Source organism: Salvelinus fontinalis, chromosome 1 (genome assembly GCF_029448725.1).
Source record: "Salvelinus fontinalis isolate EN_2023a chromosome 1, ASM2944872v1, whole genome shotgun sequence".
Taxonomy (NCBI): domain Eukaryota; kingdom Metazoa; phylum Chordata; class Actinopteri; order Salmoniformes; family Salmonidae; genus Salvelinus; species Salvelinus fontinalis.
In genome coordinates this window covers 24,411,295-24,483,383 of record NC_074665.1, presented here as the reverse complement: position 1 = coordinate 24,483,383, position 72,089 = coordinate 24,411,295, and the positions used below count along the sequence as shown (strand labels likewise).

Here is a 72,089-nt window from a genome sequence, read left to right as displayed (position 1 = left end):
TGTCAATCAACTTTAACCCAATAAACTACTACTCTTTATCATCAGCAGTAGCATCCTCCTCTCCTCCTTCTCCTCTCTCTGTTTAATCGAATGTCTCCGCTCTCCCCTTATGTCCACTACCTCTCTCATTTTAACTTTCACTCTCATTCTCTGAGCACTCTTCCTCCATCGATTTCATAATTATTGACACTACCTATCGTATTTCCTGGCCCTCTCCACCCTCTCTCCTGTCCTCTCCCTTCAGGTAGTGGCCTGTTGGAACAAACAGAGCCTCATGGAGAGCAGTGAGATCCACCAGGTGTTAGGACTGTTTCATTGCTCAAATCTGACAGCCAGACCATAAATTATTCTATGCCTTTCACTCTCTTCCTCCTCTCTCTGTCTCCATTTCTCTCCTCTCTCCCGTCTCTCCTCTGCTCTAGTCTGTACATGACCTCTGCAAGGTTAGACTACAAGTTGTTCCATAGTTGTCAGAATGCCTTCAAAAAGTACATCCCCCAGCCATTGTAGCCCTTAAAGGGATACTTCAGGATTTTGACAATGAAGCCCTTTATCTACTTCCCCAAAGTCAGATGGACTCTTGGATACCATTTTTATGTCTCTGTAGTTTGAAGCAAGTTGCTGACTAGCGTTAGCGCATTTGCTAAATAACATTAGCACAATGACTGAACTTCCAATCATTGCACTAACTCTAGGTAGCATATTAGTTTGCAAAAATACCTCTATCTTTCTTCATACTGGATGCAGATACATACAAATGGAATCCATGAGTTCATCTGACTCTGTGGAAGTATATAAAGGGCTTCATTGCCAAAATCCCAAAGTATCGCTTGAACACCTTGCAGATCATAGGAAAAGCAGTCCCTCCTTCACAGTTACAGGGCAGACCACTCACTTTCCTCATGTTATGCTACAACATGTTATTGACTGTACATTTGTTTATCCCATGTGTAACTCTGTGTTGTTGTTTGTGTTGCACTGCTTTGCTTTATCTTGGCCAGGTCGCAGTTGTAAATGAGAACTTGTTCTCAACTGGCCTACCTGGTTAAATAAAAGTTTTTTTTTTTTTTTAAAGGTCAAAGTCAGGGTCAGACCTCCAAGGTTGGCCTGGCTTGTTTGTGTGTAGTGCTCTCTGATCAGGCTGTCCAGGTGAGTCTTTATGAGAGTACTGGATGGCACTGGGAGTACTTGTCCTGGTGTATCTCATCTCCCATGCTGTGCTGGTCTCTAATTGGTTGTCCTATGGGACCAGGTAAAGTGCCACTGTGTGTGTGTCCCTGTCTGTGGTGTGTGTGTGCATGTGTGAGTGTGTGCATGTTTGTGTGTGTGGAGAGTGAACCAATCACACTGAGGCTGTGTGGCTGTGTGGCTGTGTCTGTGCTTGTCAGGATATAGAGCACATCTCCACAGACTCCTCAGTGCATGGGTCTGTTCAAGTGCCCCCGCACTGACCCTGGAATCAACAATGTCAACATCAAGACAGACATAAACATAGAAAACCACAGACATGAACATATATTATATGCAATGGTGAACAGCAAGAGGATTGAATTGAAAAAACAAAATAGAGTGGGAAAATCGATAGGAGACTGACCACTGCAAACTACCAAGGACATTTGGTCTTTTAGGACTTCATTTAAGTTCTCTTCCTCTCTTCTGCTCCTCTTGTCTTCCGTAGGGCCAGAGCCTGAATTGGCCAAGGTCTGTGTGTGTGTGTGTGTGTGTGGATGGAGAGTCAGAGATACTCAAGGAAAGAGACAAACCAACGCTAACCCATGACCTTCTCTGCATCGCCAACTAGACAGTTGATTTTCCCTTTGTCAAACTTCTCAAAGACATGAATTTCTTAGTCTCCGCGCAACTTCTCAATCACGCATTTCTTACTTGCTTGTGCCATGTTTAATTGAAACGATTTCAATGGTATTATATTGATCAGTGTTTGACAAAGGAAACTGACATTTAATGATAATTACAAAATACATGAGTACTTTATTTGATTTTATACACCACAGTCTGACAGTTAGCAGCACTCCTTTTGTCCTCTCTTTCAATCATTAACAATGTTAAGTAAAGTTGCACAATCATGCCTATCAAATGATATGGCATCACCTGAACATACTTTCCCATATAGACCTAGCTAACTAACTTCAGTCTCATTGTTCTCCTGGAGATTACATTTTTAAAAAAGTTAAAAGTTTGGCAGCACGAGTGAAGGAGGCTTTGTTGCGAAATAGGACGCCAATTCTAGATTGAACTTTGGATTGGAGATACTTAATGTCAGTCTGGAAGGAGAGTTTACAGTCTAGCCAGACACCTAGGTATTTATAGTTGTCCACATGTTCTTGTCCACAAGTCAGAACCGTTTAGAGTAGTGATGCTAGTCGGACGGGCGGGTGCGGGCAGCCGAAGGGAAGAGCATGCATTTAGTTTTAATAGCATTTAAGAGCTGTTGGAGGCCTCGGAAGGAGTGTTGTACGGCGTTGAAGCTCGTTTGGAGGTTTGTTAACACAGTGTCCAAAGAAGGGCCAATTGAATACAGAATGGTGTTGTCTGCGTAGAGGTGGATCAAAGAATCACCCGCTGCAAGAGTGACATCATGGATATATACAGAGAAAAGCGTCGGCCCGAGAATTGAACCCTGTGGCACCCTCTAAGAAACTGCCAGAGGTCCGGACAACAGGCCCTCTGATTTGACACACTAAACTCTATCTGAAAAGTAGTTAGTGAAGCAGGCGAGGCAGTCATTAGAGAAACCAAGGTTTTTGAGTCTGTCGATAAGAATACAGTGATTGACAGAGTCGAAAGCCTTGGCCAGGTCGATGAAGATGGCTGCACAAGTACTGTCTTTTATCGATTGTGGTTATGATATCAATTAGGACCTTGATCGTGGCTGAAGTCCACCCGTGACCAGCTCGGAAACCAGATTGCATAGTGGAGAGGGTACGGTGGGATTCAAAATGGTTGGTGATCTGTTTGTTCACTTGGCTTTCGAAGACTTTAGAAAGGCAGGGCAGGATGGATATAGGTCTGTAACAGCTTGGCTCTAATAAATTCTCAATTATTGTGGATTTATCAGTGGTGACAGTGTTTCCTAGTCACAGTGCAATGGGCAGCTGGGAGGAGGTACTTTTATTCTCCATGGACTTTGCAGTGTCCCAAAACTTTTTGGAATTAGTGCTGCAGGATGCAAATTTCTGTTTGAAAAAGCTAGCCTTTGCTTTCCTCACTGACTGTGGGTATTGGTTCCTGGCTTCCCTGAAAAGTTGCATATTGCAGGGACTATTCAAAGCTAGTGCAGTATGTCACATGGTGAGATGACCAATGAGTTGAGTGGATCTTTAGAATGTATCTTTAGAAGTAAATTACAGTCCAACAACTTAACATCTCCAATATCCACATTCAGGGCCACATCAAGAGGGCAGACATATAGGGCTAAATTATGTTTGGGTTGGGGTTTTACGTTTCAATTTGGCTCCAGGCCTAAGAGCCATTAAGGCCTAATCTGAATCCTGGTCAGTGCTTGCTCCCTGGAGCAGAAAGCAGGCTTTATTAGCATCACATCACACACATACAACCGCACGCACACAGGGCCACTCTCCATAATGGAGAAACTGCTTCTCATTACTGGCCATTAGATTTGTATTATGTTAATTTTAAATGGCACAACCCACTATCACAAATCATTTTTATGTCCACCACACAATTTTGTATACCATGCATTTCAATCACAGATAAAGGCAGTAGGTTACTAAGACAGAAACAATATGAGGGTTGGCGTATAACGCAAAGGTCCAACAACCCAAACGCTGCAAGTTCGAATCACACGATGGATCACTTTACATAATTAGCAACTTTGCAACTACTTACTATTTTTTAACTACTTCGAACGTTACCTTAACATCTACCCCTAACCTGAACCCCTAACCCTAACCTTTAACCCTAACCTTAACCCTTAGCTAATGTTAACCACCTAGCTAACCTAGCTTACTTTAGCCACAACAAATTGGAATTCTATTTCATGATAATCTGGGATAGTGTGTTGCAACCCATGCATGGCAATACTGTAGTGGAAGAATAGAAAGAGTGAACGGAAGTCCTGGGGTCAATGATGCCAGGAGAGGTGTGACGACTGATGAAACTTGAATTGACAAAATTAATGTTACTGTGTGCATTCAATTGTCGTGTTTGGATTGTTTCAAGGGTTCATGAAAGCTGTGCATTTTTGTTTCATTGTACTGTAAGTGCTATGGGTTTATTGTTACAGAGAAACTGTGTTATTCTGTTCATTGGACGGCGGATAGTTCAAAGAGGAGCGACACAGGGGTGTGCTCTTATCATAGAGTGTTGATGTGCGGATATTAGATTACAAAATTAGGTTTTATGCTTTTTGTTTTAATGTTTTAGGCCATGCAAATTTGTTTTAAATAGATGATAGGAGATACTGAGATCTCCCGATGTACATTAGTATGTTATAGTGGTGAGCTTTCTATGCTGTTAAGACTTAGGATATTTTGTGTTATTTTTATTGTGAAGATTTCTGGTATGCACCATTTATGAATTGTCTTCTTATTGCGTACCTGTAATGAATCTGATTACTTTTAAATGGAAACGAACCGTAGCCCTCACATTTCTGAGTAATATTCCTTGAATTATTATTTGGTGAAATGTTTAATGGTATATGTTATTCACAATATACAGAGCATTCGGAAAGTATTCAGACCCTTTGACTTTTTCAACATTTTGTTACCTTACAGCCTGACTCTAAAATGGATAGAATATTTTTTTCCCGTCATCAATCTACACACAATACACCATAATGACAAAGCAAAAACAGTTTTTTTGAAATTTTTGCAAATGTATTAAAAATGTAAAAAACTTTCGTAATCAGACATTTTGCTGTGAGACTCAAAATTGAGCTCAGGTGCATCCTGTTTCCATTGATCATCCTGGAGATGCTTCTACAACTTGATTGGAGTCCACCTGTGGTAAATTCAATTGATTGGACATGACAGTCCCACAGTTGACAATGCATGTTAGAGCAAAAGCCAAGCCATGAGGTCGAAAGAATTGTCCATAGAGCTCCAAGACAGGATTGTGTAGAGGCACAGATCAGAGGAAGAGTACAAAAATATTTCTGCAGCATTGAAGGTCACCAAGAACAAAGTGGCTTCCATCATTCTTAAATGGAAGAAGTTTGTAACCACCAAGACTCTTCCTAGAGCTGACCAACTGGCCAAGCTGAGCAATCGGGGGAGAAGGGCCTTGGTCAGGGAGGTGACCAAGAACCTGATGGTCACTCTGACAGAGCTCCAGAGTTTCCCTGTGAAGATAGGAGAACCTTTCAGAAGGACAACCATCTCTGCAGCACTCCACCAATCAGGCCTTTACAGTATGTTAGACCCGCCAGACGGAAGCCACTCCTCAGTAAAAGGCATATGTCACCCCGCTTGGAGATTGCCAAAAGGCACCTAAAGGACTCAGACCATGAAAAACTAGATTCTCTGGTCTAATTAAACCGAGATTGAACACTTTGGCTTGAATGCCAAGCTTCACGCCTGGAAGAAACCTAGCACCATCCCTACGGTAAAGCATGGTGGTGGCAGCATCATGCTGTGGGCATGTTTTTCAGTGGAATGGTCTGAGAGACTAGTCAGGATTGATGGAAAGATGAACGGAGCAAAGTACAGAGAGATTCTTAATGAAAACCTGCTCCAGAGCGGTCAGGACTTCAGACTGGGATGGAGGTTCATTTTCCAACAGGACAATGACACCAAGCACATAGCCAAGACACTGCAGGAGTGGCTTCGGGACTAGTCTCTGAATGTCCTTGAGTGGCCCAGCCATAGCCCAGACTTGAACCCAATCGAACATCTCTGGAGAGACCTGAAAATAGCTGTGCAGTGACGCTCCCCATTGAAGCTGACAAAGCTTGAGAGGATCTGCAGAAAATAATGGGAGAAACTCCCCAAATACAGGTGTGCCAAGCTTGTAGCATCATACCCAAGAAGACTCGAGGCTGTAATCACTGCCAAAGGTGATATCTAAGTTTTTTGTTTTATACATTTGAAAAAAAAAAAAAAACAGTCATTATGGGGCAATTTGGTGTAAATTGATGAGAGAAAAAAGATGTAATAAATTTTAAAATACGCCTGTAACATAACAAAATGTGGAAAATGTCAAGGGGTTTGAATACTTACCGAACAACTCTACATAGCATATAGAGTTTGTTCGTTCTCTAAATGTGCATCTCTGAGCTAAGGTTAACTCAATAATTTAAAGCTAGGACGTTGATTTCAATACAATAGCTCTTTTTTCCATAGCCTCTCAATAATTGCATAACAGTAAACCTAGACACGTGCATAGTATTTCAAGGCTCACAACCTTGGCTATCCCCACTGGATATGATTATGGGCCTATAGCCTTCAAATAAGTTTCATGTTTTCATGTCACATGCACAGGTATAGTAATATGCTTTTCTGGCTAACTCAAAACCCAACAATGCAATAATCAATAATAATGTATTACTAGAAAAAAACACATGAGAAATTAGAATAAGAAGTATGAAAATACACAATAAAGTAAGTAAGCAAGCATACTATTCACAGGAAATATTTAAAAAGTTTGTGCAGGGATACTGGAGTGATGGAGGTAGATATGTATAGGGGTAAGATGACTAGGCAACAGGATATAAGATAAACAGAGTAGGAGCAGCTTACATGTGAGTGGGTGTGTAGAGGCAGTATCAACGTACAGGTATGTGCATATTATGTGTGAGTGAGTGAATGGGTGAGCAAATGGAGTGAGGGTTTGTTTGTGTGTTGGAGTGACAGTGTATGTGAGTGTGTAGTGAGTGTGCATACTGAAATAAAAGGTCAATAAAGGTACAAGATAAACTCGATCCATGTACCTATTTTGTTAGCTATTTCTCAGTCGTATTGCTTAGGGATAGAAGCTGTTCAAGAGCCTGTTGGTGTCAGACTTGATGCACCGGTACCTCTTGCCATGTGGCAGCATAAAAAATAGTCTACGGCTTGTGTTGTTGGGGTCTTTGACGATTTTCCGGACCATCTTTTCACACCGCCTGATATAGAGGTCCTGAATGGCAGGAAGCTCGGCCCCTGTGATGTACTGGGCTGTCCGCTCAACTCTCTGTAGTGCCATGCAATCGAGGGCGGTGCTATTGCAATACCAAGCAGTGATGCAGCCAGTCAATATGCTGTCAATGGAACAGCTGCAGAACCTTTACAGGATTTCAGCGCCCATGCCAAGCTTTTTCAACCCCCTGAGAGGGTAGAGGCACTGTCGCGCCTACTTCACGACTGTGCATGTGTGTTTGGACCATTTGAAGCCTTTAGTGATTTGGACACCGAGGAACTTGAAGCTGTCTTCCTGCTCCACTGCCGCCCCGTCGATGTGGACAGAGGTGTGCACGCGCCCCCTATTTCCTGTAGTCCATGATCAGCTCCTTGGTCTTGCGGATGTTGAGGGAGAGGTTGTTGCTCCGGCACCACACTGCCATCTCACTGACCTCCTCCCTGTTGGCTGAGTCATCGTCGCCGGTGTTCAGGCCTACCACCGTCATGTTGTCAGCGAACTTGATAATGGTGCTGGAGACGTGCTAGGCCACAAAGTCTTGGGTGAACAGGGAGTACAGGAAAGAACTAAGCACACACCCCTGTTGGGCCCCTGTGCTAAAAGCATAGGGGAGGTGATGTTGCCTACTCTCACCTCCTGGGTTCGACCGCCAGGAAGTCCCTTTGCAGAGGAAGTTATTCAGAGTCCTAAGCTTGATGACAAGCTTGGAGGGGATAATGGTGTTGAACGCTGAGCTGTAGTCAATGAACAGCATTCTCACATAGGTATGCCTATTATCTAGGTGGATGAGGTCAGTGTGGAGAGCAATTGAGATTGCGTCATCTCTGGATCTGTTTGGGTGGTATGCAAATTGGAGTGGGTTTAGGGTGAACCCTCACCATGGGTACAACGTCGCCGATGCATTTTCTAATGAAGCCAGTGATGGAGGTGGTAAGCTCGTCGACGTTATTGGCAGAGTCTCAAAACATATTCCACTCAGCGCTAGCAAAGCAGTTCTGAAGCATACCCTCTGATTCTGGTGACCATTTCTCAATCGAGCGAATCGCGGTTACTTCCTGTTTCAGCTTCTGCTTGTAAACAGGATGCAAGAGTATGGAGTCATGATCTGACTTGCTGAATGGTGGATGAGGGAGGGCCTTGTATGCTTGCTTGTGGGTAGAATAGCAGTGGTCTAGGACTTTATCGCCCCTAGTGGTGTTGGAGACGTGTTGATTGATTTGGGCATCACGTGTCTTAGTGACGGCAAATTAAAATAGCCGGAAACCAGAAAGGCAGACTCTGGGGGGAGGGTTTCCTGTTTGTACATTCACCAGTAGAATGGAGGGAAGAGCTGGCTGGTTTTCCCTTCGCCTTAATCTCACCAGGATCCCCCCTCTTTTGCCTCTGTAATGCCGGCGTTTCCTCTTGGGTAGCCCGAAGATTGGGTTAGAATTACAGAGAGAACCCAGGGAAGATGAGTCGAAGTAGAAGCCGGAATTGGGGTAAGTAACTGCCTATCTGATGTTCAAGAGTTCTTGTCGGTTGTAAGACATAATAGCAGATAAATTACGTGAAAATAGACAACAATAAACAAAAAAAATATTACAAAAGAGCAAAGTTGGGTCGGAGATTGCAAAACGGCGGCCATACAGTACGGCGTCATCTTAGATCATCTAATAAGGGAGTCAGATAGTACATCATATTTTGGGTCATAGACCCTCCACTAATTCTCTGTATTCCACAGATAAAGTGAATTTTCACTATTCTACTATGCATCTCATATTTATAAAATAGAGAGAACCACAAAGCACTGAAAGCATATAAGTGAAATCTGATGCATGATGGAATTAAAAGGAAAAAAGACAAATGCACACACACACACACACAGTCTCACACTCACACACACATGAATGTTGAGTAAAAATTGTGAGATGACCATGGAGTTACAGAGTTATAGCTAGATGACTAGAATGAAAAACCTCCCCTGTCACATGACGGAGGTGATGCTCACTCAGCACAGCACAAACTCATATCACGATGGACAGAGAAAAGGAACAGAAAACTCTCTAGCCAGCCTGATGGCCGGGCGTCCATATTGAGTATTTCTTCCTGATGGACACAGCACATTAACTACCTCATTATCTCTTTCCCACCATATGGACTTGGGCTGGGGTGGGTCACCACCGCAATACCCTGGTCTGCTCTGCCTAATTATAACAACTATGCCATTTCCATCACTAGGGCCAGTTACACAAAATGGTGTCACGGCCTTCCGGAGATTGGTGTCACCATGCCCACACTATGAGAGCTGGGGAGAGGTGCCCGGTGGTACTTGGTTGGCCCCTTGGAGCTCACAGAGCAATTACCCTGGGTGAGGGGAGAGGAAACGGAGCTGATGGCAGAGGAGGGAGACAGCTAAACCAGGCCAGCCAGAGATTAGGGGATCTCTGCGTTAATGTCGGTGACTTTTAGAGATTAATCCCCTTGTCCTCCTCTAGAAAGTCAGAACTAAAGTGATGTTGCTGTGAACCGCACTGGTCTGCATGAGTAAGGCGACCTAGATAGACTAACTTCAGAGAAACAGCAGGCCATCAGAGATGAGAGTGCAGATGAGTAGGCTGTAGATGTTTTCTGTAGTTTCATATGAGAGAATGTAGTAAAAACTTAACTTGCTTTGCAATAGCACAACAGAGAACCCGACAGATTATGCAACACCAAGGGCTATGTGCCAATTATATAGAACCTAATCATTAGATGGTCATTCATATACAGTAGGCCTACACTCAAGCAAATAGTCTGAATTCTAGTTGGATACAAACTCTTTTATCCATTGATCTTCCATATGCAGCAGCAAATGCATTGGCTAGAGTTCCCTTTTTCCTCTAAAGTAATATTTTTCCTCCTTTTTCCTCCCGCCCTCTCAGTGCTCAGCACTTGATGTTCTTTAGCAGAGTCCTTGAGTCTTAAATTAGGCCCTACGGGTGCCCACCGATCGATAGCCTCGCTGCAGGTGCGTGCCAATGGGAAGAAACTGCAGTTTTGCTCTGCTCTAAATAAAATAAACCTGGCTGAGAGCGGAAAGTGCAGGAGACGCCGTCGCCATCAAGTGCTCTGCACGTTAAACCACTCCTAGTACATTATGGAGGCATAATATTGACCAAGACATGTTGTAAAGCAAAATTGTGTTCAAGCTGTGCTACATCTCAGAGACCACCAGACTGCAGTCCAAAAAACAACTGCCTATTGATCTGTGTGTAAACTAAACGAAACTGGGGGTTTCTTCAATTTCTTTATAAATAGATTGAAAGCAAATATTTACTGAATAAAGCCGTACTATAATGATTATTGATTACTGGCTGTTATACAAACCATGCTGGAACAACATCAGGGTCTCTAAGATAAAGCCTGGGGCATTACGGGAGCCGACAGGTTTGGAGCAAGGTTAGAGCCTGACAAGCAAAAAGGTTGTAGCTGACAAAAACGGACTGAGCTTATTGTCCTTCCATTGGGTAATTTTGATTAGGCCAGAGACACCTGGCGGCACTACGTTTTACACATCTTTGTGCATCTATTCAGTGCCAAAAGTGTAGCTTGTAATCACAGTCTCTGTCTGTAGTCCTACAGGCTTCATCCCATGAGTCGAAAAGATCTTGGCAATAGTTTTAGTCACACTGTACTTTTAAATCTAATTCTAAAGGCCTACTTCTAAAACTTGAGATTACCGTGAGATATTGTTATATTCTCATTGCTCCTGCTCAGTCTGTGCCACCAGATGTGTCACTATGTTGTACTCACCCAAAATGCAGGAAGAGTTTGTGCTTAGGCCTACTTGATGTAGCCTCAGGGATGCAAACTGTTCAGGGTCCAAAAAGGTTACACTTTTTCTTGGCACTGAAATATGCAAAAAATGCCCTCTAGGGGGAAATGCAGGTTTTAACTAATTAAATAGCAAATAATGTGATCTACATGATCAGTCTCTGTGTGTAAAATAAAAATGTGGTTAATGTGAACCCAACTCAAAGCTAAAAAAATGTAAGAAAGCAATCCAATGTTATTTGTTGCCTAGACTTTACTGCAAATGACACTTAAGTCTTGAGAATAAACAATACACACATATTGCAGTTAGCCATAACAGCCTTTATAATAGAATGCTTGTGACCACATACATCTAAATATTGCACTTGGGAAAAATCATCTCAGAGTAGAAATAGAATGAAACAAACAGGCATTCTATTTTTGCTGTATTATAGTGGCCACTATAGTAGACATCGATCAAGTGCACAAGGCTACGATTCTGGTGTGAGTTATCTGGCCCAAATGTATTACTTGGGGCTCGGGCCGATTGTGGCTACTCTCTGGCAGATGATTACACAGGCTGCTTTATATAATTAACATTTCATTATTCATTTATTTTTCCAGATTTTCTCATTGTTTCTGTGATCAAAACATGTAATTAGCATTTAAATTAAATTCTTTAAGAGTCCTGTTTAAGTAATATTTTTGTATTTTGATACTTTGTGTAAGGCAATTGATAAAAACTTTGTGGATTGGGCCACCCGAGTGGCGCAGCGGTCTAAGACATTGCAGTGCAAACTGCGTTGCTACAGATGCTGGTTCGATACCTGTGCCGGCCGCGATAAGGATACCCATGAATCTTCGAACAATTGGCCCAGCGCCATCCAGGTTACGGGAGGGTGTGGCCGGCCGGTATGTCGTTGTCCCATTACGCTGTAGCCTGTGGTGGGCCAGGCGCATGCTCGCTGACATGATCACCAGGTGTACGATGTTTCATCTGACATGTTGCTGCTCTCAACCTTCACCTCTCCCGAGGCCGTACGAGAGTTACAGTGATGGGACAAGACAATTGGATATGACAAAAATAGCTAAATCATTTTATTTTATTGTGGATGGGTATAATTTGTATGTTTAAATGTATAATAGTAATATTTAAAATGACCAAATCGGGTCATTTTGTGTACATTTATTTAAAATTGCATCGGGCCGCTTTTGGGGGATTCTGGTAAGATGCCAGCTGAATTCCGGCATACGGAAACTGCAGTCATTCATTTTGATTTCGGGCCGAGCCCGACACCCGATTCCGGGCCGATTCAATCAGTTCTGGCCCCCCGGAAGAGGGCCGCTTCTGGGCCAATTCCTCATTGCTTGGTTGGGACTGGAGTCTTGACAATTTTACCCTCTGTAGCACCTTGCGGTCAGATGTCGAGCAGTTACCATGCAACCAGTCAGGATGCTCTCGATGGGGCATCTATATAACTTTTTGAGGATCTGAGGACCCATGACAAATCTTTTTTCATTCTCCTGAGGGGTTAAAGACGTTGTCGTGCCCTCTTCACGACTGTCTTGGTGAGTCTGAAAATATATGCCTGTTGTAGCGCCACCGGGTGGTCAATCTGAATGTGCTTGCATATGTTGAATCTTGACAGGGTTTGGAACATGTCTACCAAGTTTGGTTACAACACAAATATCCATGTCTGATTTATATGCATTTATGTGCCAGATCAAGCCCACATTAATGTTTATTGGTCAGTTTTTGACATACTAGTCTGGTGAAAAAATGTATCCATTTGGGGCGGCAGGTAGCCTAGTGTTGGGCCAGTAACCGAAATGTTGTTGGATCAAATTCCTGCGCTGACAAGGTAAAAATCTTCCTGCGCTGACAAGGCAATGTTCCCCAGTAGGCCGTCATTGTAAATATGAATTTGTTCTTAACTGACTTGCCTGGTTAAATAAAAGTTAAATAAAAAAAGAAAATACAAAAAATAGATGCCATTTCAAGTTTCATCCAGATCGGCGGAAAATCCATCATGGCAGACCTTGTGTGTCCTTGAGGCAAATGTGTTCCATGTGAGAAGAGGGGCCTATGCAAAGAATATCAGGACTCTAAGTTAGGGATGGGCAACTGGCAGCTGGCCGCCAAGGCCTCGGATCAATGTTCCTCTGAAAATATCAACTATCTTTGATCTCTCTTATCTTGTGTCCCCTGCCCAGTATTCATGGATACAGCTCTCAGATGATAAACATATGATCTGTGCTATTCAGAATCCTTCGGATGTCCCTACTCCATTGAAATTGACATTTAAAATGGTTAAGGTTAGGTAAGGGATTTGGATATGTGTAAGGTTAAGGTAAGGGTTATGGTTTAGGGTAGGAAGTACCAAGGATTCCAGATAGCACTGATCATACACATGTAGGAGCTATGGATGCAAGGACTGGCCATCCATTATATAACAATTACAGTTTTAATCATGTTTTGAGGCTATAAAACGTTTGTTTTCAGTTAAACAGGCCTATGTTAGGTTCTGATGGGGAAGAACAGTTCAACTAAGCTCAACAAGCATTTATAACTTATTTTCTTCAAGAATCAATGGGTATACAGTGCCTAGTGAAAGTCTACACACATTGAACAGTTCAAATATTTGAGATTGACTCATTTACTGTCCAACCACACCATCTCTGGCTCAGGTTGCCAGCCTTCAGATGGACATTTTGAGCATTTTGGCGCACGATGGTGGAATGTGGAGACAGTTTAAGGGTGGAGAGGCAGAGTCTGGTGGTAGGGAGACAAACAAGAAGACATGTATTGTAGAGCACCGCTTCAAGGGGTTCAAGTGAGGAATGGGGTCAGCTGGAAAAACTCATCATTCAACGTATACAATGTTGTTTTACTTTATAAGTATAGTTATTTGTCAGTGGGAAGTTCAAATGTATTGTAAACCAAAATGGATGGATTGTAGTTGTTCAACAAATAATACATTATTTTGAATGTTAACTGTTGTGTCACACATACGTTTCTGGCTGTGAACAGTCGAGTATAAGGCGCATACTGGTAATTATTCAATTTAGAGAATGTTGTATTACATTATACTTATAGTTTAATAAATGTTTTAATAGATTTGCTTTTCCATGAAAGAAGACAGCAGCTGATTGACCAACTGGCTGTATTGGGTCAACCATGAATAGTTTCGCAAAACTATTTATTGTTTTATGGTCGACCACTAACAGTAGCTAGATCCAAATCATTCAGGTAGCTAACGTTACACAGAAGCACCATATATAAATAAATATTATACTAAAATTCAGCTTTTAGTTTCCATTGTACACATGAAACAAAATAAACCATTATCATAATCATTATTGAAGCTTGGAGCGCTTGTGGTCAGGCGAGTCATTTCTGACTCACTGGACAAAGCTTGCTACCTAACGATAGCTAGATAGCGTAGCTAACTGTGACTGTTAGCTAGCTAGCAATGTTAACCGTGTACTGTCTTGCCTAGTCTTATATAGACTACCAACGTTTAACAAACAAAAACTTGCTAGCTCAATTAGCTACCTAATATCACATAGGCTAGACCCTAAACGTATTGACTTAGCTAGCTACCTAGTCTCTAACAGTTAGCTAAGATAGCTAGCTAACAGTGATGTTAGCTGATGTTAATGGAGAAACTTTAACAACAACCATGATCAGTTCAGAAATGAAGCTCGATACAATGTCCCAAACTAATTAGCGACTGCAATGAAATACAATACTACAAATAAAATTACCTATTTTTAACTTTTTGGTATCTTATCCGGCTGGGCTCGACTGTTAACCAACTGACTGACTGTCACAACGACCCGTTGCACATTCAGGCGCCGAGGCCGGCCGGCTCGAGCTGCAATGCAGACTTCTCGAGCAGTGGAGGCAACCGCTGCTGTGTTTTTGGTTCCTTTAGAGGTCATGATAGCTCTCTATTAAGGTTAACAGTACTTCAGCAAGCATTGATGTTGGCAAGTGATGATACATGTATGCTGCTATTTGCTATGTTGAAAATTACAATCACAGATTTGTAAAACAGACAGGAAATAGTAGCCTATTGTTGACTTGGTGATCTGAGATCTCAAATGTTCAGCAAACATTTGCCATGCAACCTTGTGTTATGACAAAGAAACACTATGACAAAGTTACACAGTTGGTGATAAAATTCATAACTTACCTGGTTTAAATAGCCGTTTTATTTGCTTCCGTCTTCTCAGAATGTGCAGGCAGCCCATAGCTACTGTCAACATTTCCATGGAGGAAAATGTTCGACGTCTCACAAATATGAGGTGTGCAAAAATATTAAATGTGACATTTAAGCACACACTTTTATCCAAAGCGACAGTATGCATGCATTCATTTTCCGTTCGTGGCCTGGGAATCAAACCCACAATCACGACGTTTCGGGCGATTTTTTTTCCATTGACTGTCATGATCGTTATTTCTTTTGGTGTTATAAGATGCTATAGACTACATTTGTATTAGCTTAATAGGCTATTGCTATTATTCAACATACATGGTAGCCTGCATCACTTCTTCAGCCTAGGTAGCTCTGCGGTCGCCAAGCACGCTCCACTATTGATATCATTAGGCGTACATTTTTATAATAGACAATTATTCTATCTTCTAGGCTACAACAACACAGTGCAATGAGGAATTTATCATTTTTACTACACAAACATTGTCTAGGCTGTAAACTGCAGTGATGTAGGTTAATTTGAATAACCGCTCAAACGATCTTTCGGGTTTCATGCCGAAATAAAGCCCTGATTATAAAATCATTTAGATTAGTTATGGATATATTCTCAACAGTTTACAAGCCCCAGAAAGTTGCATTAGGCCACTAATATGGTGTATTTTGTCAGGACGTATAGGCATTTATAGATAGGCCTAAAAAAAAAATTGGCTACAGCCTATTGGCGTTCAGTGCCGTAACAGTGACGGTCAGTGCCGTTTCAGATGGACGATTATACATTTTTTTGTGAGCATGGGCTTATTTCTATTACAGCATATTTGATTACTGTCATTCATATTCCATTCGCTGAGTTCCATTGATAGGTTTAGGCTACTACATGATACTCAAATTTTACATATACCCATCATGAGGTTGCTACAACCTAGCCTATGAATGAAAGTTTACAACGTAGGTGCACAGGTTTAGAGAAAATGACACATTAAATACCACCGTGCACAATCTTGCCTGCATCTAGCTGATCTAGGGTGTATTCATTAGTCCAACAGTTGCAAACTAGAGTTTCTATTGGACAAATTCAGGTACGTTTATCGCCGTTTCGTTCTGTTTGCTTCCGTTTAAGAAACTTTTTTCAACTGAATCGTCAGAATGAATACACCCCTGATTACAAGCAAACAGTTCACTTTCATAGCCACATACAAACAGCTCATTGTATTCCTTCTCGCATTTACACACTCTCCTCTCACCTTTTCCCTTCGCTTGTGAACTTCAATGAACACATCAGCTGTCTGTGACAAGGCGGAAAAAAAACTTGCAAGCCAATACTTCATATCATAACCGCTACACATACCTTACATCTTCACCATATTAGCTAAAGTAATGTCATTGTCAACATAGCTAATAGAACTAACATGTTAGTAAAGGCACTACAGAGGGTAGTGTGCACGGCCCAGTACATCACTGGGGCCAAGCTTCCTGCCATACGGGACCTATATACCAGGCGGTCAGAGGAAGACCCCAAAAATGGTCAAATACTCCAGTCACCCAAGTCATAGACTATTCTCTCTGCTACCACACGGCAAGCGGTACTGGAGTGCCAAGTCTAGGTCCAACAGGCTCCTTGACAGCTTCTACCCCCAAGCCATAAGACTTTTGAACGATTAATCAAAATGGCCACCAAGACTATTTGCACTGACCACCCCCTTTATTTTTACACTGCTGCTGCTCGCTGTTTATTATCTTTGCATAGTCACTTCACCCCTACCTACATGTTCAAATTACCTCGACTAACGTGTACCCCTGCACATTGACTCGGTACCGGTACCTCCTGTATATAGCCTCATTATTGTTATTTTATTGTATTTTTTACCTACGTTTATTTTTCTAAATATTTTCTTAACTCTATTTTCTTAAATCTGCATTGTTGGTTAAGGTCTTGTAAGTAAGAATTTCAATGTAAGGTTGAAACCTGTTGCATTCGGCGCATGTGACAAATAACATTTGATTTGATTTAAACCGCTATAATTGTGCAGTACAGTCAATAAGCAGTTTAGCAGTTACACAGGCGGGCCCCGGTGACAATACATTTGTATAACCAAAAGCTTATCGTGTCTTGGAAGAGTTCCAGTGTTGGATTGCCATAGCCAGCTAGCTAACATAGTTCTCTGTTTGAGCTGGGTGTTTGAGTAGGCTAAACTAGCTAGCTACATTTGCTACCTAAGTAAGTGAAAGTATATTTATTTTTATATAGCTCTCTCTCTATCTCCACCCCTCTATCTCTCTCTCTCACTTGCTACCTCCATTTTTGAATACATTTGTTCAATTTGTTCCAAACTGTCCAACTATTGTATTTCTTTCTCTTTGAGTCAAATACTCACCACATTTTATGCACTACAGTGCTAGCAAGCTGTAGCTTATGCTTTCATTACTAGATTAATTCTCTGATCCTTTGATTGGGTTGACAACATGTCAGTTAATGCTGTAAGAGCTCTGATAGGTTGGAGGATGTCCTCTGGAAATTGTCATAATTTCTGTGCAAGTCTATGGAAGGGGGTGATAACCATGAGCCTCCTAGGTGAGCCACCTAGGTCAATGTACCCAGAGTATGACGGAAGCTAGCCCCACCTGTTTTCAGCCCCACCTGTTTAGCTAAAAAATATATATATATCAGTTTGCAAACAATGTAAAAAAGTATATATATTTGAGTTAATAAAAGTCGCATCAATGTACCCAGAGTATGACTTTGATGACAAAGTTTGATGACAACTTTTGCACACAAGAAGAATTTGCTCAACTTAATAATTTGGTCCCTTTCTCCCTCATAACTTGGTATTTGGTATTTTATTAGGATCCCCATTAGCTGTTGCAAAAGCAGCAGCTACTCTTCCTGGGGTCCACACGTGAAACATAATACATAATACAGAAACATAATACAAATACAAACATGAAACATAATACAGAATGACATAATACAGAACATCAATAGACAAGAACAGCTCAAGGACAGAACTACATACATTTTTAAAGGCACACGTAGCCTACATATCAATGCATACACACAAACTATCTAGATCAAATAGGGGAGAGGCATTGGTGTGAGGTGTTGCTTAATCTGTTTTTTGAAACCAGGTTTCCTGTTTATTTGAGAAATATGAGATAGAAGGAAGTTCCATGCAATAAGGGCTCTACATAATACTGTACGTTTTCTTGAATTTGTTCTGGATTTGGAGACTGTGAAAATACCCCTTGTGGAATGTCTGCTGGGATAAGTGTGTGTGTAAATTGACTATTTAAACAATTTGGGATTGTCAACACGTTAATGTTTCTTCTAAAAAGAAGAAGTGATGCAGTCTGTCTCTCCTCAACTCTTAGCCAAAGAGACTATAATGCATAGTATTTATATCAGCCCTCTGATTACAATTATGAGCAAAACGTGCCGCTCTGTTCTGGGCCAGCTACATCTTAACTAGGTATTTCCTTGCAGCACTGGACCACACGAAAGGACAATAATCAAGATTAGATAAACATAGAGCCTGCAGAACTTGCTTTATAGAGTGTGGTGTCAAAAAAGCAGAGCATCCCTTTATTACGGCCAGACCTCTCCCCATCTTTACAACCATTGAATCTATATGTTTTGACCATGACACTTTACAATCTAAGGTAATACCAAGTTATTTAGTCTCCTCAACTTGTTCAACAGCCACACCATTCATTACCAGATTCAGCTGAGGTCTAAAACTTAAGGAATGATTTCTACCAAATACAATGCTCTTAGTTTTAGAGATGTTCAGGACCAGTTTATTACCGGCCACCCATTCCAAAACAGAATGCAACTCTTTGTTAAGGGTTTCAGTGACTTCATTAGCTGTGGTTGCTGATGCGTATATGGATGATTCATCAGCATACATGGACACACATACTTTGTTTAATGCCAGTGGCAGGTCATTGCTAAAAATAGAAAATAGTAGAGAGCCTAAAGAGCAGCCCTGCGGTACACCACACTTAACATGTTTGACATTAGAGAAGCTTCCATTAAAGAAAACCCTCTGAGTTCTAATAGATAGATAGCTCTGAATCCTTAGCCTACTGTTCTGACTTGGTGGTGCACATGTAGCCTATAGCCTGTTTTAGAGAAATGTAATAGTCTAATATTGTAAGAGCTTTCATTGTATGCTTTTATGCCGCCTTTATTAATCCTATGGTTCTGACTTGGTGTACAGGGAGAATACTGTAAGAACAACCCATGTTCTGAAATGTGTTTAAGCAAGTCAGCCATATACATTTATTTTAAAGCAGTAAATGAGGCTGAATGAACTGTTTCGGTGCCAGACAAGGCTCCGCTGATAGCCAGGTGTAGCAGTGGTAAGGATTCACTCCATGGTGCTGAAAATAAAGCTCTGCTGTTGGGACAGCTTTACATAGGCCCTAATAGTTTGTGTGCATCGTTTGTCACCGTTAGTGCAATGAATGTATTGTTTATTGTTGTGTTGTGTAGTGGCTTTCCTGGCTTTTTTTCTGCCCACCATTTACAGTGCATTCAGAAAGTATTCAGACCCCTTGACTATTTTCCACATTTTCTTACGTTACAGCCTTATCCTAAAATGGATTAAATGAATAGTTCCCCTAAAAAAAAAAGTTTTTTTGATTTTTTTTCAAGTTGATAAAATAACCAAAAATAGAAATACCTTATTTACATAAGTATTCACACCCTTTGCTATGAGACTCGAAATTGAGTACAGGAGCATCATGTTTCCATTGATCATCCTTGAGATGTTTCTTCAACTTGATTAGAGTCCACCTGTGGTAAATTCAATTGATTGGACATGATTTGGAAAGGCACACACCTGTCTATCTAAGGCCCCACAGTTGACAGTGCATGTCAGAGCAAAAACCAAGCCATGAGGTCAAAGGAATTGTACGTAGAGTGCCGAGACAGGGCTGTGCCGAGGCACAGATCTGGGGAAGGGTACCAAAACATTTCTGCAGCAATGCAGTTCCCGAAGAACACAGTGGCCTACATCATTCTTAACTGGAAGACGTTTGGAACCACTAAGACTCTTCCTAGAACTGGCCGCCCAGCCAAACTGAGCAATCAGGAGAGAAGGGCCTTGATCAGAGAGGTGACCAAGAACCTGGTGGTCACACCTCAGTAAAAGGCACATGACAGCCCGCTTGGAGTTTGCCAAAAGGCACTTAAAGTACTCTCAGACCATGAGAAATAAGATTCTCTGGTCTGATAAAACCAAGATTGAACTCTGACCTAAATGCCAAGCGTCATGTCTGGAGAAAACCTGGCATCATCCCTACGGTGGAGCATGTTGGTGGAAGCATCATGCTGTGGGGATGTTTTTCAGCAGCAGGGACTGGGAGACTAGTCAGGATTGAGGGAAAGATGAATAGAGCAAAGTACAGAGAGATCCTTGATGAAAACCGAGGCGGAGATTCACCTTCTAACAAGACAACAACCCTAACCACACAGCCAAGAAAATGCAGGAGTTGCTTCGGGACACGTCTCTGAATGTCCTTGAGTGGCCCAGCCAGAGCCCGGACTTGAACCTGATCGAACATCTCTGGAGAGACCTTAAAATAGCTGTATAGCAACACTCCCCATCCAACCTGACAGAGCTTGAGAGGATCTGAAGAGAAGAATGGGAGAAACTCCCCAAATACAGGTGTGCCAAGCTTGTAGCGTCATACCTAAGAAGACTTGAGGCTATTATCGCTGCCAAAGGTGCTTCAACAAAGTACAGAGTAAAGGGTCTTAATACTTATGTAAATGTGATTTCATTCTTTATTTTTGTGTATATATATATATACAAAAATAAAAAATAAATTCTTTGTCATTACGGGGTATTGTGGGTAGATGAGGGGGAAAAAACAATTTAATCAATTTTAGAATAAGGCTGTAAAGGAATAACATTTTGAAAAAGTCAAGGCGACTGAACACTTCCCGATTTCACTGTGCATTCTAAATTCTCCACTGCCTACAGAGTGCTCTTGAGGCTACTGTAGACCTTCATTGCAAAACATAGTTTTTTAATAAATTATTTGAATGTATTTAGGTTAGTTTTATCTAAAAAACATAACGTATAGATGTGCCAAATTATAAATGTTTCACTATTTTGTTTTTATGAAATACAATACACATGCCGAATAAAAACCTCATATAACCCAACTTCTGAAAAAAGTTTCAGGCTAGATATGCTGAGGTGGACTTGGCCCGAGTAACATTAGCTGGAACCCAAAGTAATATGATTCTCCGGACTTGGGAAGAGCTCGGCCCTCATGAAGTCCCCCCGAGTTCAAGTCAATGCCTAGTCCCCTAAGTATCAAACGTAATAGGCCCGAACCCACCGTGTTGACTGGGAGGTCTCTTTCTTACAAATCACTCAAATTGATACAATTCCCTGGCCTAGTCTAAATGACAGAGCGTTTCTGTTCTACACAGTTTTGCCAGAACGTTCTGTAATGTTGCACCCACTGAAAGCACCCCAGGCCAGATGTTTGAGGATGACTGAAAGTAATATAAATATGGAACTTGCTGTTGCAGTCATTGGTGGGTGAAAATCCAGAGCCATTGCTTCCTAGATTTCACTGGTTGATTTTTGGCCTATCACACAGCGGGAGGGACAAAGTTTAAGGAAATCTAACAGTTTTGACAGCAGCTGTCGAAGAACCAGATGGAGTAGATTTTTCTTTGGGGAGAGCAACCAAGCTAGCTTGCTAACTTTGGACCCAACATTTGTTTATTGATCATATCTAGTACCGGTAGCTCTAAACCTAGCTAAATATATGGTCGAGAATAAAAGCTTGCTTTCTGCCTCAACTAGTCAAGATGGTCTGTTAGCTACTAGTAGCTAGGCTAATCTGCTGGCCAATTTCCATATTTTACTGACTTCCAGTTTTGTTTCAGGTCTATGCCCTCTCTTCTCAGCTTATACTTTGCAGGCTAGTTAGGTAGCTATAGCTGCATCTGTTGACCACATGTCAATACTCTGTATCCATACTATTGCCACTATTAGTGGCCAACTAACTTGACTCTCTGTAATGTTAACTCCAAAATAGGTTGCTATTGCTAGCTATCTCCATGGACCCTCCCAGGAAGTGAGTATTACCTGCACCCCTACCAGACAGTTTTACACAGAGAAGAAGCGATGGAGACTGGGCAGAATAATTGGTCAAGGAGGCTTTGGATTGATCTACCTAGGTAGGTAACTAGACTAGTATGTCAATCCATCAAGTTATCACTGATTCTCAAACCCCCTCCCTCCCTCCCTCCCCAACACACACACACACACACACACACACACACACACACACACACACACACACACACACACACACACACACACACACACACACACACACACACACACACACACGCACACACGCACACACACACACGCACACATCCCTCTTTGAGTGACAAGAGTGGTGACCCCAATTTATGGAGCAAAACGCATGACCAGCAATCACAGATTTGTGTTTTGGGTGTAAACACATCACCAACAGACCACAAAAACTGGGGTACATCTGATTGCTTCGAAATTACTGTCATGTTTATCACGGTTTATTTATCTCTGTGTCCCTCTGTTTTTCTTCGTCTCTCTATCCCCTCTCTCTTTTGCTCTCCCCTTTCTCTCTTACACCCTATCTCTCTCCCTCCTTTTTTCCGTCTCTTACATTTTCTCTCTCTCCCTTCTTCCCTCTCTCCCTTCAGCTTTGCAGGAAGTGGACACACCTGTTGGGGAGGACTCTAATTTTGTGATTAAAGTGGTGAATACAGGAATGCCTGATGGTGTTGTGTGAGTCAAGGCATTAACACCTATGTGTAGGCATTGTCATATGATCAGAGATAATCGAGAGATGATGACAGTTTGACTTAACCACAATCATTTAATGTTAGGCGCTGTTGCTCTCTCACTTTGTATTTCTCTCTTGCTTGCTCTCCTCACTGGGTTTTCTTGGATGTGGAAAGTGACAATGAGGAACTGCTGGCTTCAGCCTATAAGTTTAAGGGAGCACATGCAACAGCTTTCAGCATGTCTTTTATTGAAATATTGCCTGCCTAGGCTATTTCCATTTTTCCTCTTATTTGACCCTCTTATTTCATTGTGTCTGCAGGATTACCATGTGGATAGGCCTCTGTTTTCTGAGCTCAAGTTCTATCTGAGGGAAACTAAACCTGAGAACAATGAGTATCAAAAACTTCAATCATTCAACATAATGATGCAGCAGACATATGGTCAAGAATTCATATCCTTTATCCCACATAGACTACATACGGTTTGGTTACAACAAAACCTGTTTTAGTCTACCTCTTATATGAGCAGCCAGGCCCAGTGCAGCAAGAGTGTACTTGGCTGATGAAGAGGCCATAGACATGAAGACTGCTGCCTGGTGTAATTAATAAGCCAAAGCAAACATGCACCTCAGTGGCAGTTAGCCCCGTCCCTGCTTGTTTGAGTTCTAATTCATAGAGAGGGACCCAATCACACATAATGATGCCTGCTTCTCCACTGGGCCCCTGACCACCTGCCAGTCTGGTGGAGAGCCAGTCAGGCCAGCCACCACTCCAAAACAGGCTTCATGTTCACTGTGTGTGTTCCTGCCTGTCTGCCTGTCTGTCTGTTTCTCTCTGTCTGTCAGTGTGGGTTTTTCGCTATGATTAAAAGTGCATGGTTGTGTGTCTGGCTTAGACATACCTTTCCATATTTCCTTTGTCTGGTCATAGGTGTTTTGCGAACAGTTCGGACAGAGTCAACCTGAATCCACAGGAATTAAATTCACATCACTTCCCAATTTGTTGTATAACTTTTAAGACCAAAGGCTCAGGCCCCCTAGGATTGTAGTTTGGGCACTTGGCCATATTTGCTCAGCATTAGCATCATAAACCAAAATTACAAAGGTAAATAAAACAAAAAAACAAAGGTAAATAATGAATGCAACAAGTAATGAATAAAACAATAAGGCAAAGAGCAAATATGTAGTGTTCTGTTTTTGAACTTTTTTTTGTGTCCGCTATTCCTGTAGAACAAAATAGGTGCACACTTTGCACTGGTGAAAATACATTAAATATGTTGTAAATATTTTATGTATATGTAAGACCCAATACATGTTTGATTTTTGTGTTCCTCGTAATTCTGTCCTGCAGTTGTTTCAGTGCTGATGTGGAAGAGGAGCAAGAAGCTGGACTTCCTGGGGATCCCTGCAAACTGGGGATCAGGACTAGCAGAACACAACAGAACCAGGTACTACTGACCATGGTCCTGATGATGATGATGATGATGATGATGATGATGATGATGATGATGATGATGATGATGATGGTCAATAATCCCTCACACTGGGGTTGGGAAGTGTGTTCGAGATTATTTTACCCAGGTTCATGGCGATGGACCGCCTGGGCAGTGACCTTCAGAAAGTGTGTGAGAGAAATGGTGACAAGCTAAAGAAACACACAGTGCTACAGCTAGGACGTGTCCTGGTGAGACTCGTACTCTACTATCCTCTGTCACGCCCTGACCATAGTTTGCTTTGTATGTTTAGATGTTTTGTTTGGTCAGGGTGTGATCTGAGTGGGCATTCTATGTTGTATGTCTAGTTTGTCTATTTCTATGTGTTTGGCCTGATATGGTTCTCAATCAAAGGCAGGTGGTTGTCGTTAACTCTGATTGGGAACCATATTTAGGTAGCCTGTTTTGTATTGTGGGTGATTGTTCCTGTGTTTAGTGTTCACTATTTCGGGACTGTTGCGTCTTCGTTTATTTTGTCAGTTTATTGTTTTTGTTCTTTAGTGAAAAGTATTCTAATGAATATGAATACTCACCATGCTGCGTATTGGTCCGATATCTCCTACTCCTCCTCAGACGAGGAGGACGAAGAACGTGACATCCTCTCCATCATCCATTGCTGCATGTCACAAGGATTTCACCTACTGCTTGTCCTCCTACAGCTGGATGTCCTTGATTATATCCATGACAACGAGTATGTCCATGCAGACATAAAGAAGGCCAACCTAATGCTTGGTCACACAGACCCAGCCAAGTTTAGCACTAGTGCTGTCTAAGTACAGTAGGCATGTCTATTGAAGGCATTTCTTGTACTGTGTACAAAACATACATAGACAACTGTTTCAAGTTATTTTAATATTGAGCATTGTGTTAAGCTTCTACTTGTAAGTTATCTACACATAGTCTGTTTATTATCTGTTGTACATGTGTACCTGGCTGACAAACGGCCAGACGGAGTGCACTAGGAGAACAAGGATAACCCAAAGAAGGGACACAACGGAATCGTAGAGTACACCAGCATAGATGCTCAAAATGGAGTCGGTAAAGTGTAATTTCATTGTTATGAACATTCAATGTGTCACGTTCCTGACCTGTTTTCCTTTGTTATGTATTTGTTTTAGTTGGTCAGGGCGTGAGTTGGGTGGGTTAGTCTAGGTTTTCTATTTCTATGTGGGGTTTTGTGTTCGGCCTGGTATGATTCTCAATTAGAGACAGGTGTGTATCGTTTGTCTCTGATTGAGAGTCATACTAAGGCAGCCAGGGTTTCACTGGTGTTTTGTGGGTGTTTGTTTCCTGTGTTAGTGTTTGGGCCACACAGGACTGTTTGAGGTTAGTCACGTTTGTTGTTTTGTATTTTGTAGTGTTTTCTTGTTGTTTACATTAAACATGTACAATTACCAATCCGCATCTTGGGCCGATCCATGCTCCTCCTCGTCTGAGGAGGAGAACGACATTGACAACCGTAACACAATGTTTCAGGTGAAAAAAAAAAGCTATTGTGTTTTGAAAGGTTTCTGGGTAAACATACATGGATTTGTGGACAGTAGATTTCTCTTGTATTGACTGTATGGCCAATGATCTTGCACGGATGTATCTTACTATGTACTAACTGCATTACTGTATCTTTCAGTAGGCAGAGTACTTGTTTATCAATGCATAATGTAAAGTGAAGCCCCCTTCGTCCCTTGCTTTAAAACCTCCCTCAGTAGTTATCGGAAACACATTAGCTGGAAAATTGCATACATAGTCCTTTTTATTGGACATTGATTCTCCCTGGCCCACATTCCCCCGACACGGACTTCATTTAACAATTCCCTAATTAGCTAAAGTCATAACCTGCATTGTGTATTCATCCCCCATTAATTAAGGCTTTGATGTTTGGTTAGTGAGGGACTGGCCACTGATAACCTCTCTGCTTGCTCAGAGCAGAGGAAGGCGTTAAGGTTCGATACACTGAACGAGTGTGGCTAGACTCCCTAATCGCCGTGCCACTGTTTCTATCGATGTTGTCGATATGGACCAAAACAGACAAGATGTTCATGCAACGATATTGATAAAGGCAAACATGTCCTTTTTAATATGCTTTAGAGAGAGAGAGGAGGGTGGGGGGTATGCTGAACTTGTGTTTTTCTGTTGGATGTTCTCTGAATGAAAAGGTGGATGTTGGGCCCATGTATTGTAATCATTGTTTTCCATATATACATTTAGCAGAGGTACACAGCCACAAAATAAAATAATACTCAGAAAATATAAAAAAATAAATATATTTCTCTTTTTTTTGGAAGAAAACATTTGGATGGTAAAACATTTTCAGTGTCAACTTAAATGTCTAAAACCATATACTGTATAAATTATGTAGAAAATATACTGGATAGCATAAGAACTTGCATAATTTAAGGAAATTAGCTTTTAAACTGAAAATGTTTTCTTGGCCCCATGGCAAAATGTGTAGAATTGCAGGAAATTAGTTTTAATGTGGCAACATTTTGTCTCTCTAAAACCATGGCCACCGCCACCGCTGCTGAAAAAAACACTGATTGAACTTCACAGTTCCATACAAGCCCATATGTTGCAGGCAGAACTTACTTCAACATGTTCTCAGTTGTCCGTCTATGGCTGTTCTCATTGTGTATTTGATGTAATAAGAGTTTAGATAGGAATGACGCTTAAATCACAGGACTGGTTCAAACACAGGTCTGTTCTTTTACATTGAAGTACACTCACTCACACCTAGCAAAATTTGTTCTCGTGTCACATACAGGCAGTTGCATATGGTCCTCATCCCAACCCTTCGGTCTAGCCTAAACAGTAGAAGCTGTTGTACAAGTGAATTATTCCTTTGCTTCTATGGCCCAGGGGTCATGAATCTTCTACAAACCATAGTAGGTAGAGAGTATAAGATGAAAATATGTGCTTATGCAGTGATCTTCTTCTAACCACTACTGACATTCCTAAGTCCTGTTATATATCTAACGCTGTCGTTAGGTCTACAGTACACCACTATTGGAATTGGTCAATCAAGAGGCCATTTGGTAAAGTTTCCCATTTTTAACTACAGTTGATAAACAAACCATTTTTTTTACATATTCCAGGCAGATAAATTGTATATGATAGCTGCTCGTACTTGACCTCTATGTTGTAAGGCAGTTTCCGAGTTTCTTTGGGTCAAATGGCAATTGAAATGCATGCAGATTTTGACGAGGAGCAAGACTACTTTTTGCTCAAGATCCCGTCCTCCCATCTCACCTCTCATCAAACTCACCGGGTAGATGTTGATAGGTTGCAATGACGAGGGCAGAGATTGAACACAGAGTGAAACACCGCTGAACTCTGAGCTAATTATCACCTATTGGAGCGGGATGCTTCGGAACACAGACATTCCAACTGAGAGGGTTAAGAGTGTGACACCATGCTTTCGGAAATCTGAATAACAGTAGGAGATGACAACCCACTACATTGTCACCTAACTCCTCTATGACAAGCCTGGAGTATGTAGGGCTCTGAGGTTCACCTTCTAAACTGTGTGTGTGTGTTTGCTCGTCCGCATGCATGTGTGCATTTATTGTGTCTGTGCCAGGGTTTCCGTTATAGCATGCTCTTGCCGGCCTTTGGCACCCCAAAAAATTATTAAAAGCCGCTTAAATAATACTTGCCAACCAAAATGACCGGGAGAAAAAAATATCCATTGCAAGATAATGCCTTTTATTCATTGATGGAAATACCAGTTGAAGTAAATACACTGTCATGCTTATCGGTCGATAGGTTCATTTGCATAATTTAGTGGAATTAAATTGGCCTGTGTGTATTTTCATTAGTCATCATGTATCTTATTTACAACTATCACACGCAGAGCCTTTTTTGCGGGATTTCTCCTGTAGCTTCTCAGCTGGTTGCTGCTGGAATAAAACATGCTTTTATTTTATTGCCCATTCGTTGCAAGAATTCTAAATGCCATCACACATTAACAACAGTTTTGGTGCACGATTAAAAATACCTACTATTTGTCTTTCTCAACTGGTAATTGAAGCGAGGCTCCCATTCACCATCCAAGTGCAGGCAATAGGCTATCATCTCGTCACCCATCACTTTATAATCAGAGCTGGAGGCAGTATGCATTTTGAAAACATACTTAATTGTTTGAAACCTGAATGTTTTATTTCATATTAGGAGACATGTCTTACCTTGCTTCAAAGTAGCCTATTGGCAAAATCCGACCAAGGCAACGTGGAGGCAATTTCCTTATAAAGACTTCATAGGTGGCACTTGAGTTTCAAGTTTGAGGAAGTTAACAATTTATCATTTATCCTTCCATTTCTACCGATCCTACCATTTCTACCGTTCACTGAACAGTTTAATTTCAATAATAACGTTTTCATTACTCAAAATCATTGTCATGTGGTTAATCATAAAAGTTTGAATTAAAATGATAACAATCTAAATGTTAAAAGTCAACTAATGCAAGATCACCAGCCTCTGCAATATGGACACATTGATACACCGTGATACATTGGCCGCTAAAGAAATTAACGCATGGAACTCATAGCCTAAAGGCCAATGCAGCAGTAGGCCTAAAACCTCCGTTGCTCTTTCACACTGAGGATTTGTGATTATTGAGGGGGAGACTGTTGGAAAAAAATTTCAAATGCTCCCTCGACATTATCAGGACAGAGAAACCAGACACATGCTCATTGCTCATGTGGAGCACTCCAAACAAAATACAATGAAAACATTGGCAAATATCGTAAATGATGGTTATGAAATTAACCAAAACGTGTTTCTCACAAGTGTAGCAGATTGTGAACTTTGCAAACAAAGTTTCCACTCCGATAATGAGAACGGTAAATGACTAATTAATACATGTTTTACATAATTCCTATAATTTGGTTACATTAATTTAACGGTATATTAACTCTGGTGAAGTATGTAATGGGGAATCATAAAAATAATAATCAAAGGGCAAACAATTCACACAATTAAATGTGGAGAGAGCTGAACCATTCTGGAGAGACTTGCCTATATCTACGCCACACTCCTCCCCTTCTTGTCTCAACATTTTACTCAAGACACATTATCTTCACACACATTTTATATGCTTTTCACCGACAGCCGCAACTCAATAATCAACTAGGTCTATCGCCATGTGGAACCAATGTGAAATGGCTAGCTAGTTAGCGTGGTACGCGCTAATAGCGTTTCAATCGGTGACGTCACTCACTCTGAGACCTTGAAGTAGTTGTTCCGCTTGCTTTGCAAGGCTTTTGTGGAGCGAGGGGTAACGATGCTTCGAGGGTGGCTGTTGTTGATGTGTGCAGAGGGTCCCTGGTTCAAGCCCAGGAAGGGGTGAGGAGAGGGACGAAAGCTATACTGTTACACATGCGCGCTGCCCAAATTAAATGCTTCCCAAATAGGTATGAGCTTGTGATTTGAAACAATCCATTCTTTTTTTAAAGAATGATTCTCGATTCCTCTGTGGCTAAGTCATGCTTTCTGGTGAAGTATTTTAAATTATTTTATTTATTTGTGTGTAGGCAGGAGTAATTATATAATTATGGCAAATATATTTTCATTTACTTCGCTATTTGACCCACTGCTATGCTATTTCTCTCCTGTTCTGTTGGTTTTAATAACAACTTTATTTTTGTTGTCCAGAAGCCAAAGGCACAATCCTAGTCATACCATCCTAGTTGTTGCGTCTTTAGATTCCCACTCTTTCTAAATTTCTGACAGAGATTTTCATGTCTGTCACATAAGGAACCGCTATCAGGTGCGAAGTTTAGAATGGCGTTTTCCCATGTCTAGTGTTTAGAATGGTGTTTTCTTGCAAATTGCATTTTGACAAATGTTTGAAAATTATGTTTATTGGCTGCTTCATTACATGAGTTGCGTGTTCTGTTAAAAGACATTACCATAATCGTAATGTGATTTCCGTCATTCTGAGCACGGTGGGTGGACGCTTATGCACCCAATGTATATTTGTCCGGTAAATTTCTGAAATGGCCGGTAAATTAAAATCTTCCTGGCCACATTGTCCGGCCGCCATATTTTCCTAACTGAAAAACCATGGTCTGTGCATCTATTGTGTGTGTGTGTATCCTGCCCCCGCTCTCGTTAGGGAAAGATGCATAAATACACTACCAAACTTTAAAGTGAATGCCATTGTGAACAGGGACAATATGTCCAAAGAACTCACACAGGCAGGCTTAACATAGTTATAATTGTTCATCTATTATGTGGCTGTTGGAGTTGGAGCAGTTTGAGTGCTGGTGTCACTGGCTCTCAGTATCAGTGAGGCTTTATATAATTGTTTACAACAATGGCTTGATTAGATGTGGCAGCAACAAATATACTGTAATGCTGACCTATGCACTTAATTAAGTACTTAACATCTTGCACTCTTAAGATAATGTATTCAATAAATGATTTAAACAATCGGTTTAATCCCAGAAATGAAGGCAACAGAGGCAGCAGCAGTGGCAACCACCAACCAACATCTAACTACAACCAACAACACCAGCCAACTAACAAACAACACCTGCAATGGCCGTCTCTATGCTAGTAGTGCTGGCCTGCTGGGTGCTGCTGCCTGGCGGACACTCTTGTAGCACTGGCTGGGATCAATGCTATCCATGGATCTGGTTCAAGATTTCTCCCTCTGATGAAGCCAGTCGATAGGTAATTTCTCCAGAGATGTGAGGCCGTTACAGTATTGAGTTGCTAAAACTCCTCGGGCTCGACCCCTCACGTGGACTCATTTCAGACATATTGATGAACTCAACCACAGTTTTTCATAAAGACACTGGCTCAGTGCAGGGTTTGTGCACTTCTTCATTCAAACTAGATGGAAGGCATCGTTTACAATGAAGTCCAGAGATTAATGCCTAGTCTAGCCATCAGTATTTAGATGACTCCCCAGTGCACAGCACCCTGTCGACTTCTGTAACATGTGGTAGTGATTTTGGCTCAGACATCTCTGTGTGTGTGTGTGTTTTACTGCCTGAGAGAGGGATCGAGTGTGTGAGTGTATTTTTAGGCAATGCAGCGGGCGTCTGTATCATGTCAAAGGCCACAAGGATCCAGTTTCCTGGAACGGGCCAGAACGGGAGTAAACTGACCAAAAAAGTCAGCCCTCCTCCCCTCAGAAAGCCCTGTTTGTCTGCGGAGCATGCTGCCGAAGGCTTCCGCCGAAACGTGTCCGTATGTTCTGACCTCTGCGTCTAAGAAAATACATTACAATGTAAAGAATATTCCAGTGAGTGCAGGTTTTGTCTTTCTTTAAGTATATGGCTTTTGAACCCCGCACCCAAATACTTTTTGTTGCTACAAACATTTGAGCTGAGCACACCAATTTCCCTTCCTATGTCTGCAGAGCAGGACATCGATCAAGGAAAATGTAAAGACTAACACCAGCTGCGAAAACAAAACAAGCCTCTGTCATACCCTCTCTTTTTCATATTGTCTTTTTTCCTCTGAACACATCCTATCAATCAAAGCTGTTTTTATCCTCCTAGACCAGGTTCTGAACTTCTACTACCTCTCGCCCCTCTCTTTTTGGCTCTCCCCTCCCCCTCTCAGTAGTTCCATCTAGACGTGGGAACCTGGAGGTGTTGGGCTTCCGTTTGCTCCACTGTCTGTGTTGGGCGCTGCCGTGGGAGGCCAAGACCAGGTACTAAGCAAACACTCTCCCCTCTCTCTGGTTCCTTGTCCTCCATCTCCCTATTAAACCATTGTTTCCCCTCTCTCCCTCTGTATTTCATGCCTGTTTTTCTCTCTCTTTCCAGACTCATGGGTAATCTACCTGGCTCGGTGCAGCAGCTATCTGTGGGTGGAGCTTCCACATGTGAGTGAGAAGGCCTACAGTGGCTTGCGAAACTATTCACCCACCTTGGCATTTTTCCTATTTTGTTGCCTTACAACCTGGAATAAAATATATATTTTTTGTGGGTCTGTATCATTTGATTTACACAACACACTTTGAAGATGCAAAATATGTTTTATTGTGAAACAAGAAATAAGACTAAAAAACAACTTGAGCGTGCATAACTATTCAACCCTCCCATGGTCAAAACTTTGTAGAGACATCTTTTCCAGCAATTACAGCTGCAAGTCTCTTGGGGTATGTCTCTATAAGCTTGGCACATCTAGCCACTGGGATTTCTGCCCATTCTTCAAGGCAAAACTGCTCCAGCTCCTTCAAGTTTGATGGGTTCTGCTGGTGTACAGCAATCTTTAAGTCATACCACATACTCTCAATTGGATTGAGGTCTGGGCCATTCCAAGACATTTAAATGTTTCTCCATAAACCACTTGAGTGTTGCTTTAGCAGTATGCTTAGGGTCATTGTCCTGCTGAAAGGTGAACCTCCATCCCAGTGTCAAATCTCTGGAAAAATGGAACAGGTTAACCTCAAAAATGTCCCTGTACTTAGCGCCATCCATCATTCCTTCAATTCTGACCAGTTTCCCAGTCCCTGCTGTTGAAAAACATCCCCACAGCATGATGCTGCCACCACCATGCTTCACTGTGGGGATGGTCTTCTAGGGGTGATGAGAAGTGTTGGGTTCGCGCCAGACATAGCATTATCCTTGATGGCCAAAAAGCTACATTTCAGTCTCATGTGACCAGAGTACCTTCTTCCATATGTTTGGGGAGTCTCCCACGTGCTTTTGGCAAACACCAAACGTGTTTGCTTATTTTTTTCTGGTCACTCTTCCATAAAGCCCAGCTCTGTGGAGTGTACAGCTTAAAGTGGTCCTATGGAGAGATACTCCAATATCTGCTGTGTAGCATTGCAGCTAATTCAGGGTTATCTTTGGTACTTTGTTTCCTCTCTGATTAATGCCCTCCTTGCCTGGTCTGTGAGTTTTGGTGGGCGGCCCTCTCTTGGCAGGTTTGTTGTGGTGCCATATTCTTTCAATTTTTTAATAATGTATTTAATGGTGCTCCGTGGGATGTTCAAAGTTTCGCATAATTTTTTATAACCCAATCCTGATCTGTACTTCTCCACAACTTTGTCCCTGACCTGTTTGGAGAGCTCCTTGGTCTTCATGGTGCCGCTTGCTTGGTGGTGCCCCTTGTTTAGTGGTGTTGCAGAATCTGGGGCCTTTCAGAACAGGCGTATATATACTGAGATCATGTGACACTTAGATTGCACACAGGCAGAATTTATTTAACTAATTATCTGATTTCTGAATGTAATTGGTTGCACCAGATCTTATTTAAGTGCTTCAAAGCAAAGGTGGTGAATACATATGCACCACTTTTCAGTTTGAATTTTTTTGAATTTTTTCAAATAAGTTATTTTTTTCATTTCACTTCACCAATTTGGACTATTTTGTGTATGTCCATTACATGAAGTCCAAATAAAAATCTATTTAAATTACAGGTTGAAATGCAACAAAATAGGAAAACCGCCAAGAGGGATGAATACTTTTGCAAGGCACTGTACGTACCAGTCAGTCAGTGTGTGTCCAGAGTCAGAGTCCAGTAGTCAGACACCTCTGGGTGAGTCAGACACCAGTCACACCATAGTTTCCCAGGTGTCAGTGAAACACTTGATCAGTCTTTCAAAACCCCATCCTAGAAATCCGTTCCTACAACTCCAGGATCCATCCCAGAGAGAGTTCTTTGAGACTCGGGTGTTCTGTTGTCTGTTATCTCTGGTCCTGTAAAGAGAGGTCACGTCTCAATGAGGTGACGTCTCTGTGTGATGTGATATGGTGGTAACTGTCTGACTGAGCTGATTCTCTGCAACTCCTCCAGTGGCAGGGCCCGGCTGGCCGCCACAGATAAGGCTCAGGACATGCATCAACCCTATTATATAGTGTGATACACACTCACCACTGTGTGTGTACACTCTAGGTAGCGGGAAGGGGTGAAAGTCATCAGATTGTTTCTGTGTACTGAAACACACATCACCTGGGATGTGTCTGTGTGTTTGGTAGTTATAGCCAGTGTTTATCAAAACTCTATGATAAGAGACACTGAGTGGGACTGTGAAGCATATTGTTAATTTTTCTCTTTCTCTCACCTCTTCCCCACTCCCTCTCAGATGAGTTGACCAGGTTCTTGCTCCATGTCAAAGTTATGGGGTGTAAGCAACGTCCGGATTACCAGAAGCTGAGAAAGCTGCTGTCCGAGGGGGGACAGAGAGCTAGCAGAGGCCAGAGAAGGCTGGACCGGTCTGGGCCACGAGGATAGGTGTCACGGCGTTTCTCCACCAGAGGGTCTGATGGCCCGGGTAAGGTGAGAGACCTGAGAGATTACCTAAACACTTGCATTGAAGTTGTTTATGTAGACCTAATCAATCAATCATTCACATGCATATCCAGATCTACGCCCAAATGTAAGTGGTCTATGGCTTACTAAAAGTTTGAAAATCAGGTCGCAAACATACTCGTATGAAGTAAAGTATCAGGACCTAACATACAGTGGGGCAAAAAAAGTATTTAGTCAGCCACCAATTGTGCAAGTTCTCCCACTTAAAAAGATGAGAGAGGCCTGTAATTTTCATCATAGGTACACTTCAACTATGACAGACAAAATGAGGAAAAAAAATCCAGAAAAATCACATTGTAGGAATTTTAATGAATTTATTTGCAAATTATGTTGGAAAATAAGTATTTGGTCACCTACAAACAACTAAGATATCTGGCTCTCACAGACCTGTAACTTCTTCTTTAAGAGGCTCCTCTGTCCTCCACTCGTTACCTGTATTAATGGCACCTATTTGAACTTGTTATCAGTATAAAAGACACCTGTCCACAACCTCAAACTGTGCCTTTAAACAGCTTGGAAAATTCCAGAAAATGATGTCATGGCTTTAGAAGATTCTGATAGGCTAATTGATATCATTTGAGTCAATTGGAGGTGTACCTGTGGATGTATTTCAAGGCCTACCTTCAAACTCAGTGCCTCTTTGCTTGACATCATGGGGAAATCAAAAGAAATCAGCCAAGACCTCAGAAAAAAAATTGGGCCAAAGTCTGGTTCATCCTTGGGAGCAATTTCCAAATGCCTGAAGGTACCACGTCCATCTGTACAAACAACAGTACGCAAGTATAAACACCATGGGACCATGGTGTTTAAAGGCACAGTCATCTTAGTGTATGTAAACTTCTGACCCACTGGAATTGTAATACATTGAATTATAAGTGAAATAATCTGTCTGTAAGAAATTGTCATACGGCTCAGGAAGAAGACGCGTTCTGTCTCATAGAGATGAACGTACTTTGGTGCGAAAAGTGCAAATCAATCCCAGAACAACAGCTAAGGACCTTGTGAAGATGCTGGAGGAAACAGGTACAAAAGTATCTATATCCACTGTAAAACGAGTCCTATATTGACATCACATGAAAGGCTGCTCAGCAAGGAAGAAGCCACTGCTCCTAAACCGCCATAAAAAAAGCCAGATCGTACTTTTTGAGAAATATCTGATGAAACAAAAATAGAACCGTTTGGCCATAATGACCATCGTTATGTTTGGAGGAAAAAGGGAAAACGTTTGTAAGCCGAAGAACACCATCCCAACCGTGAAGCACAGGGGTGGCAGCATCATGGTCTGGGTCTTCACAAAATAGATGGCATCATGAGGCAGGAAAATTATGTGGATATATTGAAGCAACATCTCAAGACATCAGTCAGGAAGTTAAAGCTTGGTCGCAAATGGGTCTTCCAAATGGACAATGACCCCAGGAATTCTTCCAAAGTTGTGGAAAAACGGTTTAACTTCTTTAGGCATGTCCGATTTTTTAAAATGTTTTACAGCAAAAACACCACGTATATTTATGTTAGCTCACCAGCAAATACAAACAAGGACAGACATTTTTCACAGCACAGGTAGCATGCACAAAACCAACCTAACTAACCAAGAACCAACCAAACTAACCAAGAAACAACTTCATCAGATGACAGTCTTATAACATGTTATTCAATAAATCTATGTTTTGTTCAAAAAATGTGCATATTTGAGCTATAACTCAGTTTTACATTGCAGCTACCATCACAGCTACCGTCAGAAATAGCACCGAAGCAGCCAGAGTAATTAGACACCAACGTCAAATACCTAATTACTCATCATAAAACATTTCTGAAAAATACATGGTGTACAGCAAATGAAAGACAGGCATCTTACGATTCCAGCCAATATTTCCGATTTCTTTAGTGTTTTACAGCAAAAACACCATATAGCATTATATTAGCTTACCACAATAGCCAGAAACACAAGCCATTTACCAGCAGCAAAAGTTAGCGATCGTAACAAACCAGCAAAAGATATATAATTTTTGACTAACCTTGATAAGCTTCATCAGATGACAGTCCTATAACATCAGGTTATACATACACTTATGTTTTGTTCGAAAATGTGCATGTTTAGAGCACTTTTTGTGCATGTTTAGACACTTTTTCTGACACACATATTCTGACCAAATAGCTATTCATAAACATAACTAAAAAATACATGTTGTATAGGAAATGATAGATCCATTAGTTCTTAATGAAATTGCAGTGTTAGAATTCTAAAAAATAACTTCATTACAACATCCAGCTTCGGTATAGCTAGAGTACCCCAAAGTTGGGCGCCGACGACTAATTCACATGTACGACAGATATATGAAATAGCATCATAAAATGTTTCTTACTTTTGCTGATCTTCCATCAGAATGTTGGACAAGGGGTCCTTTGTCCAGAACAGTCGTTGTTTGGATTTAGAACGTCCATTTTCCCTCTTGAATTAGCAAGCACACTAGCCAAGTGGCGCGAATCTCTCCATGTCAACAAACGGAAGAGAACGGAACACGGTAAAACTCCCGAAAAAAATTCACTAATCTGATAAAACTATATTGAAAAAACATACTTTACGATGATATGGTCACATGTATCAAATAAAATCAAAGCCGGAGATATTAGTCGCCTATAACGGCAGCGAAACAGAAGGCAAATCCAAGTCCCTCTTCGCGCTCTCCAGAAAACAAGAAATGGGGAACACGTCATACAAAGAGCTGTATTCCACTTCAGACCAAGATAAACATTAAATTTCTTCTCTCACCGCCTCTTGACATCCAGGGGAAAGTCTATGAAGTGCACGTATACTAATACGTATCATGCCCATTTATAGGCAGGAAGTAGAAGAGAGCCTCGATTTCAGACTGTCCACTTCCTGGTCAGGAAGTTTGTGCCAAATGAGTTCTGTTTGACTCACAGATATAATTCAAACGGTTTTAGAAACTAGAGAGTGTTTCCTATCCAATAGTAATAATAATATGCATATTGTACGAGCAAGAATTGAGTACGAGGCCGTTTGAAATGGCACCTTTTATCTGGCTACTCAATACTGTCCCTGCAGCCCAAACAGGTTAAGGACAGCAACGTACAGGTATTGGAGTGGCCATCACAAAGCCCTGACCTCAATCCCATAGAAAATTTGTGTGCAGAACTGAAAAAGCGTGTGCATGCAAGGCCTACAAACCTGACTCAGTTAAACCAGCTCTGCCAGGAGGAATGGGCCAAAATGCACCCAACTTATTGTGGGAAGCTTGTGGAAGGCTACCTGAAACATTTGACCCAAGTTAAACAATTTAAAGGCAATGCTACCAAATACTAATTGAGTGTATGTAAACTTCTGACCCCCTGGGAATGTGATGAAAGAAAGTAAAAGCTGAAATAAATCATTCTCTCCTCTATTATTCTGACATGACACATTAAAAGAAAGCGGTGATCCTAACTGATCTAAAACAGGAACTTTTTACTTGGATTAACTGTCAGGAATTGTGAAAACTGAGTTTAAATGTATTTGGCTAAGGTGTATGTAAACTTCCAACTTCAACTGTGTGTATATATATATATATATATATATATATATATTACACTGTATATTGTATATCTGATTACGTGTATCTAATATATCTGGAGAGGGTAGGTCAGGGTAGTGTAATGGAGACCAGATGGCCTGACTAACTTCATGGGATGTGTTCATTGTGTATACAGTGATTTATATCTGTCTGGGAGAGGAGTGAGCTGTCTGTGTGTGAGTCTGTCATGAGCCCCAGTGCAGTGTGGGAGATTTACACACTGATGACAGCCTCAGCATCAGACCCCATCCAATTACAGGTCTATATTTACAACATGTACGCATACACACGTACACACTGCAGAACGTATTTCAAATGAAATAGGTGCATTTTAATCGGACATCTAACTATACCAAATCTGTCAAATCTCTCTTGCTCTAGGTCTTTGCATAGCGGTGTAGAGAGGAAAATCACATTTTATTCTCCAAATACCTGGTGGGGAATCTTGATCGCAGTAAAAGAGGTCAACTTGCCTCTGACCCCAAAGGCGGGACACCTTGTCCCCCTCAAGAGGGACTGGATTGGAGAGGGTTGTGATTATCTGGAATTTACCGGAATCACAATGGCGGCTAACTTGACCCACAGACGCCCAATTTGAGGCGATTGATGACACACACTTCACAGGGGCAGAGGATCAGCAGCCACAATTATACTCCTTTTCCCCCTCTCTCTTTCCCTCTCCTCTCCATGCTGAACTGCTGGGCAGTTTGATCCGTAGTCAAACAGAAGGGTACATTTCTGGAGGCTTGGAAAAAGAGAGCGTAAATGTCAGTCGAAGTAATAGTGTTCATGGAAAGGCTGCCTTCAGTGTACCCTACTCCTCGGTATCATCCTTTCTCTTCATCATTCAAAGACTGAAATGATTAATTCAGTGAACATTGCTAGTCTTCAACACAGTAGGTGGCTTTCTCCAATCCAGATTCAGCCTACTCCTGGTCTAAAAGCATGTTTAAGAGCAAGTTTCAATGTAGCAAGTATGCACAGAAATAGAAATAGTAGCATGCGAGCCTCTTACTAAGTCCCTCACTCTCTCTTACTTTGTCCTACAGAAAGCGGGCCAAGCTAGAGGCTTGTCCAAACCAAAGCCTGTATATGTGGAGGATGAGACCCAGACCTGTGCCGTCTCAATACATCAGAGGTCCACCCATATCCAAGCCCAGCCAGGACAGGTGATGAGGCCAAGGCTGCTTGTATTGTAATATTGACAGGATTCACTACATTTGACTATAATGCTGTTACAAACTGGTTTTACAAGAATGGACAAAATGACCAGAAAATCTACTGTGACTCCCAAGTGGTAATGCATATTGGAGTTGTATCAAAGAAAGGTTAACTCCAAAGAAAAATCACAAGAATATATTTTTATTGCCATATAAAAGAAATGGACAATAATCACAACATTCAATCGCTGCGACAAGAGTTCAGGTCAATGGCAGAAACTGGAGCAAATGTTTGAATGATCCTCACAGAAAACATCAACACAAACCAAACGGCGCGTAAGGAAAATAGTTGTTGACAATGGCGTAGCTGTGACCACAAATCAACCATAGACCGTCCTACCCGAGAAAAAGTAGAACCCCTACAAAAAGCAAACTGGGTCAAACACATAATGACCAGTGGGAAGACCACGGCAGGTAGCCTAGTGAGGCGTCAGGTAGACTCTTTGGGCCAGTGTCATGACGTGACCCTTTCTGGGTGTAGATCGTGGCTTCCCCCTCTCTCACACCAATGTTCTGTTATCTCAGGCCATAAATTCCAAAGTTATTATCGGTAACGAAAACAACTGTGACTGCGATGCAGGTAACAGACGGATTATGTGAACACATGTGTGCAGGATGAGAGATGAGCAAATGTCTGCAGACTTGAACTGCACAAGCAATTGGGAAGTGTTTGGGGAATTTTGTCCGGGTCAGAAATGTCTAAAAAATGTATTGGTCCGAAAAAGTAAAAATTACTACTTTTATGTGAATGAATGAGGTTGAACACACCTCAAATCAAACTGTTCTTAGAAGAAGAAAAAAACAGTCTGCGTGCCTTGGTTTGAGGGCAACGCGGATTAAATGTTCTGTTGCGTAACAATCACATTCTGGAATGGAGAGGACGTTCTAACATCACGTGCATAAAGAAACTCACGTTGGGGCGACCGTTAGAGATATTCGGAACTCACGCATGAAACGGTTAAAATCATCTTTGCAGGGTCCAACATTTTCCAAAACCAAACTTTGGAAAAATAGGAAAAACATTTTCCCCTTTCAAATGTTCTAATAAATGTGCAAGCTATCAGAGGGGGCAGTCCCCACTCGCCCGCAAATTAGTGAACCTCCACCCATAAATGGATTGATCGCTGACCTCAGCATCGATTTCAACCCTATTTATGCCATTAGCAGAAAAACAGCAGACATTGCAAACAACGCTCTCCAAAATAAACCATTGGGCACAGGCCTTGTGAAGGTTCTCTCCAGTCTAGCCCTGACGTCTTGCCATCCGAGATTGGCATCATTCCAATACTGCAGTGCACAGCTGACGCACGAGCAGGTAATCGCCTTCTTCAGGAACAACTTGATTTAGCCAAAACTAAATACGATGTAGTCCACGCCAAACTCGATAAATCTGACGAGTTATCAACAAACGGGTGCGCTCAACTTGATAACATGCATGCAGTTTTGTTGAACGTTACTCAAAGTAACAATGTTCTAGTCAACATGCTGCAGACCAAAGTCGATCAGTTAATGAACACAATGACTAAGTTGGATGACAGGTCAGCAGAAGTCATTGAAGTCACTGACCAAATGAGTGATGAGAACTCTATCTGCAAACCATGACAGATAAGTTTGAGACCGAAAGGAGCAAGTGCGACTCTACCGTGTCCAACATCAGTACGCTAAGCGCTCAAGTGGACTCTTCTATGCAGCAGAATACCACCCTTAGGTACAGTCTGGTGGAATTCCAGAACGATCACGTACTACAGTGTGACTTCCCAACCAAGCAAACGGAGCCCGACACTCAAAGAAGTGAAGACGATAGGTTTCAGACTTTTCCTCCCTCCTGTGTCCCTCAGTCTTCTCCTCTTGGCCATTCGGCACTGAGCAATATGGTGCCTCTTCGCCAACAAAGCCAAAGCTTGGCTTCTCCTCTTGGCCTTTCAGCCCCAATTTCCCCACAAGATGAAGCCAACCCTCTCCACCCGCTTGGCGTGGAATACCTTGACACACTCAAAGATTTCCCCACCTTTGACCCCACTCCAGGTCAGCCAAACGATACTGAGACGTTCCTAGCTGACATAGAGGACGCATTGGATGGCTACCCAAACGCTATGGTTCTGACAGGGTTTAGATGTTGAAGCAAACGTCGAATAGACACGTTGTAACGGCTCTCGTCGGAATGAGTGGACCAAAGTGCAGCGTGGAAAGTGTTCATGATTTTGTTGATCAAAGAAACACTCGAACAAAGTAACAAAGCGAACAGTTCTGTCAGGTAAACAGATACTAACCAGAAAATAACTACCCACAAAACACAGGTGGGAAAAAGGCTGCCTAAGTATGATTCCCAATCAAAGACAACAATAGACAGCTGCCTCTGATTGGGAACCACACTCGACCAAAAACAAAGAAATAGAAAACATAGAATGCCCACCCTAATCACACCCTGACCAAACCAAATAGAGAAATAAAAAGGCTCTCTAAGGTCAGGGCGTGACACACGTGATGAGGTTAATTAGTCTACAACAGAAACACGTTTTAATGACTCCAACCTAAGTGTATGTAAACTTCCGACTTCAACTGTATATATATACTTTTTATGTGTTTTTTGTGTGTCATGACTGGAGTGTGACAATACATTAGATGGAGCGAGTCGATTTCCTGAGGCTCATGTGAAACCAGTGTTTCTGGGTGGACATTTTCACTGTGATGGGCTGCAAACCACAAAAAGCAAATAAAGTCATTTTTTTAACATGGACTATATTGTTATTGGCAAATATTTAGGGAGACCGAACAAGAACTTGTCAAACTTAACCCTGGTTTGAAACTGAAGTTACCCATTTACCTTGTGCCTGTAGTGGCATGATTTGAGCAATGCAAAGAAGCAAACACCTGAAATGACTTTTGTATTATACTATATGACTTTTGCATCGTTTGACTTTTGTATGAATTTATTTTAAAAGTAGCAGGTCTCAGTTTGGATATTGTGTGTGTACTGATCTTTTATGGCCTACTGATCAGGTTGGATAGTCGTGGGCGTGTGTCCCTCACCTCGTACAGACGTCTGGTGGAACGATTGGCTACAGAGATGGTCATTGCACACACCTGATCAGGGTTGGCCGACTCCAGACGGTAGGAGTAACAGATCCCACACTCCACACTGAAACTCTACAAGACACACCACAGAGTCACTGATCAAGACACAGAATTCACAGATATCCCCCACTCTCTCCTCCTGTCTCTCCTTTTCTCTCTATCACCCCTCTTCACTTCCTCTATCCCACTACACAACACTTTCTCTTTTCTACCAGTCTATCCACCTCCCCTACACTCTCTCTCTTTTTGCATATTGCTTTTCGTGTAATGAGAAACCCCTTTTTTCACTCCAAGCGATCCATTAAAAAGAGGATGGCAGGTAAAATGTCAACATCTGGTCAAGTAAACTTTTCAATCTTCCGAATGTTAATGATGCTGAGGCATTAATCACTGCGGCGACAGCGGATAAACACGGCGCCCTTTCAACCCATCCGCCGGCAAGTAAAAAAAGAAAAAGATAAATGGATAAATGTGTGATTAAAGCAATCTTGATAGTGGCAAGGATTCTGCCATCTTTGTTATTCAAATGATTTTTTTTCTGCAAACAACCCAATTAAAGGGGATGCACACCCACCTCCAGCAAACATAAAAAAGAATAACAGACAGAAAAATATATATCTGTCCACCACAAACACGATTGCTCGGTAGAGGTAATTGTGAGGGCTTGGTGTTTGAAACAGGGAAATACAACGTGCAGATTTTTCGTGGGTGGCAGGTGACAGGAATTCTATTTCCAAAACATCACTGAGGTTCTGCAAGCCGCTGCAGTCCGGGCTCCTAAAAGACACGAGAAACAGCTCATTCACACACTAATTAAAGACATGCAAATTAGGGAGAGACAGGGGGAAGAGGAGTTTACAATTATGACCAATATGTCCTGTATTTCTCTCCCTGCTCGGAAATGTTGAAGACCGAGGCTATCACGATTATATGGCATAGGAGACTTGGTTCATGTTAAGACTTTGTTCTTAGTTCAGATTTTTCGAGGGAGGCAGGTGACGGGAATTCTATCTCCAAAACATCACAGAGGTTCTGCAAGGCGCTGCAGTCCGGGCTCCTGAAAGACACGAGAAACAGCTTCTTCACACACTAATTAAAGCCATGCAAATGAGGGAGAGACAGGGGGAAGAGGAGTTTACAATTGTTGAATGTTGAAGACCAAGGCCATTATATGGAATAGTGTACTTCGTTCATGTGGAATGTTTCCAGCACTATAAATCAGGAAATACCATTGTATGGGACATATAACATAAGACAATACCAATAAATAAATGTTTGATTACCTAACTTACCATGAATGCATGTTGGCATTGAGCTTGTTCCTCAAAGGTGTTACCACTGCAAGAGAAAATAATTCACACAATGAATTGGTGAATTACAAATGGACATTGTAAAAATACAGTTTTAGAGATAAATCCCCCTGCTAGTGTTGTGTAATACAGTCATTTCTTTGTGCATTTTAGAAAACATCACCCTAAATCTAATTTGTTTCTAGTGCTGTCAAGGGTTTTCCTGGATGCAGCACACAGGCTCTTACAAACAGCTATTCATATTTGACAACAGAGAGTCAGGCAAAGAGGAAATATTCGAACAACTTTGACAAACGCTCTGCTCTTGTCTGTTCCACCCCATCAGCCTCGTCTTTGTGTACAGCCATCATTGCATTCTGTTTGTTATTCTTAAATGCAAAAAGCAATATTTCTGCGTGACCCCTTCAATTTGAGGGTCGCTGCCTGCTTCAGTCTTGGCGACAGGAGTGTGTGTGTTTTAATATATTTTAGTAGCATTGCTAGGCAACCAACAATGAGTTCTGTGTGGTACCATTTTGCCAAGCATGACCTTGGATTTAAAGAAACAATTGGCAACAATTGTTGGGACTTGGATAAAACAAACTCGACCTTGGTTGGTCCTCGCAAACTCTTACCAAATCATTATGTTATAAATGTTTATTTGGGGTAGTGTACATTCAACAGGACAAATAATGTGCCCCCAAAAATAATCCATCTTTCCTTTTGTCTCCCCCAAATATTTCTTTGATTTTTTTTATTTTCAAGTCTACAGAAAATACTCATGCCAAAGAGGAAAAAAAATTCAAACATAGAAAATCCGATAAAAAAAGGACAAAGGAAACACTAATATTCTGTGTAAGTCTCTAAGAGCATTGCACACCTGGATTGTACAATATTTCAAAAATTCCTCAAGCTCGGTCAAGTTGGCTGTTGATCATTGCTAGACACCAATTTCCATGTTTTGCCATAGATTTTCAAGCCGATTTAAGTAAAATCTGTAACTAGGCCACTCAAGAACATCAATGTCGTCTTGATAAACAACTCCGGTGTATATTTGGCCTTGTGTTTTAGGTTATTGTAATGTTGAAAGGTGAGTGTCTCCCAGTGTATGTTGGAAAGCAGACAACCAGGTTTTGCATGTGCTTAGCTCTATTCAGTTTACTTATTTATTTTTTTACCTTTATCTCACCAATTTTGTGGTATCCAATTGGTAGTAGTTACAGTCTTGTCTCATCGCTGCAACTCCTGTACGGACTCGGGAGAGGCAAAGGTCGAGAGCCATGCGTCCTCCGAAACACAACCCAACCAAGCTGCACTGCTTCTTGACACAATGCACATCCAACCCGGAAGCCAGCCGCACCAATGTGTCGGAGGAAACACCGTACACCTGGCGACCTGGACAGCGTGCATTGAGCCCGGCCCACCACAGGAGTAGCTAGTGAGCGATGAGACAAGGATATCCCTGCTGGCCAAACCCTCCCTAACCCGGACGACGCTGGAACAATTGTGCGTCGCCCCATGGGCCTCCCGGTCGCGGCCGGCTGCGACAGAGCCTGGGCTCAAACCCAGAATCTCTGGTGGCCGGTAAAAACTGTTGAGAAGCCTTTTTGTCCTAGACTTGGCACTCCGGTATCACATGCCATGAGGTAGTAGAGAGAACAGTCTATGACTGGGGTGGCTGGGGTCTTTGAAAATGTTTAGGGCCTTCCTCTGACCCCGCCTGGTGTAGAGGTCCTGGATGGCAGGGTGATGTACTGGGCCGTACGCACTACCCTTTGTAGTGCCTTGCGGTTGGAGGCCGAGGAATTGCCGTACCAGGCAGTGATGCAACCAGTCAGGATGCTCTCGATGTTGCAGCTGTAGGACCTTTTGAGGATCTCAGGACCCATGCCAAATCTTTTTAGTTTCCTGAGGGGGAATAGGCTTTGTCGTGCCCTCTTCACGCCCATCTTGGTGTGTTTGGACCATTCTAGTTTGTTGGTGATGTGGACACCAAGGAACTTGAAGCTCTCAACCTGCTCCCCTACAGCCCGGTCGATGAGAATGGGGGCGTGCTCGGTCCTCCTTTTCATGTAGTCCACAATCATCTCCTTAGTCTTGGTTACGTTGAGGTATAGGTTATTATGCTGGCACCACCCTGCCAGGTCTCTGACCTCCTCCCTATAGGCTGTCTCGTCGTTGTCGGTGATCAGGCCTAGCACTGTTGTGTTGTCTGCAGACTTAATGATGGTGTTGGAGTCGTGCCTGGCCATGCAGTCATGGGTGAACAGGGAGTACAGGAGGGGACTGAGCACGCACTCCTGGCGGGCCCCATTGTTGAGGATCAGCGTGGCAAATGTGTTCCTACCCTCACCATCTGGGGGGCGGCCCGTCAGGAAGTCCAGGATCCAGTTGCAGAGGGAGGTGTTTAGTCCCAGGATCCTTAGCTTAGTGTTGAGCTTTGAGGGTACTATGGTGTTGAACGCTGAGCTGTAGTCAATGAATAGCATTCTCACATAAGTGTTCCTTTTGTCCAGGTGGGAAAGGGCAGTATGGAGTGCAATAGAGATTGCATCATCTGTGGATCTGTTTGGGCGGTATGCAAATTGGAGTGCGTCTGGGGGTCCGGGAAAGTGGTGTTGATGTGAGCCATTACCAACCTTTCAAAGCCCTTCATGGCTACGGACGTGAGTGCTATGGGTCTGTAGTCATTTAGGCAGGTTGCCTTTTTGTTCTTGGGCACAGAGACTATGGTGGTCTGCTTGAAACATGTTGGTATTACAGACTCAATCAGGGACATGTTGAAAATGTCAGTGAAGACACCTGCCAGTTGGTCAGCACATGCCCGGTGCACACATCCTGGTAATCCGTCTGGCCCCGCAGCATTGTGTATGTTGACCTGTTTAAAGGTCTTACTCATGTTGGCTATGGAGAGTGTGATCACACAGTCGTCTGGAACAGCTCTGTGTTGCTTGCCTCGAAGCGAGCATAGAAGTGATTTAGCTCGTCTGGTAGGCTTGTGTCACTGGGCAGCTCACAGCTGTGCTTCCCTTTGTAATCTGTAATAGTTTACAAGCCCTGCCACATAAGACGAGCGTCAGAGCCGGTGTAGTATGATTCAATCTTAGCCCTGTACTGACGCTTTTTCCTGTTTGATGGTTCGTCGCAGAGCATAGCAGGATTTCTTGTAAGCTTCCGGGTTAGAGTCCCGCACCTTGAAAGCGGCAGCTCTACCCTTTAGCTCAGTGCGACTGTTGCCTGTAATCCATGGCTTCTGGTTGGGGTATGTACGTACAATCACTGTGGGGACGATGTCCCCGATGCACTTGTTGATAAAGCCAGTGACTGATGTGGTGTACTCCTCAATGCCATCGGAAGAATCCCGGAACATGTTCCAGTCTGTGATAGCAAAACAGTCCTGTAGTTTAGCATCTGCTTCATCTGACCACTTTTTTATAGACCGAGTCACTGGTGCTCCCTGCTTTAATTTTTGCTTGTAAGCAGGAATCAGGAGGATAGAGTTGTGGTCGGATTTACCAAATGGAGGGTGAGGGAGAGCTTTGTACACGTCTCTGTGTGTGGAGTACAGGTGATCTAGATTTTTTTTCCCTCTGGTTGCACATTTAACATGTTGACAGAAATTTGGTAGAACTGATTTAAGTTTCCCTGCATTAATGTCTTACAAATAATTGTATGTGTGGGGTACGGACATGAGGTAGTCATTCAAAAACATATTAAACACAGATTGAGTCCATGCAATTTATTATCAGACTTTTAAACATACGATTAAAGATAAACTTCTCCTTAATGCAAACGCTGTGTCAGATTTAAAAAAGGCTTTACAGCAAAAGCACACCATGCGATTATGTTAGGTCAGCGCCTAGCCACAGAAAACCATACAGCCATTTTCCAACCAAGGAGAGGTGTCACAAAAGTCAGAAATAGCGTTCAAATTAATCACTTACCTTTGATGATCTTCATCTGGTGGCACTCCCAGGTATCCATGTTAGACAATACATTTTCGTTTTGTTCGATAATGTCCCTCTTTATGTCCAAATACCTCCGTTTTGTTGGTGCGTTTAGTTCAGAAATCCAAATGCACATTGCGCACTCTCAACATCAAGACGAAAAGTTTAAAATGTACAATAAAAGTTAGTAGAAACATGTCAAACGATGTTTAAAATCAATCCTCAGGTTGTTTTTGTCATAAATAATCAAAAATATTTTAACCGGACACAGGCTTTGTCAATAGAAAAGCAGAAACAAGAAAGGCGCGTTCCTGATCACTCCCAGGACTCATGTCTGGAAATTTCCACTGGCCTCTCATTGAAAGTGCTGTATATCCCTAATTTTTCAGAGTAAAAGCCTGAAACAATGCCTAAAGACTGGCCACATGTAGAGGAAGCCATAGAGATCGCGAACTGGGTCCTACGTCTTTGTATGGTGGATAGGCTTTCAATGGAAAAACAGCCTTTCAAAATAATAGTACTTCCTGGTTGGATTTTCCTCAGGTTTTTGCTTGCCATTTCTGTTATACTCATAGACATTATTTTAACAGTTTCGAAACTTTAGTGTGTTTTCTATCCAAATCTACTAATTATATGCATATCCTAGCTTCTGGGCCTGAGTTTGGACACGCTTTTCATCCAAAATTTCGAATGCTGACCCCTACCCTAGTGAAGTGTAACCACATTTCTACTCCTGAACTTGTTTAGGCTTGCCGTAACACAAGGGTTGAATACTTATTGAATCAAGACATTTCAGCTTTAAATGTTTAATTAATTTGTAAAACATTCAAAAACATTATTCCAGTCTGACGTTAATTGGGTATTGTGTGTAGGCCAGTGCCAAAATCATCTACATTTAATACATTTGAAATTCAGGCTGTAACACAACAAAATGTGGAAAAAGTCAAGGGGTGTGAATACTTTCTGAAGGCACTGTACATATTTCCTTTGTCTGTGATCACAGACATGACAGCATATGGTAGGTGGAAGCCAAGTTTCCTCAATACTCTGTGTTTGCTTATCAAATTGAGTCAGATCAGTTGATAGACTAAATGTGGGAAGGAGGAAGCGGTTAAAAAATACTGAAGCACAGTCATTCAATACAGAGTACACATTCCATATTGTTCAGAGCAACAGACGGGTTACAGTTATTCAACTGACAGTCCAGTACAACATTGGTGCCCAAAGACCAATAAAAGCATGCACAACTTGTCGTACTTTAACACGAATGGGGTATGGCAGCCAACGACCTTAGAGTTCCACTTCTTTCATTAGAAAACAAGAAACTTCGGCTGCAGTGGGCAAAGGAACGAAAACACCGGAGAATTGGAAAAACTGCCTGGTCTGATGGCTGTTTCAGATGGATGGGAGGACTAGGGTATGGAGAACAACACATGAGTACTTGGATCCATCATGCCGCGTGTCAACATTGCAGGCTGGTGGTGGTTGTGTGATGGTGTGTTTTCATGGCACACATTGGGCCCCTTGATAAAAGTGGAGCAGCTTTTGAATGCCACAGGATATCTGAACCATAAGCATTTGTTGCACCTTAATTGGGGAGAACAGGCTTGTGGTAATGACTGGAGCAGAATTAGTGGAATGGTAAAACACATACATCAAACACATGGTTTCCAGGTGTTTGATGCCATTCCATTTGCTCTGTTCTGGCCATTATTATGAGCCCTTCTCCCCTCAGCAGCCTCCTGTGATCTGAACATCATTGCCAATCATGTGAATCCCTTCATGGCAGCAGTGTTTCTGTCTGCGATTTGAGTTTTTCAGCAGGATAATGCCACAAGGCTTGGATTGCCCAAGAATGGTTCCACGAACATGAAAGTGAATTCAGCTTACTGCAGTGACCAGATCTCAATCCAATTGAGCATCTGTGGGATAAGATGGAACGAGCTATTTGGGGTAGAGATTCACTACCAGCCAATTTGACACATCTCTGGGGAGCATTTGAGTCAACACGGGACAGAATCCCTGTGAAACGCTTTCGACATCTTGTAGAGGTCATGCCCCGATGAGTTTAGGATGTTTTGAGGGCAAAAGAGGGTTCAACTCAATATTCATGTTCATTGTTTTTGTCAAAATTGCTCAAGCTCAGTAAATTTGCTTGGCAATCATTGATGGACAGAAATATTTAAACCTTGTCTCTGATTGATTTTCAGACAGTTTTAAGTCAGGACTGGGTCACTCAACACCTCTTTAAAAGCCATCCTGGTCTATCTTTGGCTTTAAAATGTGTGGTTTTGTCCCAGTAAAAAATACAACTCTATCCCAGCGTTAGGTATTCAGAAGACTCCTTTCATATTTGTTTTGATCCTGACAAACTCTCCAGTCCCTGCCAGTGACAAGCATACCCAGAACATGATATTGACACCACAATACTTGACAATACAGAAGGTTTCACTCTATACTGTGTTAAATTGGATTTGACCAAAATCTTACATATTTAATTTTTTATTTAAGCCACAAAGATCAGACTACCTTCTTTTCACTTTGTTATACTGGCTGGTGATGTGGAGTGAATGCAATGTTGTTAATCCACCCATTACAAGGCAATACTGACATTAAACAAAGCATTATTGTCGTCATATAGATTCTGAGGTTAACTTATAAGGCAAAGCATGGACAAAGAGATGCTTGTCACGTTCCTGACCTGTTTTCTGTTGTTTTGTATGTGTGTGATGGTCAGGGCGTGAGTTTTGGGTGGGCAGTCTATGTTTTCTGTTTCTATGTTGGTTTTGGGTTGCCTGGTATGGCTCTTAATTAGAGGCAGGTGTTTTGCGTTTTCCTCTAATTGAGAGTCATATTAAGGTAGGTTGTTCTCACTGTTTGTTTGTGGGTGATTGTCGCTGTGTCTGTGTTTGTTGCACCACACGGTACTGTCTCGTCTCGTTCTTTCGGTCGTTCCTGTTCATGTGTTCTTCGTTTCATGTAAGTTCGTAGTTTAGGTCTGTCTAGTTTGTTTTGTTATTTTGTTTATTTAGTCAAGTGTATTTCGTGTCTGTCTTTGTCTTACAATAAAATATTATGTATTCATCACCCGCTGCGCCTTGGTCAACTCACTCACCGAAAGAGAGCCGTTACAGAATCACCCACCAAACCCAGATCAAGCAGCGGGTTAACGGACAGCAACGACAGCAGCAGTGGGAAAAGGAGGATTGGACATGGGAAGAGATCCTGGACGGTAAAGGACCCTGGGCAGAGCCAGAGGAGTGTCGCCGTTCCAAGGCGGAGCTGGAGGCATCGAAAGCGGAGAGGCGACGTTATGAGGAGGCAGCACGGAAGCAAGGCTGGAAGCCCGCAAGTACTACCCTAAAATTTCTTGGGGGGGAGCTAAGAGGTAGTGGGCCGAGGGCAGGTAGGAGACCTGCGCCCACTTCCCAGGCTAACCGTGGAGAGCGGGAGTACGGGCAGACGCCGTGTTACGCAGTAGAGCGCACGGTGTCTCCTGTATGGGTGCATAGCCCAGTGCGGGTTATTCCACCTCCCCGCACTGGTAGGGCTAGATTGGGCATTGAGCCAAATGTCATTAGGCCGGCCCTACATATCTGGCCACCAGTACGTCTCCTTGGGCCGGCTTACATGGCACCAGCCTTACGCATGGTGTCCCCGGTTCGCCAACACAGCCCAGTGCGGGTTATTCCACCTCCCCGCACTGGACGGGCTACGGGGAGCATGCAACCAGGTAAGGTTGGGCAGGCTCAGTGCTCAAGGGAGCCAATACGCCTGCACGGTCCGGTATTTCCGGCGCTACCTCCTCGCCCCAGCCCAGTACCACCAGTGCCTACACCACGCACCAGGCTTCCAGTGCGTTTTAAGAGCCCTGTTCCTCCTCCACGCACTCTCCCTATGGTGCGTGTCTCCAGCCCAGTGCCTCCAGTTCCGGCACCACGCACTAAGCCATCTGTGCGTCTCCAGAGCCCTGTACGCACTGCTCCTTCTCCCCGCACTCGCCCTGAGGTGCGTGCCCTCAGCCCGGTACCTCCAGTTCCGGTACCACGCACCAGGCCTATAGTGCGCTTCGAGAGGTCAGTGTGCCCTGTCCCTGCTCCCCGCACTAGCCTTGAAGTGCGTGCCGTCATCCCGGTACCTCCAGTTCCGGCACCACGCACCAGGCCTACTGTGCGCCTCAGCAGGGCAGAGTCGGCCGTCTGCCCAACGCCTTCTGCACTGCCTGTCTGCCCAACGCCTTCTGCACTGCCTGTCTGCCCAGCGCCGTCTGAGCCATCTGTCTGCCCAGCGCCGTCTGAGCCATCTGTCTGCCCAGCGCCGTCTGAGCCATCCGTCTGCCCAGCGCCGTCTGAGCCATCCGTCTGCCCAGCGCCGTCTGAGCCATCCGTCTGCCCAGCGCCGTCTGAGCCATCCGTCTGCCCAGCGCCGTCTGAGCCATCCGTCTGCCCAGCGCCGTCTGAGCCATCCGTCTGCCCAGCGCCGTCTGAGCCATCCGTCTGCACAGCGCCTTCTGAGCCATCCGTCTGCCACGAGCCATTAGAGCCGCCCGTCTGTCCCGAGCCATTAGAGCCGTCCGTCAGTCAGGAGCTTCCAGAGCCGCCAGCCAGTCAGGAGCTGCCAGAGCCGCCAGCCAGTCAGGAGCTGCCAGAGCCGCCAGCCAGTCAGGAGCTGCCAGAGCCGCCAGCCAGTCAGGAGCTGCCAGAGCCGCCAGCCAGTCAGGAGCTGCCAGAGCCGCCCTACAGTCAGGAGCTGCCAGAGCCGCCAGCCAGTCAGGAGCTGCCAGAGCCGCCAGCCAGTCAGGAGCTGCCAGAGCCGCCAGCCAGTCAGGAGCCGCCCTACAGTCAGGAGCTGCCCTACAGTCAGGAGCTGCCCTACAGTCATGAGCTGCCCTACAGTCAGGAGCTGCCCTACAGTCAGGAGCTGCCCTACAGTCAGGAGCTGCCCTACAGTCATGAGCTGCCCTACAGTTATGAGCTGCCCTACAGTCATGAGCTGCCCTACAGTCATGAGCTGCCCTACAGTCATGAGCTGCCCTACAGTCATGAGCTGCCCTACAGTCATGAGCTGCCTTACAGTCATGAGCTGCCTTACAGTCATGAGCTGCCCTACAGTGATGGGCTGCCCTACAGTCATGAGCTGCCCTACAGTCATGAGCTGCCCTACAGTCATGAGCTGCCCTACAGTCATGAGCTGCCCCACAGTCAGGGGCTGTCCCTCAGCCCGGACCTGCCAGAGTCCCTCAGCCCGGACCTGCCAGAGTCCCTCAGCCCGGAACTGCCAGAGTCCCTCAGCCCGGACCTGCCAGAGTCCCTCAGCCCGGACCTGCCAGAGTCCCTCAGCCCGGACCTGCCAGAGTCCCTCAGCCCGGACCTGCCAGTGTCCCTCAGCCCGGACCTGCCAGAGTCCCTCAGCCAGGACCTGCCAGAGTCCCTCAGCCCGGACCTGCCAGAGTCCCTCAGCCCGGACCTGCCAGAGTCCCTCAGCCCGGACCTGCCAGAGTCCCTCAGCCCGGACCTGCCAGAGTCCCTCAGCCAGGACCTGCCAGAGTCCCTCAGCCAGGACCTGCCAGAGTCCCTCAGCCAGGACCTGCCAGAGTCCCTCAGCCAGGACCTGCCAGAGTCCCTCAGCCAGGACCTGCCAGAGTCCCTCAGCCAGGACCTGCCGCCCCTTATCCCGGTGCTGCCCCTTATCCCGGTGCTGCCCCTTATCCCGGTGCTGCCCCTTATCCCGGTGCTGCCCCTTATCCCGGTGCTGCCCCTTATCCCGGTGCTGCCCCTTCATTTAGGTGGTTTTAGTTGGAGGGTGGTCATTGGGAGGGGAATACAGAAGCGGGGAGTGACAATGGTGGTGTGGGGACAGCGTCCGGAGCCTGAGCCACCACCGTGGTCAGATGCCCACCCAGACCCTCCCCTGGACTTTGTGCTGGTGCGCCCGGCGTTCGCACCTTGAGGGGGGGGGTTCTGTCACGTTCCTGACCTGTTTTCTGTTGTTTTGTATGTGTGTGATGGTCAGGGCGTGAGTTTTGGGTGGGCAGTCTATGTTTTCTGTTTCTATGTTGGTTTTGGGTTGCCTGGTATGGCTCTTAATTAGAGGCAGGTGTTTTGCGTTTTCCTCTAATTGAGAGTCATATTAAGGTAGGTTGTTCTCACTGTTTGTTTGTGGGTGATTGTCGCTGTGTCTGTGTTTGTTGCACCACACGGTACTGTCTCGTCTCGTTCTTTCGGTCGTTCCTGTTCATGTGTTCTTCGTTTCATGTAAGTTCGTAGTTTAGGTCTGTCTAGTTCGTTTTGTTATTTTGTTTATTTAGTCAAGTGTATTTCATGTCTGTCTTCGTCTTACAATAAAGTATTATGTATTCATCACCCGCTGCGCCTTGGTCAACTCACTCACCGAAAGAGAGCCGTTACAATGCTTACTAGGCCAGAAGCCTAGAAGCCTAGGCAATTAGAATTGATCATACAACCTTCCTCCGTGGACCTGATACAGGATAAGGGAGAAAACAAAGGCATTTACTTCCATTTATAACACCTGAAGGTGTAACCTTTCAACCATAAAACCAACCACCTTTGACCAATCAAATGATACCAAGTTTACAGTGTAACCTGACCACCAATGCCCAATCTCCACAGGGTGTCACAGCATTTAAAGGCTTGTGTGGGAGATGAGACCAATGTAAATGTGATAGAATTCCTGAGAGGACAATAAAAATCCTTTGCATAATGGAGTAACTCAGAATTCACCCTGTACAGATACAAGTTACCACAGAGATAATTCATCCATGTAGGTAGCATCAGATTTGTCCTATGTGAACACATTTCAGATAGATACCAAACATGGATACTATATCATTATTCTATCACTCATTCAATAGTCAGTCCTCTGGATACTGTAACAGAGAGATACATTTTGGCCCCTCAGAGGGGGAAGGGCTGACTAGTTCTTGGGAATGGTCCATTCCTTGTGTTCCTGGACGAGCCTACACTAGAACCCAGGTATTTTCATAAATCTATAACCTCCCAAAACTCGTCCAGAGACTCTAGAAGCAGCAGGAACTGAGTGTGAACGTTGCCCAGAGAACTCTGTGTGAGTAACAGAACACAACGGCTATGACAACCTAAACCAGATTTCAAATGTGGGGGTGGACACTTCTCAATAAAGAAATGAATTGGCCTAATTGAGAAAAATAATAATTCATTAATATAATTATGCCCGTACAAATTAGATAGTCATGATTTGCAGAACGATTTGCATCTATAGAAAGGTCTGGTCTTGGAGAGAATTACTGTACATGTTGACTAATCATTTTCTCTGTATTAAAATGACCACAATTATAACTTCAGACAACTAGCTGTCTCAACCACGTAAGTTGTATCTAACGGTTGGGAAAATCTTTTTGCCTAAATTTGTAAGGTGAAGATGACATATCAGACTATAGACTACCACGAGATAGTATCACATAGACAAACATGATTTAGAAAATTATTCTACTCTTTATTAAGTTTTTAATGGAGACAGAGGCTCAACAAATCTAATTCCCTTGAACAAATTATTTGATTAGACTAGCTCTCTCCCCCACCACCACGACACACTAAAGAGGGAAACCCGACAGAAGTGAGAAGGAGAGAGAAAAAATAAAGAGAGAGAAATGAACCAAAATTATGGGTCATTGTGCCAGCACAGTGCACACAATTTAGCATCGCACAGGTGCAGAGACTCCGCAATTACTGGCCAATTAATGCCAGTGGCGTGATTATGGTTATGGCTCCATAGAAATACAGTGGACCCAGTAAAAGAGGGCTTGGTAACTGAATTCCTGCTGGATTTGAGTGGCAGGATGTAAGAGTGTCTGTGGAAAGCTTAGATTCGCTCAGTGCTCCTTGAGTGCCTTAATTAAGCCTCTTCATCTAGCACTGAGTAAAGACAGATCTATCCTCACTACATGCTAAACTACTGAGGAAACGCGAGTATAACTGTACCTACTAAAACACTGCTAATAAAAGCAATCATCTAGCAGGTTTCAAATGGAGTAATTCAGCACGAATGGATACCTAAAGCTTTCATAATCATGGCTTGTGTGGACATTGAGGGAACAGTGACGTATGTGCCTGGGTTTTCTTCACCTGGCTGACGACAGGTATGATTCTAACCCTGTCCTCCAATCCTTTATGACTGGTAGGTCTGGCACGTACGTGTGTACACGCACGGACTCACACACACAGACTGCCTGGCTGAGGTTGTTCATGCTGTGCCACACCTGCAGTGGTGGGTCTGGTGCCCACCGATGGTCCTGCCCACCCACAGTCTGATACAGACAATCACCACACACTGTTTTTGAAAAGACACGAAACAGGTATGTAGTATGTACGTATACGCATGCATTGTCTGTCTCTTGTTCTCTCTCTAATGTGCACACAAACTACAGAGTCTTTCTGTCCCTCATTCTATCGCACAAACACGCAGTGTGGCACATCTTGGCCCTGCAACAGAGCAGGCAATAATTACTCATTTAAATGAACATGTCAGGACAGCAGACAGACAAGCCCTTCCCCCACAACACACACGCACCAGATACAATTTTCGCAGCACAGGAGTGATCCATCAGCTGCCCAGCAGGCAGACAGGCTCCATACGGCAGAGCTGTACTGAGCTGGTCTTCTCTGTATGGTTTGCCATGTATCACACACACACACACACACACACAACAATAAAATACACACACCCACACACACATGTAGAGGCTCACATACAGCACACAGAACGAGAACAGCTGTCAGTGTCCAAGGCTCAATATTACTGTCTGACTGAGAATGTGTGTGTGTGTGTTGTACCTGTGGTGTCCAGGTCATTGCCGGTGGAACAGGTCCCTCTGCAAAGCACTCTGTGGCCTCTACATAGTGCTGTGAATTGGAGGGGAACATGCCTTAATTAACACCCCTCCCTGGGTACCTGTTAGCAATACTGTACAGTACACACTAAATATAGCTTATGAGCATAGTTTTTTTTTGCTATTTTACCTGTTGCTTTCTCACGACCATTTTTCAGAAGTTAAACCACGCCCTGTCCTTAACATTTCTTTCTTAATTTCTCTCCATATTATCCTTTCCCAGCCTGCCTGTCCCCCACCCCCCGACCCCACCCCAGCCACAACTCTTTCTGCCAACCCCTACCTTCTATCCTATGACTTGGGTAGGGGAGAGGGGCGGGCGAGGAAGCTGGGCCACAGGGGGAATTTTTACTCAGAGATAGGGGCTGGCTGGTGGGCACGTGGGCATTTGGGCACAGGGTGAAACCAACCACCTCCTCTGGATATCATCAGGGCCAGCTACCCACCAAGCTGCGATGATGCCATCCGTCTCAGCACTCTCTAACCCAGCACTGCCACCCTGCTATACCCAGAATATGGCCTCTATCGCCAACCAAGATGTGCTCAAAGTGATCTAGATGTCGTACCTCCTCCATGCCCTTCTTAATCATTTTAAGAGGACCACAGAGATGTATTTCTACTAGATATGCCCACATGGTCTTATCTCACTCCTCTCCTCTGGTTTTGGAGGGTTGTATCATACCACTGAGTGTCTAAAGTGGATATCTCTACACTCCCATCTCACAGCGTGTTGGCACCTCTCACACAGACTTCCCCCAAAGTATGTTTGCCCTAGATATGTCTTTTAACACAAGTACTTTATTTTAATACATGGATATTTGACTGTAATGTGTAAGAGTATGTCTTGTTTTTTTTATATTGACTGTTAACTTACAATGTGTGTGTTTTCTCAATTCAGGCTTTAGTTAGTTTAACTGTAAGTGTACATGTGTGTGAGAATTGACTATCATAGCATACAATGAGTGTACAAAACAATAGGAACAACTTCCTAATATTGAGTTGCACCCCCCCTTTTTGCCCTCAGAACAGCCTCAGTTTGTTGGGGCATGGACTCTTCAAGGTGTCGAAAGCGTTACACAGGGATGCTGGCCCATGTTGTATCCAATGCTTCCCACAGTTGTGTCAAGTTGGCTGAATGCCCTTGGGGTGGTGGAAAATTCTTGATACACACGGGACACTTGTGAGCGTGAAAAACCTAGTAGTGTTTCAGTTTTTGCCACACTCAAATCTTTGCACCTGGCACCTGTGCGCCTGGCAGCTACTACCATACCACGTTCAAAGGCCCCATTCAAAGGCCCCATTCAAAGGGGGTGCAACTTTGAAATTTGTGTGCATTTTTGTGAATTTGTTAGATACTACATCACTGTGGGAGCTAGAAAGACAGGCATTTCTCTACACCCGCAATAACATCTTCTAAATACTGTGTGTGTGACCAAAAAAATCTGATTTGATTTAAATATTTTGTCTTGTCCATTCACCTTCTAAATGGCACAAAGACACAATCCATGCCTCAATTGTCTCAAGACTTAAAAATATATTTTTTAACCTGTCTCCTCCCCATCTACACTGACTGAAGTGGATTTAACAGGTGACATCAATAAGGGATCAAAGCTTTCACCTGGATTCCCCTGGTCAGTCTATGCCATGGAAAGAGCAGGTGTTCCTAGTGTTTTCTACACAGTGTACGTGTGTTCTCTTACCTTGGGATTCAATTTGACGGTGACGACATGCTGTCGTCCTGAGGAGTTCTCAGCCTTAAGTCTCAGTGTGCGGAACTCTGTGTCAATGAACACCAGTGTGGGAACACACAGATCTCCGTCACTCAGTTGGTCAGACACATACTGCATACAGAGGGGACGCATTCTCACACACAGGCCGAGTCAGAGGGGTTTAGTAGAGGGAATGCACCTTGCTCCCATTATAGCCTATTAATCACTCCCCGAGAGAGGGAGTGGAACATCTACATTAGCGCTGTCCCTGTTCTGACTCAGATCTCCCCTGATTTAGTGCACCATATAGAAATCCCCCGTAGGTACAGATCTAGGACCAGCCTACCTTTCCCTAATTCTAACCTTAACCATTAGCGAAGGTAACGTCAAACTGACCTTAGACCAGTGTCTAGACTCTGGGGACTACTTTGTCTTATATTTACAGTGCAGTAATGGCACTGTTTCTGACGGATGCAAGTATGATGCTTGAAAAACTGACACATACACGTACACTGACACATACTGAACTCAAATATAGAAATCAGTGGCAAGGTACAGACACACACACCGCGATGCAACACAGCACTTCGCTCTCCTTTAACCTAGTAAAATACGCACATCATTTATTAACTCACTCTTCATGTCCCTCTCACTCAATTCATCTCCCCTTCCCTCATTCTATTTTACTAGGGGTAATCTATAAAAAACAAAAAAATCTGCATATCAATATCACAGCTCCACTGTTGCGTCACAGTCCCATCTCTACTCTGCATTCACATGGGGCCTCCCGCCCCACATTAGCAGGGGCTGGCTGGCAATTGGCGTGATGGACACAGCGTGACAGTGCGATGCCCCACTGTGAAGACTGATGAGAGTCGAGCATTTGTAAAATATGACACTTAAATCACATCAATCAAAAAATCTAAATGTAACAACAGGAACGGAGCTGCTTCGAAAACAGGAAGAGATGACACGTGTGTCTAAGTGAGCAGTATATGGATGGAGCTAGCTTTAAACAGTGGTGAAATTGCCATTTGTTACAGTAATGATGAGAACTGAGGTGCTCCAGCTACAATTCAAAAGTATTTGACATCTATGTAGAAAGCCATAGACAGTCAATTCTACTCACATGTGAGTTCATTCACATACTATTTCACCAGCAAGTACTTTATGTTTGGATGAACTATCAAATGTATAGAACATGTCTCTGGTGTACTTATCCTGGAGGGAAGCTTGAGATTAAGTGAAGCCTTAAAAAACTCCTCATACTTTAGGAACGTGTGACAACCAGTACCGATTACCATAAAAGCCAAATAGATGTATGGCCATTTGTGGTAAAGGCAATGTATACGATTTTAGGGAAACCTAAAGACAGATTGAAGACAGATTGAAGAGCAATGCACAAAGGTGCACACAAACACACATCTCTTATTTCAACAATGACACACACAAGAAACATTTATTTGCCATGAAAACAGGTGAATATGGAATCAAGATATGTCTATTTAATGATAACCAACACTTATAAAAGCTGTGTTTAGGGCAGGGGTATTCAGGGGTATTCAACCGGGAGGTACAGTGCATTCAGAAAGTATTCACCCTTACGTTCTCCACATGTTGTTGTGTTACAGCCTGAATTTAAAATGGAGTAATGATACCCCATATTGTCAAAGAGGAATTATGCTTTTCTAAATTCTTGCATTTTAAAATTTATCTAAAATGAAAAGCTGAAATTTCTTGAGTCAATAAGTATTCAACCCCTTTGTTATGACAAGCCTAAATAAGTTCAGGAGTGAAAATGTGCTTAACAAGTCACATAATAAGTCGCATGGACTCACTCTGTGTGCAACAATAGTGTATAACATGATTTTTGAATGACTACCTCATCTATGTACCCCATACATACAATTATCTGAAAGGTCCCTCAGTCGAGCGGTGAATTCCAAAAACAGATTCAACAACAAAGACAAGGGAGGTTTTCCAATGCCTCGCAAAGAATGACACCTATTGGTAGATGGTAAAAAAACAACAACCTGCCACTGAATATCCCTTTGAGCATGGTGAAGTTATTACACTATGGACACACCAGTCATCACAAACATACAGGTGTCCTTCCTAACCTCAGTTGCTGGAGAGGAAGGAAACGGCTCAGGGATTTAAACATGAGGCCAATGGTGACTTTAAAACAGTTAGAGATTTAAATGGCTGTGATAGGTGAAAACTGAGGATGGATCAACAACATTATAGTTACTCCACAATACTAACCCAATTGACAGAGTGAAAAGAAGGAAGCCTATACAGAATATTCCAAAACACCCATCCTGTTTGCAACAAGGCACCAAACTAATACTGCAATTGTGGAAAAGCAATTCACTTTTGTCCTGAAAACAAAGTGCTATGTTTGGGGCAAATCTAATACAACATATTACTGAGTACCTCTCTCCATATTTTCAAGCAAAGTGGTAGCTGCATTATATTATGGGTATACTTGTAAAGGACTGAGGACTTTTTCAGGATGAAAAACATAAACTGAATGGAGCTAAGCACAGGCAAAATCCTAGAGGAAAACCTGGTTCAGTCTGCTTTCCACCAGACAGTGGCAGATGAATTCACCTTTCAGCAGGACAATAACCTAAAATACAAGGCCAAATCTACACTGGAGTTGCTTACCAAGAAGACAGTGAATGTTCCTGGGGTCCAAATTACAGTTTTCACTTAAATCTATTTGAAAATATAAAGCAAGACCTAAAAATGGTTGTCTAGCAATGATCAGCAACCAATTTCACCGAGCTTGAAGAATTTTCAAAAGAATAATGGGTAAATGTTGCACAATCCAGTATTCATACCCCTTGACTTATTCCACATTTTGTTGTGTTACAGCCTGAATTCAAAATTTATAAAAAATATTTTTTTCTTACCCATTTACACTCAATACCCCATAATGACAAAGCGAAAACATGTTAAAAAAAAGTAAGTATTCACACCCTTGATTCAAAACTTTGTAGAAGCATCTTTGACGGAAATTACAGCTTTGAGTTGTCTTGGGTATGTCTGTATCAGCTTTTAACATCTGGATTTGGAGATTTTCTCCCATTATTCCTTGCAGATTTTCTCAAGCACTAGATGGTGAGTGGCGGTAAATATCAAACTTCAAGTCTTTCTACAGATTTTCAATGGGATTCAAGTCTGGGCTTTGGCTGGGCCACTCAAGGACTTTCATATTCTTGTTCTGAAATCATTACAGTGTTGCTTCGGCTGTATGCTTGGGGTTATTGTCCTGTTGAAGAGTAAATCTTTGTCCCCAGTCTGTGGTCTTTTGAAGCAGGTTCTCATCAAGGATTTAACAGTATTTGTCTCCCTCTCTCCTTACCATCTACCAGTCTCTGCTGCTGAAAATCATCCTCATAGCATGATCCTGCCACCACCATGCTTCAAGGTAGGGATGGTGTTAGACAGGTGATGAGCTGTGCTTGTTTTTTTCCAGACATAGTGCTTTGCATTCAGACCAAATAGTTACATTTGTGTCTCATCAGACCACAAAATCTATTACTCCAGGCGTGCTGTCATGTGCCTTTTCTCAGGAGTGGCTTTCGTCTCCCATAAAGACCAGATTGGTGAGTTGCTGTAGAGACTGCTGTCCTTCTGGTAGATTCTCCCATCTCGGCCGAGGAACTTTGTAGTTCTGTCAGAGTGGTCACTGGGTTCTTGGTCACCTCCTTGACCAAGGTCCTTCTTGCCAGGTTGCTCAGTTTGGTTGGACGGCCAGCTCTAGGCAGAGTCTGGGTAATTCCTTTTTTCCCCCCATTTCCCACTGTGCTCTTGGAAACTTTCAACACTCTACAAATTGTTTTATACCCTTTTCCAGATATATTCCTCAACACAATTTTGGAGATCTACGGACAATTCCTTGGACTTGGTATAGTTTCTGCTCTGACATGCACTGTCAACTGTGGGACCTTATAGACAGGTGTGTTTCTTTCTAAATCATGTCCAAACAATTGAAAGTCCCACAGGTAGACTCCAATCAAGTTGTAGTGACATCTCAAGGATGATCAAAAGAAATCGAATGTCCCTGTGCTCAGTTTGGATTGCCATAGCAAAGGGGTGTGAATACTTACTGAATGTAAATGAGATATTTCTGTATTTCATTTTCAATAAATTTGCTAACATTTCTAAAAACATGTTTTCACTTTGTCATTATGTGGTAGTGTGTACAGATGGCTGAAATGCATTTTGAATTCAGGCTGTAACACAAGTCAAGTGGTATGAATACTTTATGAAGTCTCACTCTACCTACAGTAGAAAAGAGGATATATTTGTTTATTTAACTAGGCAAGTCAGTTAAGAACAAATTCTTATTTACAATGAAGACCTATCCCAGACGACACTGGGCAAGAAGCGCACCAACCTATGAGATTCCCGGCTGATTGTAATGCAGCCTGGATTCGAACCAGGGACTGCAGTGACACCTCTTGCACTAAGATGCACTGCCATAGACTGCTGCGCCACTCAGGAGCCCTTATATTTTCCCTGGGTTGCCAGTTTGCCTGAGAGGGGGTTCCTAGGCAAGAAAAGTTTGAAGATCCCTGGTTTAGGGCATAGAGGGGGCAAGAGTAGAGATACTTGACTCCATATTCCCATTCATTAACTCATGACACACCTTCTCAAGGCAAAAAATAAAACTCAAGCCCATTCAAATGACCAGGCACATAGAAAGCCTCTCTTACCTGCACCAATCAGCGGACAGAGCTAGTGAAAACTCTGGGCTATTAACGCTGCTGCCAATTAAGACACTAAACACATCTCGAGTGCTTTGAGATACGCCCGCTGCTTCTAACGGTAATACAACATTGAAATTACGTTAACCTCGTTTACACATAACTTCACCCCCCTCCCTTCCCCCGATTAACCCTAAGAGAAAGGTCTTCAATCTAACCAATTTGCAATTGCTAATATCAAAATAGTAGCGGTGGTCATTAATGGGAAAAGTGGAAAATTAGTAGCTGGAGATACATCATCAGTGACAAAGAGAAGATGGTATTAGCTCTGGCTGTCACTCAGTAAGGCAGAGTTATTAAATGGGATCTGGCTTTAACTATTACTCAATAGTCAGCAGGGTTCGTATAGACAGTTGCAAGTCAAGTTGAAGGACTTTCAAGTACTTTTTAAAGCTCTAATATTTATTTCCAAGGACCATCAATTTATAATAGTTCCTATTATGCAATTGTTTTTAGTCGCCAACAGATGGCAGTGCACCCCCACAACCTCATAAAAAAACGTACTATTCATCACTACCTTAAAAGTTCTACTCAATAATGCGTGTTTCACTACTTATTTACTACATAAGTGGTAAGTCAGTACTGATGATGTTGACTGAATCCTTATATGAACTGTAACTAGGTAAAATCTTTGAAATTGTTGCGTGTTGCATTTATATTTTGTCTTTACTGTACATAATATTATATTGCTTTTATATTTAAAGTGTCATTATACTGTATTTCACAAAATTGTTGGTCCACAAAGGTCTTTCTTACAAAAACAAGTAGTGCTGAAGTCACCTCTCCTCCACTTTGAACCGTAAGACATTGATATTGCATTTTTAATTGCATTATTAATTATTAATTTCATTATTAATGTTAGTTCTCCATGCACATTTAAGGTCCAGTCATACTACCCTGTTCTGAACCAATTATAATTATCCTAAGTCCCTCTTTGTGGCATCTGACCACACGACTGAACAATAGTCCAGGTGTGACAAAGCTATGGCCTGTAGAATATGCCTTAAAGCTAGTGTTGTTAAGAAGCTAGAGCAACGCTTTATTATAGACAGACTTCTCCCTATCTTAGCTACTGTTGTATCAACATGTTTTGACCATTACAGTTTACAAACCAGGGTTACTCGAAGCAGTTTAGTCACCTCAACTTGCTCAATTTCCATATTATTCATTGCAATATTTAGTTGAGGTTTAAGGTTTCGTGAATCATTTGTCCCAAATTCAATGCTTTTAGTTTTTGAAATATTTAGGACTAACTTATTCCTTGCCACTCATTCTGAAACTAACTGCAGCTCTTTGTTAATTAAGTGTTGCAGTCATTTCAGTCCATGTAGTAGCTGACATGTATAGTGTTGAGTCATCGGCATACATGGACACATTAGCTTTACTCAAAGCCAGTGGCATGTCGTTAGTAAAAATTGAAAAACATAAGGGGCCTAGACAGCTGCCCTGCGGAATTCCTGATTATACCTGGATTATGTTGGAGAGGATTCCATTAAAAAACACCCTCTGTGTTCTGTTAGACAGGTAACTCTTTATCCACAATATAGCAGGGGGTGTAAAGCCAGAACACATACCTTTTTCCAGCAACAGACTATGATTGATAATGTCAAAAGCCCCTCTGAAGTCTTACGAAACAGCCCCCACAATCTTTTTTATCATCAATTTCCCTCAGCTAGTCATCAGTCATTTGTGTAAGCGCTGTGCTTGTTGAATGTCATTCCCCATAAGTGTGCTGAAAGTCTGTTGTCAATTTGTTTAGTGAAAAATAGTATTGTATCTGGTCCAATTTTTTATTTTACAAACGTTTAGTAAGGGTTGGTAAAAGGTTGATTGGTCGACTGTATGAGCCAGTAAAGGGTGCTTTACTATTTTTCGGTAGTGGAACAACTTTTGCTTCCCTCCAGACCTGAGGGCACACACCTTCTAGTAGGCTTAGATTGAAGATATGACAAATAAGAGTGGAAATATCATCGCTATTATCCTCAGTAATTTTCCATCCAAGTTGTCAAACCCCAGTGGCTTGTCATTGTTGATAGACAACAATCATTTTCACCTTTTCCACACTCACTTTATGGAATTCAAAATTGCATAATTTTGTCAGTTAAACTTGAATGTGTAGTGTCTGTGTTTGCTATTGGCATGTCCTGCCTAAGTTTGATAATCTTGCCAATGAAAATGTAATTAAATTAGTTGGTAATATCAGTGGGTTTTGAGAAGAATGAGCCATCTGAATCAATGAATGATGGAGCTGAGGTAGCTATTTCTCCAAAAAATGAATTTAAGCTACATATGTTAATGTGGGCTATTTTTATAACTTTTCTGGGATGCTTGATTATTTGTATTGCTTTACTGGTAAGCTTATCAGAAGTAGACATGCTCATAGCTGATAGCGTAAGGTGAGCTACACACAGAGAATACCGCCAGTATAACTCTGGTTCATAGGCACACGATTACTGCATACAATGGCTGTAGGATCAACAGAGGCATTCAGGGCAGTTAGGGGGAAATACATTAAGTTACTTAAATTGTGTCTGCCAACGTCCCTGGGATAATGTACATTTGCACAGCATTATGACAACTCAGTGACACAATGGTAGGGATTAACTGAGCTGGTCTTGGGTCATTGATGAGTCAATGTCTCAAAGCAGCCTTGAAATGCGTGAACAGCAATCCAGGAGCCAAAATGATTTGGATAGACTCCGTCATTCCTGTAGAGCATATTCGGTTTCCAGAAGGTGTCGAAGTTATCTATACAAGTGATTCCAACAGAGCTAAAGAAATATTTTAGCCAGGTGTGTAATGCCAGTGGCCTGCGTTCCTTTCACACCTTCGGCCCAATGATGGTACCAGACCTTAAATAATTGCCCACTTTTTGTAATCTTTCAGTGCTAGAATCAGTTCTTTAAATCAATCTTGCAAAGTTCCGAGATAGCCCCCCTGATGTCATTTGATCTCACATGGTCTACAACAGTGTCAGTTTCCAGTAACTGACATAGAATGGTTGCAAGCAGCCTTGTAGTGTCTTGTACTCGTGCTCCAGGATAGCACAGGGTTTTTACCATGGGAACCAAGATGTTTCTTATAGTAGAACTGCAGTTGATGGCAGCTGGTTCAATGGCTGAGGATGTCCGGCCGTGGATGATGAATGGGACGGAGTCTCAGACAGCCTCACGGTCTGGTGAGGGTGGGAGCTTGTCGGCGGAGTTTCCCGTTGGGCATAGTGGTGAATGAATGCTCGACTAAAATGGCAAATCTGGGGGAGCAGGCGAACATAACGATTTCACATGAATCATTCATGATTCCACTCGTTCAGAGGTAGGCACAATTAGAACTCAGATCAAGAAGCCTTCTGAGCTTTGATCAACACTGGGTACGCAATAATAAGTAGGTAAATGATAATTATCAAAATAAAAAAGGTGAGTAAATACTATTTCACAAATAAAATGGTGCGTAAATGGCGTTTGAGTGTCTTTACCCTCCACTACATCCCTGGATGGATCTGGCAAAACCGCTTCATAACCATCAAGGATTGAATCTACATTTTCCTGGCGTTTTAGCTATCGATGTGATGTTTGGCGGCGCCTAACCAGTCAGTTCTGTACCTGCCTGGCTAAGTAGCAGTGTGGGTGGAATGAGCGAGCTCACCTGGCAACCAGAGCGCGAAACACGTGAGGAAATAAAACCTTGGTATTCTGCCTGGAAATGGGATAAGTATGGAAATTAATTTGTAAGACATACATTTTTCATTTTAACATATTTGATCACTTTCTGTTCTCCTCTTTTCAAGGACCAACTTGAGAAAATGTCAGATTTTCAAGGTATTCCAGTACTTGAATTTCAGAGTGCCAAGTTCAAGTACTTTAAGCACCTTATGCAAACCCTGGTTCAGTTATTAATACAGTACAATATTGTCCAAAGCCTTTCTTTATATTGATGGTAGAGTAGCTGTAAGGTAATAATGTGTCACTGGCTGGTCTAATAGACCTCACTAGGAAATACTCCAGGTCATAGTTGTAGACTCTGTGACTAGCGACCAGAGTTGTTCCTGGTCAGGTCACGTAGTAAAGAAAAACTCCTGTCCCTAGTCCTACTTGCTCCAGTACATACTTTTCCCAACCCTAGGTCCTCCATCTCAGTGATGAGCCGAGAGTAGTACTGTGGAGGGGGTATGGAGCGACACTCCAGCATGCTCTTCAGGGCCACTTCCTGGAACATAGAACACTTCCTGTTTACATTCAATCACCAGCATTTCAGTACTGTATGTATTATTATGACATTTAGGAATATGTCAATATCAATCTGAGGCAACAACAGATGCTCTTACCAGGACAGTCTTCAGCTCCAAAACAAAGCTGACTAGATCAGGCGAGTGATGTCATCTCTGTGAAAAGACAAAAACAATGAGAAAAGAGACATGCCTAAATAGCTAGAAAATTAAGTGATACTGTAGTGTCTTCCAACAAACCAACTTGAAGGAGCCGTTTAAATCAAGGCCAAGGTTTTGATTAATGGAGCCTGTCACTAGGTTTAATAATTAATAATAGCTTAAAGCCTGGGAACATAATGAACTTTACAGCCCAGGGTGAAATATTAATCTAATCCCAACAACCAAGAGGGGACCACATAACAAATAGGGACATTTCTAAGGCAATGTTAATTAAGCAGTGGAAACTACTTTTTTAAACAAGCAAGTCAAACAAAGCAATGTACAGTCCACTAACCACTAAACAGTCCAGTCCACCGACTGGTGAAAACATCTTCATCTGAAAGAATTTGGTCTCTCAATTGGTAGAGTTAAAGTGTTAGTGTAGATTGCCCTGTTTGTCTTACCTATTTTACTATATGCACATATCCACGCAATACCTGTTTCAGCTGCCAGCAGCATTGAAGCCTGCAATGCAGAAGGATATGTAATAAATCATTGATTCCATTTGATCCAGGGGACTAGAGTACAATATAATTCATTCAGGGTACCAACGAAGACAAGCAACATGTATCATTAAGTTTGACACCACCATTTCTCTGCGCCAGTCTGTCAGAGATAGAGAGAGACAGAGAGACAGACAAACAAAGACAGACAGGAGGGACTGACACTGACAGACCATTCCTTGTTGCGTCTGTATCTCTCGGGGACACACAAAATAGAATAAAGGGGACTTGTACTCAGATAGGTTAAGTTGATGATCTGGGTGAAGCAGTATTCTCGTTCTGAAGTCTCTCACCTAAAATAAAATAGCAACAAAAGTAGATAAAATAGGCCATCAGATCATCTTCAAAACATACACATTACCATGAGATCTGTTAAAAAAAATGGTTTGTTCTTCTGGCAACGTAGCATGTAATTAACTTATCCACAAATTCGCTGATGCTGTCTACATAAACAGCTGACTGTCCAAGAATCAATGCAAGGGCACGCGGCTACTACACAGCCAACACTACAAAATAATATCAAAGATACATGATCTCTTGGCTTGATTGTAGAGAAGTAGCAAGCTCAGAAACCATAACATGGTTGTCCCACCTGAACCATGACAAATCCATCAGACAGTTTTCTCCTTGTTGAGTGGTAACAACAGCGGTCTCTCTTTCACAATCAAACTCTCCATCCTTGACAGTTCGAAGTCAGCTGTGTGGTGGTCTAATGTTAACAACATAGTTAGCTGACCATGCTAGCATGTAAAAAATGTTCAAGTGTGCAGCTGCTTGCTCACGTTCCTACCACTTGAACGTGTCTACACTTCAAGAACATTACACTAAGAAAGCAAACATTGCGTTTGAGGCAAAGGTATTTCCGAAATACATGCTTTGCTTTTGTGTCACAAGCTGAAAACCATCTCCATTTTGGTTGAGTAGCTGGATAGCTGATTGTTTTTCTATGAAAATAATAGTGTAACACATCATAAGGCTATGGTTTGAAATGCAAAACTTGATTAGCCAGTAGCCAACTAAGCAGTGTTTCGAGTACTATTTGAAGTAGCCTAATTTGCAACTTTGACTGCAAATGCAGGGCTGCCAACTTTTGAAGATGGCTTGGAGTAAGATTTACTATCTTGAATGTCATTCTTAGCCGTGGGGGGGTGTGGGATTTTTTTTTTATTGCTAATTTCCTCGAATTCTTGACATGGCTTTGGCGGGCCTATAACCAGGGTGAAAAAAAAATACGAAAAAACTACACTGGTCAGGTGCATTCAGGATGCCTTTAACATTAAATTAACACTCAAAGTTTGACAACTTTGTTACTTTGAGATTTTGGGGGGATGAAATTTAAAGTATGCTAATATTTTTTGGGACCTATTTTTTTAGGTGTAACACTATTCAGACTAATGAAATTCGATGGGGAGACAGGCAAATGGGAAGGTTGGAAGCAAGGAATGATCCCTGTTCTCAGGTAGAAAGTTGTATGCGACACGAGTCGGGGAGTATTATCATTAGACCAAGGCTCTGCACAGGAAATATTAATGGTCGATGGCAGTGGGTAATCAAATCATAGATTGCAGTCTCCTTGAGCATAGACTGCTTTCTAGGTGAGAAAACAAACATTTTGTATTTTGTCTTTAAAATAGGGCGGGAAGAAAATCCTGCTGGCTCTCCGGGAGGGTTGGTCACCCGTGATCTATGTTTCCCAAGTGCCGAGTGTTTGAAAATGTTCTTGTTACCCAACCTTCAAGAAAAAAGTAAAGAATATCAATATTCGGGTGGTTTATGCCTACTAGTTGAAGATCCTTGCCATCATCATACTCCACATAAACAAAATGTGATGCGTTTAGGAGTTATGATAAACAATACTACAATGTCAAAAATTATATCTGAGGCTGGGAGCATTTTATATCCAATGCTTATTTGTATGACTTATGCAAAAACTGTCCATGAATGGCAGTAATAATATATAGCCTCATATAATTCATTTTCAAGGACATATCAGTAGGCATATCAGATTTAAAATATGTGATTACAGTCGCAAAATTGGGAAGAAGTGGATTATTAAATGTCTGGGGAATAACAGTAGTCTTCTTGCTGACAAGCACAATAGTTACCACATATTTTAGCCCATTGTTAAGAATGAGAATTGTTCCACTTGTAACGGTTTTCTTCCATAGTTGAAGGAGAGGACCAAAATGTGGCGCGGTTAGTGTTCAACATGTTTAATCTGACAATAAACGGGAACACTATACAAATAACAAAATAACAAATGTGAAAACCGAGACAGACCTATCTGGTGCAGAACACCAACACAGAGACAGGAAACAATCACCCACAAAATCCCAACACAAAACAAGCCTCCTATATATGATTCTCAATCAGGGACAACGATTGACAGCTGCCTCTGATTGAGAACCATATTAGGCTGGACACAGAAACAGACAAACTAGACACACAACATAGAATTCCCACCCAGCTCACGTCCTGACCAACACTAAACAAGCAAAACACATAAGAACTCTGGTCAGGACGTTACAGTACTGATCAGACTAAATTAAGTAAATAGCTAATAAAATCTCCCGAAGACAAGATTACTTAAATCTTTACAAAGTATTGAATGGTTCATGGATGTTGCTGACTAGATAGCCGTTCCTGTAATGTTATTAGGTTGGCCTCAAATTAACGGCTAGCTTTTTATGTACAAAAAAATGAATTTCATGGTCCAAGAATATATCAAAGTAGTAGCTAAGGATCTTTGGAAGGCAGAACTAGTCAATGTCAGCTAAGCAAAATATGTGGAGGTATTTACAGTGGATATTCCTTTTTTATTCATTAAAAAGACAATATGGAAGGTACATGGATGACATTGTAACAAACAAGTATTGCTGATCATTTTCTAAACATAAGTTAATTTTTTTTAAATATTCTGTTCTATTCTATACTATTTTACAGGTAACATCTGCAGTTGATCCCTGATGCCCCCCACCTTGAGTGCCAACTCCCAACCTCAGATAATGTCAGTGCTTGACTTGGCAGGAGCTAAGTACCGGCACCTCAAATGTTCTATTGCTTGAGCTCCTGTTCCTCTTACAGAATATTAGCTCAAAAGTATTGTGGAGCTCCTGCACCTAAACATAAACAGTAACAGCACCCAACTAGAGTACATAGCGTGTTTTCCTTTGAGATGGGTATCGACATTGTGTTACTCTTACATCTACATCTGATTTTAGACTACACTACATTGACAACTAAACAATCACACTGTCACATAATTATTCTACCGGTATCATTCATATTCATATAATATGACATCCATCAGCCAATAGAACATCTGTCTCTGTATCAATTTACATATGCATTGTCACAACATGTGGCATGAATCCCCTTTACTGTATTCCTATTCAAATTCAATCAAACCATGATTACTACAAAAGCCACCTTATTGCCGTGCTGCTATATGCAGGTTTGTGGCTTAGCTCCCTTTAAGCAAATATTTATCCCTCCAGCCAAGATGACTGTATTGCAGTTTGTGATTATATATGGGCTTGTGAGAGGAGTGTGTCAACTGTGCATGATACACAATGTGCCTGGAGAGATTGATATTTTGTCATCCACCTGCTTCAAAGCTGTAAAACCCAGCAGGCAGCAGCGAACGGAGAGACCTACCGAGGCTAGAAAACCCAAACAAAGAGAGACCTTACTGGTGCTGTTTACACATCTTTGTGGAGGAGTATGTGGGCTTGTGTGTTTTGATGCCACGCTCTAATGGCTGAAGGGTTCCTGTCTCAGTGAAACGGGTGAGTGTTAAATGTCTTTATTGTTTGGGGGAATGCGAGGGAACAATTTAAGGCGATTTCAGCAAAGAGGCTTTTCAGGAGAAGCCCTGGCACACACACTCGGTGCTGAAGGAAGCGATATTCTCTCTCTCTCTCTCTCTCTCTCTCTCTCTCTCTCTCTCTCTCTCTCTCTCTCTCTCTCTCTCTCCTCCTCCTCCTCTCTCTCTCTCTCTCTCTCTCTCTCTCTCTCTCTCTCTCTCTCTCTCTC

At 42.5% G+C, this 72,089-nt stretch overlaps 1 protein-coding gene, 1 long non-coding RNA gene and 1 pseudogene across 5 annotated transcripts in view; 2 read left to right on the top strand and 1 right to left on the bottom strand.

The window, feature by feature from the left end:
• Positions 1–32,150: 32,150 nt before the first annotated feature.
• On the top strand, positions 32,151–42,180 carry LOC129850614 (uncharacterized). Its single transcript, XR_008758844.1, has 3 exons — positions 32,151–32,213; positions 34,425–34,618; positions 39,273–42,180. It is a non-coding gene; the product is annotated as an uncharacterized LOC129850614 (long non-coding RNA).
• Positions 42,181–42,432: 252 nt separating this feature from the next.
• LOC129843750 (E3 ubiquitin-protein ligase FANCL-like) lies at positions 42,433–68,801 on the bottom strand (annotated as a pseudogene).
• A 2,628-nt stretch (positions 68,802–71,429) lies between these two features.
• LOC129850110 (uncharacterized) overlaps positions 71,430–72,089 on the top strand; it is a 102,334-nt gene continuing 101,674 nt past the window's right edge. Inside the window, exon 1 of one of the 4 annotated variants that reach the window (XM_055916897.1) lies at positions 71,430–71,842. The gene's annotated coding sequence lies outside the window, so the exon portion shown is untranslated. The remainder of the gene's footprint in view (positions 71,843–72,089) is intronic. The other 3 variants (XM_055916821.1, XM_055916735.1, XM_055916701.1) reach the window with 3 other exon arrangements.